This window comes from Sphaeramia orbicularis, chromosome 1, assembly GCF_902148855.1.
Source record: "Sphaeramia orbicularis chromosome 1, fSphaOr1.1, whole genome shotgun sequence".
NCBI lineage: Eukaryota > Metazoa > Chordata > Actinopteri > Kurtiformes > Apogonidae > Sphaeramia > Sphaeramia orbicularis.
In genome coordinates, this window is record NC_043957.1 from 53,877,942 (window position 1) to 53,949,723 (window position 71,782).

At 39.1% G+C, this 71,782-nt stretch overlaps 3 protein-coding genes across 4 annotated transcripts in view; 1 reads left to right on the forward strand and 2 right to left on the reverse strand.

The window, feature by feature from the left end:
- The window catches only part of pi4k2b (phosphatidylinositol 4-kinase type 2 beta), a 13,409-nt gene extending 10,798 nt beyond the window's left edge, over positions 1-2,611 (reverse strand). Inside the window, exon 1 of the mRNA XM_030145343.1 lies at positions 2,260-2,611. Within this exon, the coding sequence (XP_030001203.1) occupies positions 2,260-2,611 (352 nt within the window). The remainder of the gene's footprint in view (positions 1-2,259) is intronic.
- A 4,983-nt stretch (positions 2,612-7,594) lies between these two features.
- Positions 7,595-9,944, reverse strand: LOC115426143 (cysteine-rich protein 1). Its single transcript, XM_030144133.1, has 4 exons — positions 9,766-9,944; positions 8,093-8,187; positions 7,940-7,994; positions 7,595-7,844 (listed from the first exon to the last, which is right to left on the reverse strand). Exons 1-4 carry the CDS (start codon positions 9,806-9,808, stop codon positions 7,834-7,836), a joined length of 204 nt encoding a protein of 67 aa, XP_029999993.1. The 5' UTR covers positions 9,809-9,944; the 3' UTR covers positions 7,595-7,833.
- Positions 9,945-16,216: 6,272 nt separating this feature from the next.
- rnf38 (ring finger protein 38) lies at positions 16,217-47,184 on the forward strand. Of its 2 annotated transcripts, none has more exons than XM_030145313.1 (13): positions 16,217-16,339; positions 17,336-18,017; positions 30,651-30,712; positions 36,784-36,983; positions 37,074-37,428; positions 39,355-39,519; positions 40,421-40,591; positions 42,451-42,630; positions 42,724-42,827; positions 43,222-43,306; positions 43,863-43,984; positions 44,104-44,203; positions 46,097-47,184. In XM_030145313.1, exons 2-13 carry the CDS (start codon positions 17,414-17,416, stop codon positions 46,157-46,159), a joined length of 2,211 nt encoding a protein of 736 aa, XP_030001173.1. In that variant the 5' UTR covers positions 16,217-16,339; positions 17,336-17,413; the 3' UTR covers positions 46,160-47,184. The 2 variants fall into 2 exon arrangements, with proteins under 2 accessions (XP_030001173.1, XP_030001182.1); XM_030145322.1 differs by having other exon boundaries at positions 16,263-16,335.
- The last annotated feature ends 24,598 nt before the right edge of the window (positions 47,185-71,782 follow it).

Sequence of the window (71,782 nt, forward strand, 5' to 3'; positions counted from 1 at the left end):
CATCATCATCATGCACTGTACTGGACCACAGAGTAGGACTGCATGTGTTTACTTGCACACTGGCTTCATCCATATTTGATGCCCATCTCTCTGAGCTCTTGGTCAGTTAATGGACCCGCTGAGCTCCTTCACAGCAGGAGAACAGCTCTACAGACCCACTAACCTGCATTGTATACAGTGCATTACATGTTGCAACTCTCCACTCTCTAAAGGGCCATCATAAGATACAGTTTTTGGGTAAAGCAGCATATGACTTTCAACACAATTTTTTCTACAAATTTGTAAAACCTCAGTGATATCCTAATTATTAGCTATATTGTTTTTTTAGGGTGCCTATTGTCATCAGGCTGGGGACTACAGCAGGATACTAGCCATGTTGGCTAAAGCTGTCCCTTTTTACTGTTATTAAAAAAGCTAATTAACTGGGATTGTCTACAATACAATACACTAATAAATGAAATGAAATCACTAATACATTAGTCTTTTCATGCTTATGCACCTGAATCACTTTCCTCACGATGAACAACTTCAAAGATGACTCCATACGATACGATAAGCCTACACAATGACATACTCTGAAAATGCCATGAAACTGATGTCTATGTATTGTTATTCACAATCACACACCCCGTATTATAAGATGACAGTTGACTTACAGTGATTCCTTCCATTTCTTCTGACCCGGTAGCGGACACTGCAGCTGTGTGGAAGTCTCATTCCCACAATGCACTTTGCGACAAAATTTCAGAAAAGGCCCGAGTGTTGTGTTGATTTAGTATGTAAATAAATGGACTGCTTCTGATGGAGTCATCTTTGAAGTTGTTCACCATGAGGGAAGAGACTCAGGTGCATAAGCAGGAAAAGACTAATGTATTAGTGATAATTAGTATATCACCGGGGTTTTACAAATTTGAAGAAAAATTAGTGATGAAAGTCAAATGCTGCCTAAATATATTAACCATTATACCTATGTCACTGGAAACTGAAATACATACAAAGATTTATTTTGTGGAATGGCAGTAATATGATTAAGAATGCATTTAAGGGTATACATACTTGGCAGTCTAGACACATGACAGTAAGGAAACCCATTAGGTTTCAGGGTCATGGTCTTTAAGAGGTGGACAGTAAAATGCCATAATCTGTAATGGTGACATAGGACTACAGTATTTTAAATCTTACAATGACACAGTCCGTACCACACACATGTAGCCCATGTGTCCAAATTTCACTGAATGAAAGAGGCCCTGTAACTCTACTCCAGACCGCTGTTATTTTAAAAAGGCCATTGGAAATGGGACACTAACTCCTGCGATTTGAGGCTCAGCAAGTCTACCTGTGGCCTAGATTTCTAGCTCTGATAAAAGATGGTCAAACAATAGGTTTCAACAAGCACTGAGTGAGAGAGAGACCAGTAGATAGAGAATGTACAAAGAAACAAATATCTAAAAAAAAAAAAAGAAAAGATCATTCACAAAAGTGAGGTGGGCGTAGAGAGGGGGAGTTCTGTTAAAATCTAATTAACAGCCAAGTATGAGAATGTGCTGTTTCCATGGAGACTGGATCACCTTTTCCTTGTTTCACCCCACAACAACCTTTGCTTTTCATAGTGAACAAGACGTCTAATGTGCTGCCTAAATAAGACCAACAAGACAACCACTGGTCAGACATTAGACGTTTACCTCAAAACTTTTCTGAATCTGCACTTGGTTTAGTTACAACTGTTGTAACAGAAAAGTGATGGTAAAGAGTATTTCTATTGTTTCCATTGATGACGTGAACTGTCCTCGTGGCTGGATTTTCATGCGGTTGGTGAAGTCATCTGGTGAAAGTTCCAGCTCTTATCATTATCGGAGATGATAACATGCAGCTATTGCATCACCTGGTTGGAAATAGACGCAAAGGGTACAGACACCATCACAAGAGCAATGCCTTCAATCTAAGACCATTTTTTTGGAGCTATCACAAAGTTCATTGCTCTTTGGGGACTTAAGACAGGTGTCCCGGGCCAACAAGTTCCTACTTCACACCCTCTTATACCAAGTCCAGGTGCCCATTCCACTTACACCCCTCTGTAGATCCCTGAAGAACATGCTGGTGCTATGAAATATTTTCACCACAATCACGTGACCAGACAGCTTAATTTTCGTCAACTATTCGTCTGGAACGCATCTGCACATGTCCCCATGAAACACAACATCTCTTACTTAACTTAGTATAATGACATTTCATGAACCTAGATCCAAATCACCAAATTACCTGGGGAGGCCAGGGTGTCCTTATCCGATGACGAGCTGTGTCTGTTCCGCCTGCTCCTCTTGTCTCGTGCCGCCCGCGGAGAGGACGAGCTTCCGGCTAAGCACGGTAACAACAGAGCCTCTTCGCCGGAACCGTCCGTCTCCAGCTCGGTCAAGACGCTTTCACAAGAACCGGAGATACGAACCGCAACCCCCGGGTTCGCCGCAAGCCCCAACCCTATCCGGTTCGTGTCAAATAATACGTTTTGAGGGTCCGCGGAGTGAAAGTTACACTCCGGCGGAGCCACCGCTGTGTCTACGGTGTCCAGCACGGGCTCGGCTTCTGTCTCTGTCGGGTCGCATTCTGACATCATTGTCGCTCAGTTTTTAATATGTACCGTTAAGTGTAGACAAAATAACACTTAATTCCGTTCAAACCGTTAGCCTTCCATTGGAAATGACTTCATAAAATACCACATAAATCCACATTAAATGTTCGAACCCAGCTGCGGTCTCTCACCGATATGTCCACATAATCCATCAAGATCGCCTGCTTCCTATTGCGCTTTCTACGCATGCGCCTCACGAAAAGAACACCGTTTGCTAAAGCTGCCTTCAGGTGTTCCGGGAAAAGTCCGAACTCACACACACACACACACACACACACACACACACACACAGTAACAGAAGATAAGAAGTCTGGTTTCGGCTAAATATGTGGTATAGACCGATTATGTGTATGTCAAACCCGGATTAACCATATGGGCAACTGGGCAATTGCCCGGGGGCCCGCGACCTCTGAAGGGCCCTGGGTAGCTCGGGCATAACAAAAATGTCTGGTTATCTTTTGCTTATAAATGAAACTGTCCGCAAAAAGTGTTCTTAAATAAATACTGGATACTTTGGAAATGGTTTCTTATTTATTTTTTGTGAAAATGGAGGACACTTCCCTCTCTTTCTAATGTAGCGGATCAATTTTAGATTATACTGATGCTAATGTGTTTTGTTTTCATATCATCATATGCAAGTGAGTGGCCTTGACAAGAGGCTATAGTGGTGCACTTATAGTTCTACGAGCATTTACACATTTGTACATCAAAATGCATCTGATAATAGTTAGATATTGAAGTATGGGGTATATTTACACATATTCCTGGAATTTATTCTGTATTTTGCCAGATTATAGGGATTCTGGGGTTGTGATGATGGGGCCCTTGAATATTGTTGCCCTGGGTACAATGACGTGTTAATCTGGCCCTGGTGTATGTTAATTGTTGTAAGTTGAATGTATGTATGAATACACATCCCTTACTGTTTTATTTGTCGACCAATTACGCTATATGGATAAGAAAAAGAGAGAGAGAAAAAAAAAAAAGCATTACACTGGGTTACAAAAAAAATGTTTTTTTTTTTTTGCAAGTTGTCTGGGTTTTTTCAACTGAATCAGGACCATTTTGCACCGCTAAATCCAAAAATGACATCTGTTTTTCTCAATCAGGTCAGGTTTTTTTTTTTTTTTTGCTAATTTGATTTTGAAAAATTTGATCTTCTCACAAAATTGATTACATTTTTGGGACTTTATCAGTTTTTTTTTTTATATAGTTTTCACCCAAAATAGGTTTTAAAAGATCACTTGATTCCTGTTAGGTACAATGGTGTATTCACCGCAGATGTAGCAGAATACGTCAGGCTTATTTTTTGCAAGGTCTTCTAGTCGAAGCCATTTCATTCACCTGTAATATTAAAAAAAAACGTTAATCATAAATTGGCAAAAGTAAAATCTTCAGAACTCGTTTATTGCAAGAAATACGAAAGAATTTTGTGTCATATGATGTGAAAATGCCCATAAATGTAAGCAAAAATGTTAAAAAGCCAATATGTAGCATAGTTCAGAAAGTTGACCTGATTGAGCAAAATTAATGTGATTTTTGGATTCAGCACACCAAAATTATCCTAAATCAGATCAAAAAACTTAAACAATAAATTTGTTGTTGACCAGTGTTATCAATGCTCTGAATTATTGAAAACACCCCATAGCCCCAATAAGTCTGATACAATAGCTAAGGGATATACATATTTCAAATATCATGTGGTCCAATATCTAAAACACCAGCTCAAGACCGAAAACAGAAATGACAGAAGCTTTCTGTAATGGACCCAAACTTTACTACAATGCCTTATAAATTTCCATTACATAGACATTTTTTCTTTAACTCTATCACTGTTAAAAAGAATATTGAATAAATACACACAATACTATGGAAGAGGATTAGGGCCACTGGAAAAAAAAAAAAGGTCCAATATATGTATTTTTATTATTATTCTGAGAAAAAAGTCAGAATTCTGAGGGAAAAAAGTCAGAATGATGACCTTTTCTCAGAATTCTGAGCTTTTTCTCAGAATAATACAATATAAATAGGACCTTAATTCAATAAAAAAAAAAAAAAAAAAAAAAAATTGTAGTGGCCCTAATCCTCTTCCGTACAATACTCACTAAGATGCCTTGAAAATATTGGAATGCCAGTCTAACTTGAGTCACCAATGAACTAATTTTTTTGCTATCAAAAATTTTTAAAGTATTGAAAGTCTTGAAAATCTCCTATTTTCTCAGGATGACTTCTCCCCAAGTGTTTTTAAAGAGTCTCAATGATGTCTATACTCTCCATTTAAAAAAAGTCTTTGGTGTAGTAAAAAGAATTTCCATACCTTTGTAGTTGAACTAGTTTATGAGTCACAGTGTGCTCTGGACCAAATTAGAGTTTAAGAAAGGTAGTTCCGAGTCACCTTCTACTGCTGCGACCTTTTGTTTGATGTTGCTTGTAGATCATATGCATAACCACAGCACATTTTCAACTTAATAAAGACAGTATTTGTACCATTAGAAACTTAAAATATAGCTTACATCTTTAAAAAAAACTACCCTCCAATAATATAAAACCATAGGATATTAGAATAAATTATGACCATTTATAATATATTTAGGTATTACAACGCTCTACAGTATGTGGGCAAGATGCTTTGTTTGGCATTTTCTTCTCTCTGTGTAAAAAGCTTTAAAACACTTAAGTGGTTTCATTTAACACTTGTATGGTGTTGATATTTAGTTTTTCAGCCAGTGCTTGTGGGTTAATTCAACGCAATAAAACTTTATGTTAAAATACTCAACAGATGTTTGTGTAAGTTCTCATTTGTCCATTTGTTCATACTAAAATAGCATATACAGTCAATATTTGCCCTTTACCTCTGTTGGATCACATTTATTAATTAAAGTGCTTTTCGCTTTTTGTTTGTTTTTTAACCTTGGTTTATTTGATGTGAATTTAGTTTGAGTATCCTATTAATTTGGTCTATGGTTTCATGGGCCTGTTGGGGCCTTAATTCACTTGACTGAATTTCCTCCTGTAGAAACGTAGCTGTAACATTTTTGCCCACTAGATGTCGGTATAATACACAAATCAAGACAGGCACACATCAAGGCAGCAGGCTCTGTAGCAACATTATTCTTTATGATTTTAATGTGTTCAGATTTTTCTGCTGGTTCTTTGACCAGCGCTCATTTTCATCCTCAGAGTTTATGTAAGAAAACATAAGAAAAATCAAATCCAAGTTTCTGTAATGTTGCAACCACCAAATGGTTTTTGAATGAATCAAATTTGTGTAATTATACTATTTCTGTGCTTTGGACCCAGTGCAATTGGACCCAAGTAAAATGCCTCATATGCATCGACTTTAATAAGATAATTTTGTATTCTTTTCCATTCCTCTGTCTCTGTGACTCATAAATTCAAGGCTCCCCCTCACTCTGCTTTTTCATTTAATTTTCGCTGTGCCCCTCAATCACCTGGCACTCTCCACCACACCACGCTCTCCCTTAACCCCTCAGCCCCTCCCCACCTATAACGCAGCCTCTCAACCACCACCCAACTCTTTAATAAGAGAGTGTAGCTGAAACACATGCAAATGAGCAGTCAGCCAGCTGGTATCACAGCAGCCATGTGATCTATCAAGGTAGGGGGTTAGGGGGTGAAGGAGACACAGAGAGAGAAAGGAGGGGAAAAGTGGTAGGGATGGAGGAGGAGGGATGTCAGGGTGGGGTTTGGGGGAGTGACAGGTTCAAAGACATGGTGTAGAGACATGTAAGGTATCATTCTGTTAGAGCTTTGCAAAATGTTAGCCTAATCCTATCAGGTCTCGGTCTTTGTCCATGAGTCCTCATCCATACTGTTTCTGCCTTCACTTCTGCTTTCCCCAGTATCCCTCTGTCCTTCAAGGACAAATACCTGAAATGTCACTCATATGACATATGACACTTCACAAGGGACCGCATCAGCACACTATGCTCTCTTTATGTGGGTGTGTGTATATACTGGCGTGTGTGTTAAACCCATGTACTTCACTCACCACTGGGTGACGAGGCCCTGTAGCAGTGAGGGGACCTTGAAAACATACTGCATGGATGCATACGAGTGTGTGTTTGAGAGATCCAGTGTGGCACCCATTCCAGCAGATTCTGCTGGCACAAGGTCTGATTCACCCTGCCAACAGCAACCACCTTATCCAGCCTGTCTTCGCTCTCCTTTCCCCCAGCTTTCTTATTGAGAGAGGGAGGAAATAACCCTATGCTGTATACTCAGTATGTGTGCATCTGTGTGATTGACATGATTAACCCTTTAAACCCTAAGCCTTAAATGGTCTGTCTGAACTTTTTGCTTTTTTTTTTTAAACTTAATTTTATTAGATTTTCTCTTTTTTCAGTACAATACAATGTATACATTCAAGTACAGTTCAGTTAGTTTCTTTGTCCCCTACACAGCTGCAATTGTATTCTCACAAACCTCCACAAGCAACACAGGATGTAAATTAGAGAAAACAATAACAATTATACCAAACAAACAATGTTCACTTCCAAAAAAAAAAAAAAAAGGCTGTAGATTTAAATCTTCGTCAGAGGTGCTTTTTTCTTATTTTGACTATAAAAAGGTTAGAAATATGCTGTGAGTGAGTCCTTTTGCACATTTTTCCAGAGCACATAGAACTTTCAAAATCTAGTTGTCATTTACAATTTATTGCATGTTATAATACTGCTAAAATGGCTTCTTCTCCAGCCTCTACTACAGGTGTGAGTGAAATTACCATAATGATCCAAGAAAGCCTATAAAGCGCAACGTCGGAATTTTTCCAATTGCACAAACAGTGAAAGAGTTGCAGCCATCCAAACTGCATATGCGCAGGGTGTGTCAGCGATGACACATCAGGTTTTAAAGAGTTAAAGTATTTGTTAATTTGTGCATGGACAAAACCAACCTGTCATCCAAAAAATCCTCCTGTTTCTGCACAAACATACCACATAAAAACTTGGATTTACAGTTTTGGTTTTTTTTGTCAAAATACATTTATTATGTCTGTCAGATTAACTTTACATGAATATAGATCATGGTATAGACAACATGCGTTAATAAATATTACACTTTGTACAATTTGTTTTGATTCATTTCTATGTTCTTTAGTTTATAAACTGGGCTTGCATGTCTCTTTTTACTGTCTGTTTGGGTTCAGTCCGGTCTCTTGGGGATGCACTACACCATCAGGACATCAGCTACCTGTTACCTGTGAAGAGAGATTTACACAGAGACAGGACATCAGAAAATGCATGTTTATGTATATGTCAGTATGTGTGCATTCTTCGTACGAGGAGACAGTACCTCTTGGGCCAAACATCTTCAAGTAGCAGTAAGAACAGTATGGCTTCTCATCGTACTAAATACAACACATATTTGAGAGACAGTTTTTACTGCATGTTCCCATGTTCATCCATTCTATTTCTTACTATTTTCTTCATTCATCATCTAAAATACCTCAGCATGCTGTCCAGCTGTGAGTTGTCTGCTACACTTTTGACACTTAAGACACAAAGGGTGGTAGTCTCTCCCTAAGGACCTCTTCTTCTCTCCTGCACCAAAACAAAAGCAAAGATTGTGATATTATGTATATACTGTAAATAAGGCAATGTACAATATCTGTATGAATCTCGAAACTTTAGCATCTCTAAGCATTTGCACATTTTTGCCATGTTATTTCAACACCATCTGGTCTTCCAAGAAGGTGTTTAGTAATGCAATTAGTTGAATTAATTTCTATTTTCACATAATGTGTTCAGCTTTGTGGTTCAGAATACAGATTGTTACTCTTGTCTGTACAAATAGGCCAGAGAGCGCAGTGCTGGTGGAAAAGAGGTAAGTAGGCCAGGTCACATCAGAGAATTTGAACTTAGCTGGCACATGAATAGGAAAGTAAAACCAGCTTCAAAAAACCCCCCCAAAACTAAAAACTATTGGTTTGTATGCTGGTATACATGTAATAGTGAGGTCTGAGTGTGGGAGTCAACCTGATGCAGAGAGACAGAAGGTAAAGGAGGAAACCCAGAGAACTGTGTGCGAGGTCGTTTGGCTAGACCCACATCCTGTTGTTATCATGGATATGTGTGTGTTTGCATGTGAGTAGCACTTGAAAGAGAAGTAGAAAGCCAGACAGAAAGAAAGACTCAAAGGCCTTTTCTTTCTGCACCTCTAAATGGAGAATGGAGCTGAACAAACAAGAGAAATCTGTGTGGGACATATCTGCAAAAAAAGACTTTCAGAACGTTTTGTGGCACTACAAAATCAATATTATTATCCTGTTTTATATTGGATTACAGGTGTAGTTAACCCTTAAAGACCCAGTGCTACTTTTGCGGCAGTTCCCAAATGAATTTCTCTCCCTATTTAACCTGTCTTAAGTGATTTATCCCCATTTATTATAATATTATCCTCTGTATTTTGCATTTTTTCAATAAAAATCAGGTATTTTCCCTTATTTAATTTACTGATCATGTAGATATTCATGAAAGCTCTGATTAATGTTAATTGTTATAATATCAGAAACAAAGAAAAATAAAGAAAAAGTGACTTTTTCTGCAAATCTAATATTAATTAATCATTAAACAAGTGTCTTCATCCACTGTCATTGATCCAACTCCATGGGTTTCACTGGTGAATCGATGTTGCAGAAGATGACGGTGTTTCCACATTCACTACAAAGCCTCTGAACATCCAAATGGGTAATATGTGATGACCATGAAAAGGTAATAAATTGTATTTTACACCAGTTATTTACATGGATTAACAGGGTTAATGGATCAGAAGTTCTTAAACATTGTATATTGGTAGATGGTTTTGGTTGTTATTGGTTGTTTGGGTCTTTATAGGTTAATTGCATTAATGATGGCTCAGATCCAGTAGAGTGTGTTGGATAGAGCATGTTATTAGTTACACTCAGTCAAAATGTCCACTTTTTGAAGAGGTTTTATATTTCCTTGCACCCTTGAATTACTTGTTTTCCTCTCTAACATGCAGTTTCATGCACAGTTTTTAAGTGGAAGTAAACTTTCGGGTGATCAATTATTATTTTTCCTACCCAAGTGAAGTAAGGAATAAAATAGGACATAAATAAAAGAGAGCAAACAAAAGACAATAGAAAAAAAAACACTCACCAAAGTAGACAGGCTTCCCACAGATTGGACAATATCCTACCATGATAGGATATAATTATTTATCATGCAGAGTGTGAAGACGCTTTACAGTAGCTGGTTTGGTGAGAGTCCTATTCATGCGCATATGCGTGAGTGTGCAAACTGAAAATTGACAGGAAAAACCGTTGAAGCTCTAGACATGTCAGCGTCTTCTGAAGTCATAACCAGGATGTGGTGAGTGAGACGTCACAGGAAGAAATGTGATTTGAACAGTAAATACTATCATCAGTGGAAAAAAAAAAAAAGTGAGCCTGTGCAGCACGATGACTGATCTCTAAAGTCAAATAAAGATGTACATTGTATTTTTAATGTTGTTGTTTTTTTTGCATTGGTGATTTAGGCTGTTTGTAGGTACCAAGTTATGATACTGAGTAAAGAGAAAGAAAGAAGAACAGAGGTAAGTAGAAGATAAGATGGGTGAGGAGTGAGGCACAAAAAACAGCTGTCAGCAGCTCAAATTCCCAGCTATCTTCTCTCCTTTCCTGCTCTTTTCACCCTCTTTTCTAGATTAAAAACAAGGAGTTGAGCCTCTGAATTGAAAAGGGAAACCTAACACTTGTGCTTTCTTTCTTTTCTTTCTCACTCACTGTCGATCCTCTCTCTTGCTTTCTGCCTCCCTCTCTCTTTCTGTCACATACTCACACACATGCACGCCCACACTGACTGACTCACACAGACACACACACACACACACACACACACACACACACACACACACACACACACAAAGCCAAAAAGGCACTACCTCTCCTCAGTGACATCACATAAAGAGGCTGAAGCCAAAAAGAGCAGGGAGAGGCAGGGTGAGGCCAGGCGAGGGAGGTGTGTGTATGTGTGTGTGTGTGTGTGTGTGTGTGTGTGTGTATGTGTGTGTGTTTGTGTGTCTGTGTGAGAGAGTGAAGGCAGCTAGCCATCCTCTCGGGAAAGCAGTAGTGGTGGTGGATGTACTAGACCTGCGGGGGGAGACAGGGGGTGAGGAGAGATGAGAGAGACAAGGATGGAGACAGTAGGCAGCCTGAGCTTAGGTGGGGGACAATGACAATGAACTCCGATGAACTTTACAAAGCAGAACAGGGCAGCTAAGTCAGTGTGAAAGAATGGCGATCCCTATCACTATTGACGGGAGTGAAACAGACACACAACTGCAAGAGGCATGAAAATGCATGCACACGGACATGCAGATGCACACACATTTATGTATGCATCTTATGTTTTGATAGATGTTCCTGGCCCTTACACATTACAAATACATCTGCATATCATTTCTGTTGCAAGCCCAGCTGGTGAACTTCAGAGTACCACGAAACATTTAATCATTTGCATATTGTTCAACATCCCTCTCCTGTGTTATGATTTGGAGAAGGACGGAATACCAAGTAGCTATTTCATCTGACCAGCCATCCCTATAGGATAACCTATCATGTCTAACCATCAGCATTCATTGTGTGAACAGAGCTGGGAGAGTTGCATTCTGAATTGGAGGTGTATATGTATGCACAGCTTAGAGTGGGTTATTTTTTCAATGCAAATAATAATAATAATGTTGTGGGAGAGTAGATCTGGACTATGCACAGAAAAGCTGAGATTGGTGTCATTTTGGTGAGAAGGGCAGCGCAAAAAAAAAATGGGAGGGTAGAATTTGAAGAAAATAAAAAGGGAATTAGGAGATATTTGACAGAAAGTGGAAGTGAATTGCGGAGAAACACAGGCGATGTAATTGTGAAATGTGGAGAGAAAGGAAACAAGAGGAGAGAAGAGAGGGGGCGTTAAAACCACATTTCCCAATGGATCTTTTGGTAAGGCTGCGTCGAGAAAACTGCCAAAACTCTTAACACACACATTCCTGCACTGGCACACACATATGCATGGTTCACTTCTGCCAAGTCATATGAGATACACCAACATGCTGGATGCAGAGGAGAGTGTGTATGTGAGGGAATATTACTGTGCTCATGTGTGTGGACAGGATTTATAGTAACAGTCAGTGAAGTGGTGGAAACGGACAAAGATCTGAGGAGAGAGTGAAGGGGAGAAACACTGGCTCCTCTACCCTGTCTCCTCATAGTGGGCTGGAACTCGCTAAGGCCAAGCCCTCTGTGGCCGGCTTTGAGAATTGTACGTTGGGGGGTGGGGGTGGAAGGAGGGAGGGGGCACAGGAAGAGGCTCGGGAAAGAAAAAGGCTGGAAGGATTGCTTCTTCCCACACATAAATGCAGTCATGATCACATGTGTGTACACATGTCACACATATACACACACACAGAGTAAAAAAAGGTTTGGAAGGATTCCTTTTTCCCCACTCATTCTCACACACCCACTCATCATCACGTTTCAGTTCTTGGCATCCTTCTTTCTCCTTCAAGCTCAGAATATGACATGGCTTTGGGGTTGCATCTCAGCTGTATACACACAATCAGTCTTGTGGTAAAAGGCATATGGCATACCAAATAAAGACCCATTTCGAACATTTGACAGAAGATAACAAAAAGGACCACATTGTGATTTACTTTGTGGTCTCTGTTAGAGGTATAAAGGATAAACTTTTTTTGCTTTCCTCTGATATTTTCATTTGTTGATGTAACAATATCAGTTTTCAGAATGACTTTTCCTTTCTTCAAGGGATGAAAGGAAGCAAAGGGCCTTAGACTTTTCTAATTTTCTGAGCCAAAAATAACTAACACGTTACGGTTACGAAGCCGTTCTGGTGCACATTTGGTGCGCTCAGATGGATTTTTAGTGTAGTGTGCAACATGGTGTAGCAGGATGTTTCTGGGGTGTGTTTTCCACAAATATCCCCCTTCATGAGGGCCGTTCTGGAGTCAGATGCTTTAAAGGCTATAATCCTCTACTTAGGGTATCAGAGGATGGAAAAGTCCGAAAAATAAGTCCTTGTTTTTCACTATTAATCTGGTAAAGCCTATAAAACCGCCTATGCTTCTATGTAGTGATATGATTATGGCATAGCAACTATTATGGTATGATTAGCAGATATGAGTGGCTGGGTCAGTCAGATTGCATTTTGGAATATTTTTTTGTTTTGTACAGACTCTGCTGAAACCAAATGAGGATTGAGTGTGTGTGCGTATGTGCGTGTGTGTTCTCCATTACCCTTTTACATCAGAGTTGACACTGTTATGCTGCTTTCTCTATATGGTAAACCTGCGATCATAGTGTTACCACATCTTCGTTTTAACATGACAGTGACCTTTTGTGTGAATATGAACAGTGTCTGAACTCACACAACTTCCGAAGTTATAAGATAGAAAAGAAATGTAGCTGGTTGTGTACAAAATTCAAATAATAAGAAGCAACAACAAGCAGCACATTCGTAATTATACAGAGTTTAAAACATAATTTCATGGAAATATAATGGTGGAGTGTAAGGTGCTAATATGGCCTCTTCAAACGGTTTCATACTACTTAAGTCACTCAGTGGGGTTCTGAGTCTATAGTGCTCACTTCTCAAGGCTGGTCCCACCTATTGTTTAGATCTGCTCGAGGAAACAGAAAGCCAGGCAGAAGGAAAGAACCTAATGTGTTGCTTCTTGCCTGTGCATTCTTGGCATAGCTCTTTGCCCTTTTCATTTTTTGACTGTGATTTTTTTCCCCCCTCGCTTTAATAGTGAAGCCAAGGGTCCACAGCCAGCCAAGTCCCACCGCTCCAGTCTGGCTAAGCCACAGAAAGCCTGGCTTCCTCTTCTCTTCTCTCCGCTCTCTTTCTCATTCTCAGTGTACAACTACACTATCCTTCCCAATCTCTCTCTCTCTTTTTCTCTCGCTCTGTCACTGTGTAACTCTATTTGTCCGTTTTCCTCTAGGTTTGGTTGTTTTGTGTCTGTCTGCATTGGTCAATCTCCTGCTTTGTCTCAATTTCTCCTCTCTTTTCCTCTTGTTCTCCTCTAACCAGTACATACACACACACACACACACACACACACACCATCCTCTCTATTTCCCTGCCTGTCAGTCTGTCACAGCCAGCGGACTGGTTTAGCAGGCGGGGTTCAGCTGGGCTCTACAAACACATGGCTCTCAATCTGCCTTCTTGTGTGTGCTGGAATGGTATTTCTTTTTCTATGCTGTTAATGTTGTCTATTAAATATTCTTGTAATTTCATGGACGTAGCAGCTCGCAAATGTTTAAAGACAGTTCAGTAATTTTACATTACATATGGGAGCAGGTTGACATAGCACCGTAAACAGCAACTTGATTTTTACATAACTGCAACAACTTGGGTCATCTGAAATGTTTCACTGTTCCATAGAACCTTCAGAAAGATATTGCATAACTATTAATGACGTGTCATCTGAAATTCAACTGTGCCTTAGACTATGCTTGATATCTCTGTTTTTTTTCTACACCGTAGAAGTAATTGTGAGTTTAACTGTATCCAAAAGAGAGAGTGTTGGTAATTTGCTCCTCTCTGTCTCTCAAGTGAAATTGAATTATAGATCAGAACCCCTTGTGTGCACTAAAACAGAATTCAAACAAAGCCTTCTCCTTCTTCCACTACACCCATTTCTATCTGATCAGCCCCATTCATTCCCCCACTTAGACAGGAATCTAATTAGACCAGAATATCAACATTAAAACGCATATCTACCCCCCCACTCCCTCTTCTCTCCCTCTCTCTCTTTGTTTCTCTGCTCTTCCCTACAGCTGGTGAGAGTATGGTTTGTGGCTGCCCCTCCCCCAGCGTTTGAACAAGCCAATAAGAGAGCACGTCAGCAAAATAACCCCCCCTCCACACACACATACACACACATCATCCCTCGTTTTCCCTTACCACCCCATCCATTCCCAACCCCATCCCCCAGAGCCCTCTCTCTACACCCCATCCCCCTTTCCTCCTACCCCTAACCCACCTACTCATCCTGCCTCTACCCTCCCACACACCCACGAGATTTCCCCACCCCTCTTCTCTTGCTTTCTCACCCGTGCTCACCCTCCTGATAGCTGCCACACTGTTCTCCATCCCTTCTACTTCTCCCCCCTCCCCTCTCTCTCTCTCTCTCTCTCTCTCTCTCTCTCTCTCTCTGTGCTTCCCAAACCAACCCTCTCACCCTTATTTCCTGGACACCCTTTCTTCCAACTCCATCCTCTTTATTACACCCACTCGCCATTTTCCTTATCCCCATCTCTGCTGCTACCCTTCCTTCCTTACCCCCACCTTTTTCCCTTTCCATCCCTCCCTTCTGCCCTCTCTCTTCTGTGGCCTTATCTTATGAATATCGGTAGCACACTGGGTGAAAAATTGATCCTCCCCGCCTGTCTGTGGACGTTGCCACAGTGCATTAGCCTGTGTGTGAGTGTGTATGATGTGTGTGTGTGTGTGTGTGTGTGTGTGGAGGCTTGCTGCTTGTGGGAGAAGGAGGGAGGGATATTTGCATATCATCAAAGTAGGGAAAGGGAGTGTAATGAGGAGAGGATGTGTGTGCATGTGTGTATTAGGAGTGGTGTTGATGGGTTGGGGATGGGTGTGTGTGAAATGAGAGAACAAGACGAGGGAATAGGGTATGGAAGGTGAGATGGACTGGGTTGGGTTTGTGCATGTGTGTAAATGAGTGAGAGAGGGGACAGACAAGACGGAGACAGTATACACATGTCCCTCTCATGCTATCCATCACACACACACCTACACACACACACACACACAATACATTTACACTACACATCATTTACACAACTCTGTATCCTGACCTCTGATGGACACTAAATGTTTTAACTTCTTAAATTTCTGTCTCTCTCTCTCTCTCTCTCTCTCTCTCTCTCTCTCTCTCTATATATATATATATATATATATATATATATATATATATATATATATATATACATAGACAGACTTCTCAGGTCATACAACACATGAACAGTACACATACTCTGGAAGTCTAAAAACCATGGACGAAATAAGTGTGTGAAAATAAACACATCTATGTTTGTCACTCTTGATTTTCTTTTTTTGGCCCTTAGTCTTATTTCTAGCGACAGTAAAACGGTATATGACTTTGCAAACACAGCGAATAATTATATTTAAAGCTAGAACTTTCGGCTCCAGAGGAAACAGCTGCAATGGGTAGGCTCGGTATTTGTAAATAAATAATTTAAAGCCCCTTTTAGCCTGCCTCTCTGCCATCCACAGCTTCTGATTTAACAGGGACACGTAATCAATTATCGATCACAGATAGTCCACACTACAGGTCAACTAATGCTTTTAGTTCCGTCAAGTAAATTAAAATAAAGTATTCGGCCATGTTGAAGTATTTCTCAGTGCTTTTGGGTTGTTTGCTGTTCGGTGGGGAAGCCGTAGGATGAGAACGACTACAAACGGCTTTTGTTTTCTGGTTTCTATTGGTCGGGTCTAGTGAAATCCGACTTGAGCGTTGACGGTCTGTCACATTTCACGCTGACACCAAGCGAACACTGGGCTCATACACACACACACATACACACACACATACATACACACACATTCACACAGACACACAATATTATCGACAGATCCAAGTCAGAGTACAGTCGAGGAGAACACGCTGTAGGTAAGTTGCTCTAACAAACTATTCAGCGGAAGGAAAATAGACCGGTTTTTAGTCGTAGACTCAGAGGCGGGGTCATTCTTTAAGATCCCGTTAATTTTTCTCGTGGTTCTTTCTTTGTAATTTTAGGTTGACCACTTTTTATCTTTCATCTGCGCGCTTCGCTCTTTTACCCATTTCCCAGCAGGAAAACACAACCCATGTCCCCAACACGGTCAATGAAACACTACGAATAAGTTTTTTTTTCTTTTTACTTAAACCTTTTTTGTTTCCATATCACTTACCAAGCAATTTAAAGGGAATCGAGGCGTGGGTGGCTAGCGATGGGATTTCTCTATGTTAGTCGGTGGAGGAGGAGGGGTTGGTATGGCTTGCCAAGCTAGCGAACGACATTACGCAGACTGGCTAAACAAGTTTAAATGGTTGTTAAAGTAGAAAAAGTTGTCTCAAACTCAGTTCAGTGGTTACTAAATATCTCAAAAGACGGTTGTGAATGGCGTTAGGGTTATTTTACGGTTAGAAAAGGCGTAATAACGTGTTTACCACACTATGCTATCCTCACTAATGTTAGCATGTCCCCCTAACGTTATTAGCCTCCTGTGAGCTACCGAGAATGGCTGCACTTGCCGATCGGTTGTTAAAAACTTAACACAATAAGGTGTTTTTTAACATATTTTCTTAGTTTTATATTATTTTCCCGTGTTACCACTAGCTGAATCTCGCTTAAAACGCTTAGATACAGATGTGTTTCATTCGGCAGTCGTTAAACCAGTTTGTGAAATCATGCTATTGGTGAACGTTACTTGGGGAAGTAGCCTGCCTGAAGTTACCGCACACACATGGTTGTCAAAATAAACAGAGGCGGTTAACGTTATGTGTTTGTGTAAACGGTTTAGTCCGGTGAATGTTTTGATTCACAAACTATAGTCTTAACACAAAGTGGCCTGGGCTCAGTTTTACTCTTCAACTTTTTTTTTTTTTTTTTAAATTTCTGATCAGTGTCTGAAAGCCTGTTCTGTGAGAGGAAACGAGAGGAAAACGCAGAAAAAAGAAACAGAGGAAATCCCCCTAAAGGAAATGCCAATCGCAGCCGCTGGACAGCCAACGACTCAGGAGCCTAGAGTGTGCCCCCGACTGCCCTCCACCCCGGAGCCTGTCCCTAAAGGGGCTGATTTATTCGACGAGGCGGGGGCGGCGGAGTCGGCGGAGCGAACGGAGTACAGGGGTGCGGAGGGGGGCAGAGGACTTGTGGGCTATAGTTACAGCCAGAGCGGCGCTAGGGGCTTTGTACAGCCCGGATCCACCAACGGCTCTCCGCCGCAGTCCCCAGCCGCGTCCTCCTCCTTTCTCTTCCACCCCCTCCACCCCCACCAAATGGCTATGGAGCCCCCAAGGACTCGATCGCGCTCTCGGTCTGGATATTACCAGCAGTACAATGGTGGGAATGCCAATGGAATTACCGGTAACGCAGTCATGGGATCTAACCATCACCATCACCACCATCATCATCATCAGCAACAGCAGCAACTCCATCCACAGCAGCTGCACGGTGCCGGCTGCGCACCACTGGGAGCCCACGGCAGCCACGCAGAGAACCAACAGCGAACCCCAGGAAGTAACGCCTCTACCGGCATTCAGAGGCTGTCTTCGGTTACCGGAACGCACCGCATCCCGGCACCAGGTAAACGTTCCCAGCTGTCAATGTCACAGACTGTGTGTAGTGTTACCTGAATAAATGAGGAAATCTACTTTCACAACCCTGTCAATTTTACATTAAAAGCACAAAGTAGAAGTGACACAAGTCGATGTGTTTGAATACCTCTCTATGAAGTTTTTAGATCTGAGAGTAGGAGGAGAAACTGGGGACACTGGAGAAACTGTGTTATGTGGGAACGCACTGGGTGTATTTTAATTACATGGCGTGTTCTCTTCAGAGCTGCTGCCTGTGTGGATGTGGAATAGTTAACGCATACAGTAAGTAGGCAAATGAACAGGCTATTGCGTGGACCAGGGCAGCACAGTCAAGTACCAAACAGTGGCATGTATACCTTTAGTAAAGTGTTCTCATTTTGGTAAAACTAGCAATGTATGTATGATAACAGTCTGTAATTGGCCCTGGATTGTTCTTTATTAGGCAGACCATCAGTTGTAAACAAAACAAGCGAAAGAAAACAGGCACTCCTCCTATTTTCCAAAAGGCCCTTCTTGTTAAATTTAACAGTACTGGTAAAGTTTCAGGTACTGTTTGTCTACACATGGTCAAATCACATTATTCTAAAGGCTCTTGGAGTGTAGGGATTATGACTAAATAGCAAAAAATTAAAGTGAGGTGTGGCCTGGGGATTAAGTCACAATACAGTGTGTGAAATGCTGGATGGGCATATTTTGTTTCCAAGAGGAAAACTACTACTTTGATATTTGTGCTCCACTGCAAAGGGAAACTTAGCAGGAATGTGTATGTGTGTGGATTGGTGCTGGGTGTAGAATACATGTGAGGGCACTCTCACACAGCGAATGCAGTGCAGTGAACCACACAACATAGAAACAGCACAGATAGAGTTACACATTCAGCTAGACTATGGGAAAGCTTCTTTCACTAAAGGTGCGAGCACACCAACAGACTTCTTAGGTCAGCAACATGCATTGGTCTGTAATTATCCCCTGTGAGTTACTTTAATTTAATATTTAATATTTAATATAATATAATATTTAATATAATATGCATCTCCAGCCACGGGTAGAAAATGATCAGAATGTTTTTAAAGTGTTGATTTTCATCGTGCTAAATGTAAGTGCAGAATGAAAAAAACTGAAAGAGACAAATGTCTTAAAGTTACATATCCAAATACGTCCTGTTAATGGCTTGCTCTGTGCTAAGCAGACAGACTCACTTTTCATACTGCTCTGTTGAAATCACCAATCATGCTCTCAAAAGACAGCATAGTCATCCCCCTCAGAGTCAGTTCAGTTCATAATTAGTCACATTTTTTTAACATGCGAGGAAAGACAAGTCAAATTTATTTGTATCGCACCATTCATACACAAGGCAATTTTAGAGTGCTTTACAAAGTTATAAAATTACATAGGACAATAGCAGAATAAAACATTAAAGAACAGAAAAGTGCAGAAAAGATGCAACAGTCCTAGGGTTATGTAAAGTGAAACACAAATGAACGCAGCGTTATTGAAGGTATCTGCAGGTGTGTGCACATGTGAAATGTGTAGTGTACAGACTGGAATTACCTGTCTGGGAGTGGGGGGTGAAAAAGACAACAGCTGAGTACTGAGCACAGTCAAACCAACACAGGCCCACCTTCTGGATGTCCACAAGACTAAAGACTAACATGGTGTATATGTGTATGTTGAGGTATGTTACACTTGAGGGAAATGTGACTCCGTCCCTCATTCAACTTTGACATGAAAAGGTATTAATGACTTTTTGTGGAGGGACTGATAAGGGATATACAAGGCACATAAGATTGCCAGATCCCACTGTATCAGCAGAGAAGAACATACCATCAGAGATTATTGGCCTTCTGTGACCTGTGACCCATGCTCCATCATAGCAGCTATGAGTCTTAGGATAGCACAAATCAATGGATAGAATGACTGTATTGTATGCCTGTGTAAATGGAGTTCAACCCACAATGACAGGCACTGGCTAGATATTCTTTAGATGCCTGCTCATTATGTAGATTAATTTTAATCAAACCCTAATTGCACGGCGTACAAAGGGAAAAAATGAATCGGGAAGAGTATGTCTGTATATGTACATCTATAGTCTGTGAAAGTGGTAGAAGATAAGAAAAACTTGACTCTAGCAAAAAATTTGAACATGAAAAAAGTGTGGGCTTCCTTTTTATCATTAAAAATTAGCAGCAGTTGCTTTATATAAAAATAAAAGACGTGGTTGCTTAATTTGTATTAACTTAGACAGAGGAAGCTTCGTGACTAATTTATATTTGAATATTCTCTTACAACAGAGAGGCAGCTGGCTAGCTGGAACTGTCCCACGCCTGCCCACCTTTTATTAGACCCTCTCCCTTTTTCCAGAATGGGTCCTACTTGTTAGAAGTGAAAGAGAAGGAGATGTGCTTAGTCTATTCTTTCTGTGCTAGTCACCTATGTTTGGTATGAAAACTTATGCTATCCTTTACTCTTTCACCTACGTCTCTAATCTCCGCTCCTTTTAGTGCTCCTCATAGTCCACTTTAAGTCTTTTGTCTGTTTTTCCACTATGTCTTGCTCTGTCAGAAACATTTCGTATTGGTTTTGTACACATTTTTTTTAAAAAGATTTTCTACTATTGGAAGTTAACAGGGGCTCATGTGCAAAACGATACTGAGTTGAGACTAAAGAAGCAAAAGAGAAGTGTAGATACGCTACAAGTACTTGGGCAAAATGCCCACCCATTGCTTACAGTTACTGCCAAATTGGTCTAAGTAAGTAAAAACATCCCCTGTAGTAGGTTCTATCCAATCCTTATTGAGACTCACCTCTGTCATCTCTCACAAACATTCATTCCTCCCTTCCCTTTGAATCAGTCAGCCCTTTCTGTACCCCTCTAGCCCATTTTCTCTTGCCTCCTCCCTCCCATTTGTCTAATGGAGGGATCGTTTTAATGGATCGCCCAGAGCGGCAGAGGGGCAGATACTCCTGCCACTACCCCTCCACTCCTATCCTCTCCATCCTTCTGTCTGAAACAAAAGTGGACACCAACTCTCTGGTTTTTAATTTCCTTTGTCTTGTCACCCAGGCAACCCCCCCCCCCCCCTCCCTCGGTTTATAGTCTTTTGCGGGGACTGACCAAGTAGCAGGAGTTCCCCCGTTTCTCTGTCACTCCAAATAAACAACAAAGCAGCCGATCTGGTCAGCAGGAAAAGATCCTGGGGGTAAAGCGAGTAGCCTTAAATTAGCCTTTAGTTAAATGGATGGACTCTGACTGGGTTTTAAAAAAATGCACCTCAGCAAGAATGGCAAAGGTCATTATAAAAGCCTTGAGCAAGGTCAACATGGGGGACAGGGGAGTCAGCAACTGTCCCAAATAAAGGAGAGGGGATTTTTTTTTTTTTTTTTTAATAGGGCCAGTGGACTTGTAGGAGTTGAGGTAGGGAGGAAATGCAGTGTACCATAAGGAGGGGTAAGAGAGGATGGGCTGGAACATGGCAAAAAGAGGATGTGAACTAGTTTCATGGAACAGGACTGAAAGGGACATGATGTGTCATGAGTATTAAGCAAAGCACAGAGGTGGCTTCCTTCATAGAGAGCAGTTCTATGTGCAGCCCAAGGCATGGGTATTCTGTGACTGCATAGGGAGATGGAAATGATTCGCTGGCAGTTGATTGAGGGCGGTGGAGAAGATTGAAGCTGAGACCAGAGGCAGTACTTGTGTTAGTGTATGTAAAGGTAGGAGTGAAAACGTGTGAATCAATGTAGAAGGGAGGAGGGAGGGGTTGGTTTTTGCTGTTACATGTCTTCCTCCTCTCCCTGTTATCTTGGAATGTTAACCGGATGCCACTCGGGTTGTGTCAGTGACTAGTATTTGTAACATTTAGTTTGGCTTAGTCATCTCTGTAATTTTAGTGAGTTTTTGATTTTCAGCTTGATTGAAAATGTCACACAATAAATACTGAAAAAAAAAAAACTCATACAAGATCGTATGAAAAAGTTTATGTGTGGTTAAATGTGCTCAATTTTAACAAAGAATGGCATCTCTGTGTATTGGGAAGTGATTTTCTACTTAAAGATAGATGTGCAAATCTTCACTGGCCTCACAAATCCATTTACGATCGATAGATAAATTAATGCAAACAGTCAGGCAAATGTGAACTCCTTTTCATTTAAAAATACTATAATGATTGACATTACGTCAGACTATACTATAAACACCTACATCTTTGCAATTCTAGTATCTGTGTGACCCACATCGATATTTAACCTTTATAGAAGTGAAACAAATTCTGATCTGCAGTAAAAGTAGAGCTGAAAATTCACAGGCCTCACAATTAAATTAAGATGTCTGCATTCCAATGCATCGTTGAATGAACACATTTTCCTCACCTCCACTTCAGAGTAATAGGTTACACCCCCCAAAAAATAAAGTGTACAGCAGTTGTAGCAGGGAAAGAGCTGGATCTGAGCTGTGGGGTGGTTTGGGTGGCCTTGGACGTCAGAAATGTATTGGTTCTCACAGTCGGGGGAACCAGCCCTGTTAGGCTCTCACTCTGGTATTTTAAGCTCTGGCTGATTTGTAGAAAGTCTGTGATGTAACCGTTTGTTAGCATCTGCAGCTTCTTTTTGTCCTTTCAACACAAACCTTGTTCTATGTCCTTTCCTGTTGCCTGTTTTGCCCCTATTGTTACTGTTACGCCAAATGAGTCATCGCTGCATATGCATTAAGAAAGAATTTTAGAAGAGTAATGTACTTCTTGTCTCAGCAGAATCACTCCTTACATGTCTTAATATATAACTTCTTTTGAGATTCAAGGCATTCAGGGGTGTTTTTTAAAATTATCTTGGCAAAATAGAGTGTTTATATGGCAAACAGCTGGACAGCTGATTGTTGGGATATGCTATGCCAAAAGTTGTTTGTTAGCATGAAGTGATCACACATATAATTAGATAATAATAAGCAAGTGTTGAGCCATTATTCTAAAAAAAGGAATGTGATTTATTAAGCGATGTGTGAAAGAAGGGGAGATCTGAAGAGACGGGCTCCTCTCAGATTATGAAATGGTCGTACATTTTTTCTTTGTATTCCAATTTATTATTCCTTTTTTTTTGTTTTGTCTTTTTTTACTCATTGTCGCAGGTTCAAAAGTCAGAATATCCAAATTTGAAAGTCTTCCTTATTTACATTACACCTTACATTTTATTATTAGCATCATTATGTTGTGTGTATTATATGTAGCAACATATCCATAGTTACAGTCTAAGCCCAGTTTTTGTAGTAGCTAATTATTAAAAAGTATACACACGCACACACCCCATATTTTGTTATTGATTAAATAAGTACTATAAGTATTCCAAGAGTTGATGGAACGTTTGTTCAGCGTTTTTTTTTTTTTTTCATGATCTCTCTTCTCTTTGCATTCTGTTCTTTAATCTCATTATCATTTCCAAGTTTTTGGGAGGGCAGAAGGTGAGATGAAAAAAGTTACAATATCCACGAATGGAGATATTTTTAATGATGGACTTTTGATCAACAAAGAGAAAATAGAATTTAGCATGATTTGGATTTTAATGATCTTACTTTGATTTTAATCTCTTTTTTAATCAAGGCACACATGTAGACTCATGACAGGTTTGCATAAGACCAATCAGTAATGTGTTTTTTCCTTACATGTTAGTTACACATGTTGGCTACTGATATTCTAAAGTGATTATTTTATATGCTGCAGGTGTTTGGGACTTCTCAATTGTTTGGTATTCCTGTTTAACTGACAGATATTACTTTTGACTGATATAGTGATAGTGTCATGAACAAGACACCTGTAAAACAGCTGGCTGTTTGCATGTTATACACATTATCAATAGAAGTAGACTGATATATTGGCCGGCTGATATATTGCTTTTTTTTTTTTTTTTTTTTTTTTTTTTTAAAAGTCGATATGTGATCAGTAGTAAAAATGTTACAAGATGCTTGATCAGTCACCTGTGTGGGCAGCACCTGAAGTCCAATAAATGTTAAAAGAGAACTATGTATACATGTATTAATAATTTCATTTATATTGCTGCAAAAAAATCTTAATTATCTGAGTGTTCCAATTATATTTTATGGTCAATGTGCTTTAAAAAAAAAATGGCTGTAGATATTGGCCATCGGCTGTCCAAATTTTAGAAAATCGGCATTGGCCTAAGAAAAACCCATATCAATCAACCTCTAATTATCATGGGATATAAGACTTAGATCAGTTTATGAACCAGGGACGCAGCACACTGTGAGTTTGTTCATGCATCTGAATTTTGTGTGTTTGTGATGTGCTTTCATGGCAATTTTCATTTAATGCACTTAAATGAGACTATCTGACATTCTACTGAACTATGTACACATTGCTATTGATGAAGACATAGGCTATACGAAGACACATGTTGTTTGGCATGCATTGTGCCGGGGTCCAGAGGAGGACTGGGAGCTTAGATACGTGTGAGTCTATTAAAAGCATTGCTACCAATGAAGTTTACACATTGCCATCTGCTTTTTAGAAGGACTTTATCAAGCAGTAGAGATCAGCTAATTAACTTAAAGTCTTTAGGTTCCTCTACTGATGGTTGTTGAACTGAGTGGGACTTGAGATGCAGATAGATAGATATTGTCCTTGAGCAGCTTGTGTATCCAGAACTCGGGGTCTGTAATGCTGTGCAGTGATGTACTTTAACAGTTTCTTGTCTTAATGAAAACAGGCTTTTTCAAGGACTGTTTTTGATGCATCATCATTCTCTATGTCTAAAGTGGAAATCAGCCTGTGTAGAAACTGCGATTTGTTGTGCTGCCTCTCAGCTTTGTGACCAAAAATATATCAACAAGCTAATCAGATGAAATGGTTTCATTTTAGCAGCTGGCTAGGATAGTTCTCATCCTGCCACTATGAGCCTCAAGAATAAGAACTTAAAATCCTGCACATGAGGTCTTACACTTTGTAGAGAAATAAATCCAAGAGGTGGCTTTTTAGGAGTATTCTCTGAAAATATCTACGAAACAAATAAGTCTTAAAAAGTTTGAAATGTTTACTAAGCTTCTGAAGTTGCAAAGTACAGTATAAGGTGGCAGCTGCAGGTAAATGTCAAGTGTGTCAAGTGTAGGACTGAAACCGTAAAATTAAAATTTAATGGACCTTATGTTGGGATATAACTTCATGTTGAAGTTTGCTGAGTACACTTGTGGGATGGATGCAGAATGCAGGCCTTGGACCGCAAAAAACTGGTTTGAGAGCCAACCTCAAGGACTGCAGCAATAATGCAGGAAAAAAAAAAAAAAAATCAGATAATGAGGAAGATAATGAGGGACGAGAGAACAATAAATAGATGGGGGAGGACAATGAAGTGGGAGAGTGGTAGGACTGTTCAAATTTCTGCACACATACTTTACTCTTAGGACTGTGCAAAGCAAGTAATGCCCGGGCAGGCGTTACATCGCTCGCCTATTTTAAGCCCGTACACCAGCTTGTTACTCCTTGCAAGGGTGTGAAGTGTGCTGTGACATGTATTCAGGGGGCGGGGTGATGCGAGAGGTGCATTCATGTTACGCATATGCTCAGTTGAAATGATCATTAACATCTCCTCCAGCTGCGGATAAAAAAAAAAAAGTTCTGTAGCAGTTAACTAGTTTCCTATCAATGGTGCTGAACCGGCGACTCGTTAGTCAGCCAGACATTTATCTATTGTGTTATCTGGTCCAGCATTGGCACAGGAGAGGAAGAGGTAGAGAGAGGGCGATGAAGATCATGGATGAGATGGTGTGATAAGGAAATGTGGACGCCGTGAGATATAGCCACAAGAATATAGAGGAGAGAGACAGGCCGGCAGATAGGGAAATAGATCAGCAGCAGGGAGGGATGGTGATGAAGTGATGGAGAGTGTGAGGAGGAGGAGGAGAATATGTGAGGAGGGTGTGTGAGCTGGGTGCAGAAAGGGAGAGAGGGGGGAGAGTGAGGGATGAGAAAGGGAGGGAGAGGTGGAGGAAATGGATAGAAATAGCTGATGCACTCTGAGGCTTACAGAAAATCAATAGCAGTCAAGAGGGGAAGCCACAACCCCCACCCTACTCCTTCCCTCCCTCTCTCTCTCTCTCTCACTCTGATGGTTCCTTCACCCTCTTGTGCTCTTCCCTATTTTTTTTTCCACTCTCTATCTCTTCCCATCTCCCATCCCTCCCCCCCTGCTCTCACCTGTTCATGTACATTTACTTCCTCCTCTTCTTCTTCTTCTTCCTTCTATGTGTGCGTCCATGTTGCCCTCCTCTTGTCCCCCCACATTCCCTTCGCTGGATCTTTCTCTCCTTCACACTCCATTTTCATCCGTTCCCCCTACGACTGTTACACTGCTCTCCTGTCATGCTCATTCCAAGACATCCTCTGCACTTTTACAGTCCGCTGCGTGTTTCAAACTGCACAAAGTGAATCATGGATAGCTTATATATTTTGTTTCTACTTTCTATATCATTTGTTTATGGCTGGTTTTTTTTTTTGTTTTTTGTTTTTTTGCATTGTGATTGTTTTCCATTAAATGTGTGACAGAGTCGATGCCATGTGTAACTTTAAACACAGGATTACATGCTAAAATGTAAGAGGCTGATATTTTGTTGCATTTTTTACTTTTTTTTTAAATGTACTTCATTTGCACAGTTCTGGTTCACAGCAGACAAAAAGATGTATTTTAATCATTCTCCTCCAGTGTGCAGTCTGTGTACATCCTCCTACTCATGTCATGCACATATTCTATTTGTCCACACTAATAATAATGTTTATTTATTTATAACAACATCATCTATGCTATTGAGGTTGGCGAATGAACTGAAACATCATCATTTCACCTCCTCATGTATATGATTTCTACCTTTTCCCAGTCTGACACTGCCAAAGTAAATGTCTTTAGATATAAAGTTGAAGAAATGTATAACTTAGCAGTCTTGTGTAGTCAAACTACTTAATTTTGAAGAAAGCATTTTTTTTTTGTCCTACATTTCATGACGACTTTTTATTGTATAAAAAGTCCAGTCCAGATTTAATCTCAATATCGGTCTTTGAAATAATATAGTTACTAAATGCCTCTACTTAATGCTCCAGTGTGTATAATTTATAATGATGTAATTATACAAATAGAGAAACAAACTATACACAACCTCTATTGTCTGGTGATATATTGGATTATAAGATGAGAGAGGAGAGGTATTGTCTAAAACATGCACTAAACAATACAAACATGCACAATATACATACAAAAGCTGATTCTATACTAGTCTAAAGGGGTCATATTTTGCTAAACCCACTTTTATTAGTCTTTGGTACCTGTATTTGTGTATTTGGACCCTGATAGTTCAAAGAGTTTGAATTTGAACCCTCCAGGTGCTGCAAAGCTATCTTTATATTCATTCTGGCAAAAATGGAGTGGATTTCTACAACCCGTTTCAATTCCTGCTTAATTTGTTACATCTATAACTAGTTACATCACGACATTTGAACATGTAAGGTCAAGACTTCCGATGAACATTTTTCCGAGTATGACATAATTATTTATCAGCAGCAGCAGTTGTAATAAAAACTAAAAATATGCCCAAACATTGAGCCGATTACCTAAAATTTTGTTCAGTTGTTGGTCTTATTAACAAACAGAAGTGGTTGACCAGGACAGAAAGCATGGTCAACAACCTGGAGGGGGTGGGGCGTGAAGTGGCTCATTTGGATTTAAAGGATTTCTTTCTGGTGTCATTGGTTAGAAATAGGATTGAAGATGAACCTGTGGAGTTGAATTAATGAAGAATTTAGACCCAAGCATGGCATTTACAGTTAATGTAGACCACAAGGAAATGTTTTAAAATGCATAATTCCATTTAAAAAAGCAAAATATCACTCCTTTGAGTCATTATGTTTGAGTTTTTGAAAAATTACATATTTTGAAACGAGTAAATATTCAAATCAGAAGACCAAATAATACCCACAGGTGTGATGCTTTGACCAAACCATGCAGCCCTACTCCAAACTAAACTGCACATAAAGTATGGACACATGCGCATGTAGACATTTTCTTTGTTAACCTTCATTAGAATAGATTATTAGTTTGAATAAATGATTGATGACTGCTATTAATATTTGATTCTACCTCAGCTTTGAAGTGTCTCTTAAACATCATCTTTGTTCTTTCATGACTTTCTTTAGTTTTTGCACCAGTAACACATACAGTACCTACCTAATGTGTATGTGTGTGAAAGTGATGTGTGACATGTCACATGTGCATACTTGTGTCTTAGAAGAGTGTGTGTGAGGGTGTGATCTGTACTGAGCACTTCAGTGTGCGGCTCTTACTCTTCTTCTGGCTGCTCAAGACATCTGTACACTAGACAGTAATGAGGAATATGAACCTTGTCTCACAGCATTATTTTGTGTTGTTACGCTCCCTGTACATAACAATTGGTCTGGCAAACAACAAGAAGTCTTCTATTAACATGCATCAAGTTTCATATTGTTCATTAAATCATCTGTAAGCACTTTAAATAAATCACCTAGAAGTAAGAAAGCAAAGCAGTGTGTTCACATGCATTTAAATTATCATTTCGGTCTCACTGTTCAGCTCTTTTTCGGCCCTAAGTGGAGAAGCGAAGTTGTGTGTACTGTGCGTTCGCAGTCTGTGTTAGTCCAACAGTGGACATGATGTCATCGAAACATTTCAAAACCTGTTCAGCAGCTTCTGTGTTGTGCTCTATAGAGTGACTTCAGCTGAATGACTCGTCTCTGACTCAATTTACCGGACTCTGACAATGCGCAAGTGAGCCCATATTCAGGGAAGGAGCTGGATTTTTGCCTATTGTGATAGGTGAATGAGTGTTGTACAGAAGAGCACTGTGCAGCCGGCGAGTCCCATGAATGCTTCAGCAGTATTTCTTCCCACATCATTTTGGTAAAAATAGCCTCTTAGCTGGTTTTTACTACGCTAATATAAGCTTTACTTACCTCAACCTTTTCAGTCCATTTCTTTCGCCTGTTCTGGGGATTGGGAGTATAAGAGGAAAGGCTTTTTTAAGGATTGAGGAATTCAGTTGCGAAAACCTCACTCTGCCTCTTCTTTTTCTTTCTCTTGCCTCTCTCTTTGTTGTCAATCATAGCTTTTCTTCAAAGAGGTAGGCTGTGAGCAGGAAGAATCCCACAAACAAACAGCCGTGAGGTGAAAAATGCTTTTAAACCCCCCTTTTGCATCTATTTCCTTCTATTTTAGCTTTCTTCATCTCCCCTCTATGGTAAAGGTAGCCTTGTCTGAAGCGCCCTTGGGAGTGCTTACCCTTGGAGTGTATACCACTGCCACCATCTGTGGCAAGGACATCCCCAGCTAAAGACGTGCCCGTGACAAAGGGAAAAACAAAAGCTAGAATAAATAGAAAGGACAATAAAAAGATGAAAGGGTTGTGGAAAAACAAAAGAGTAAAAGTCTTAGTCGTGATGCAAGCAGCGGTATCATCAGAGAGCTTCTCTAATCCAGGATTACTGTGTTTATTTTGTGTGCGTGTGTGTGTGTGTGTGTGTGTGTCTGTATCCACATCCACTGCCTGTGATCTGAGACAAGGCCATATGTGTTTCAGTCAGTTTAGAGCTATACATACGGTCAGTACCCCTTCTCACAAACATGTTGTCATTGTTTTTTTGCTGTTGTGTATTAAACCTAAAACAACAAAAGGATTAAATGTACTGTATACTGATAAACAGGGGACTCATCTGGGTATGTTTGTGCTATCAATCGCAACAGTATATGTTCAATAGTGTTTTACAAAATAGCCTTTAATCTAAACAAAATGCTGTTTTTGTTTGTTTTTTTTAAAGCTTTTTTCCCCTGTGTAGCATTATTTTTTGTGTGTTTCACTGACTAGCTGCTAAAGAAGTGTAATTAGCGCAGGAAATGCCAGGTGACATTTTAATACACTACCAAATAGGGCTGCCATTGCAATTTTTTCCAACCCTACGATATATATTGCGATATGAAAACTACTCAGGAGGATATAATGGCTGTGTGGCACTGACATAATGGTCAAATACAGTAGTTGTTTCCTTTCATTGTGCCAAGAGGAGCAAAGCACTGTCGACACAGAACACGTGTTTTAATATCATCCTTCTTGTAACTGAAATAATTCCATATAACTTACGTTGCTTTTCTTTTTGGCACCAAGTCTTCGTTTTTGGTGATTTTCTCTGGTTTGTTGCTCATTTTTCAATGTTGTTACCAGCGACTCACTCCATGTGCTGGGGCGTGGTCTGCTTCGGCAAACTCATTAAGAACGATTGTGATTGGTGGATCGCTGCGTGCAGTGTGTGTCAGGTACCCAGGTTGATATTAGATGAGAACACGTTGAGTTCATTTGCCTCCTACATTGCACGACCTGTGATGTGACTATTGCACGCACGTACATTGCGATGATGATGCTAAAACGATATATTGTGCAGCTCTAGTACCAAGTGCTTGTTGAATGAATTCATGCAGAGCACAATAAGGCTGAAGAGTTGACTGTAAAAGTGCCAGTGCTCAATTGTATGTATGGGCAAGTGTAAAAATAACTTTAAAGTTGAATTCTCTTTGGACCTGTGTTGACTTTGTGTTCTGCTTTTTTATGTAGGAGCTTCTGGTGGGTCGTACCACTGCCACCCAGACCATGCCTATGGAGAGGAGAGTGATAAGGTAAGCCACACCATTCTCCTTTGCACCATGGATGCACCAGACTGTATTGTGTAAATGTCATGATCTACAGAATAATTTTGTGGAGAGAATGTGAGTTGTGATGTAGCCAGAAACTGGGGCTATAATGGTTTTATTTTGTTACTGTCATGGTCATGATTTTGAGTTATTGTGATGTTTGGCATGTCCTCTATGGGTCAGTGCTGGTTTAAAATTTATTGCATTACTGTGCAGTGTTGGTCCGCTCAGTGCACAGTCTTACTGTGTCTTTAAAGGTGAAATTTTAGCCTTGAGATGCTGTTTCTCAGAGATCTATTCTAAACAGTATTTATTTCAAAAACACTAGCTATAGATGGATACCTCTCCTTCAGTATGTTTACACAGGAGGCATTACACATGTTGAATACTCGCCAGTCCACCACGCAAAACGAGGAGAGACAAGTTGTGTTTGTTTGTTGTTTAAGCGCATTCCTTATGGGCAGATGTCCTTGCATAACCCCATGTGTTTTTATTCAACATTTATTTTCTTAATCTAAATTAAAGGCTCTGCGTGTGATATATAGTGGCATCTAGTGGTTAAATTGCAGATTATAACCAATGGAGTACCCCCACCCTTGGCTATGGTGGCTGCCAAAACATAAAAGCCTTTGTTTCAGCCAGCACTTTTGTTTGTGTTGTTCTGGGCCTTTTTAGTTCAGGCGATATTAACTCTACAAACATAGTTGGAGACAGTAATTAACTTTAACAATGGGTGAAACATAGAAAATAGGAGAAAAGGAAGTCAGCTTGAAGCTACTGGAGCAGCGTGGCAGACTCTGTCAAAGGTGAAGCGATCTCTATATATATATTAAAAATAATCTGATTAATACTCAACAATATTTTGTTTTTGTTTATCTATATTTGTTGTTATTCAGTCTCCCTTTTGTCCAAGGAAACAAAGCTGTCACAGTTAAAAATACTACTACTAATTAATATTTACTTTCAGGCCTTCATCACAAAGCTTTTGAATGAGAACAGATTTCAGACAATGTTTAACATTATAACACAATGGATAAACATCTGTCACTGTCATCAGTGGAATGTCAAATTTACCAATAAATTAGTCATTAAGGCCATTATTGGTAGATACTGATGCCCAGCTGGCATATTTGTGCATCCTTTTACATAAAGGTTTCATTTTAATGTAAGGAAAGCATAATTATGACATGATTGTTCATTTCAGTTGTAATCACATCCCCTTAAATCATCATGATCTTATCTCAACACCCTGAAGAAGGTGCATGCCGACATGCGTTGGTGTGTTTTTAACTCCAGCCCCAATGAATTAATCAACAGGCCCTCATGAAATAAAGGCTTTTTTTCAATTTCTAATTTTTCCAGCTAAGTGAGTGCCTGGATTTCTGTCTTTTTCCTATTGTTCATGTCCTCTTCATGAGCACCTCTGGTTTGTCTAATACCAGCAGCTCCCTGTGAAATTGTTTTTTTTCCATCATGATCTTATATTGGACCTTTTTGAAGGGCATTGTTAGAGCTGAGACCATGTTCAGATGATCAGACGGACTATGGTCAACTGTGCACATTTTATTGGCAAGTTGTTCAATGATGTATTCATGTACTCTTTACTAGCATCTATATGCTAATGTTAGCATAATGTTTTCTGTCCTGATTGCTGAACAGTATGAAATATAATCCATTAGAAAGAAAAAAATATATACAACACAGTAAATGGTGGTTAGCATCTCAACAAATGAAAATCTGTGTTAAAGAAAGCAGATGAAGTGCAAACCAGTGAAGAAGGAGAAAAAGGGAGGAAGGATGCCGGGAAAGGTGTCGCAGAAAGCTTGGAGGGAGATGGGGAAGAGAGGGAGGAAGGCGAGGCCAAAAACAGGGAGGGGGTATTGCTAATGATTTCACCTCCAGCTGTGGGACTTGGTTGGACTGAGAGAAGGGAAAGGAGGGGAAGGAGTGAGGGAGGGAGGGAAAGGAAGGGAGGAACAGTGGCACAGGAAACAAAATGGGCTTTGAAATCTTGTTGATGGAAAGAAAATAAAGTGGGGGGAGGGAAAAGTGTTTGAGTGGGAGCATGTCTGCAAATATTAATGAATTTGTAAAAGCAAATGACCGTATATGCTGTGTTTGCAGAGTGCACATTCATGCACAGTTTCCAGGGCTGGAAAAGGGGGAGAAACCTTCGCTGAGTTCTAATTCTTAGGTGTGTGGTAGTGTGGACTCAAATGAGCGTGGACCTCCCTTTATTTTGGATCTCAGCGATGATTGCAAAGCCACAACAGCTGCTGACCACACTGACTGTGTGTGCAAGTGGATGCATACATATCCCAAATGTAGACATAGTGGAACAGAACGTGGTAGGGTGTGTCTGTTCTCATGCTTCAGGATATCTGTCCAGCCTGGTGTGTGTGTGTGTGTGTGTGTGTGTGCGTGCGTGCGTGCGCATGCGTGTGTGTGTGCACCCACTGAATGTGGACAGAGTGAAAAGGAATGGGAGGGTGTGTGTTTGTGTGTGTGGTCTCCACATTGTGAGCACTGCAGAATGTGCTGTAATATCAGCCATACAGCGGTTCACAATGTTTCCGGGCCGTGCTGGGAATCACTGAGTGTATCTGTTTATCTACATGTGTGTTAAGCTTTTTAAAGTCAGCATATTTGTTTTCCTGTATTTACTAGTTTGAGTGCAGAGCCTTTTGGACCAACCGTTGGTATCACAAGAAGCACTCTATTAGAACATAAGGCCACATTAAAGGCTTGAGGACACACACACACACACGCACACACACTCCTTTGTCTGGTCTGACACTACTCCCCTCCCACTAACACGGGTAGACAGGCCCATCAAACTTTCATACTAATGGGCGATACTCTGTATGTGTTAGGACAGACTGTGTGTGTTTGTGTGTGTGTGTGTCCCATCTAAGAACTTCTTGTCTTGTCCCCTCAGATTTCAGGCTCAAGTCTTGGACAGCAGAGAAAAAAGGGGAGGGAGCAAAAGGAAGAGGGGACTGTAGAGGGCTTCAGCTTATCTGATAGAAGAAAAGGGGGGATGGGAGGAGATTGTTGAAGAGGATGGGTGGGTGGTTGGGGGGGGGCATGGTAAGGGGTGGAGGAGGGAATATGTCAGGCTTGGGATGGAAGAGACTGGCTTGGATATGAAAATGGGCACAGTGGATGTCCCTAGGGTTTTTGGGTTGAGGCTAGGCTGGTAGAGAGGTTGTGGAGTGTCAGGGCAGAAGAGAGGGGGATGTTTTTGCACACAGAGGGGTGGGGGTGGATTGCTGGTGTCCTCTATCCCATGTAAAAATGAGCACAGAGAGCTGATGATTTCCATGTCAGTTCAAGAAAATTGGGAACACAGGATTACATTATACTTATAATTTTTATTAGTGCAGATTTTCATCAAAAATGGTAATGATAGAATATGAATATATAAATTATATAACAAGGTAAATAGAACAGCCATTTTAGCAGTAGATGCAAACAAATTAATATAGAAATAAAATATGGCTATGGATTTGAGCCCTTAACTGTAGTCTCTCTGTAGTTTTAGGGTACTCTGTCTGTTTTGTCTTGGCTGGTGGAAGTATTTTTCCTGTCTAGATTTATAGTTGCGGAAAAAATTATTAGACCATAAAAAGTCATCAAAAACAATGGTTCTGCGATCAAGCACTAACTCCTGTGTGTGTCAACTGACTAAAACAGTCAGAAGAAAACATGGAATGCCTAAAAGCACTGTTTTTGTCAGTACAATGCCATAGATATTGATGTAAGAACTGAACTGATTTTGGTTATTATCAAGAAAACATGGAAAATGGCTAGATATCAGCTCTGAAATTAAACTCTTATGAGCTTTTTTTGTTGTTCTCATATTTGTCCAAACAAATGTACCTTTAGTTGTACCAGGCATTAAAATGAAGAAGAAATTGAAGAAAACAAGGGTGGTCTAATATTTTTTTCTGCGACTGTATCTCATTCTGTGTCACACTCACTCTTCTCTGACCTCATGTGTTACATGGAGGCATGAACAAACATGGACAACATCGAGTGTGATTTGTTCCACAACCCCATAAATGATAGAGTGAAGTATACTATATATCTTTCTATTGTCACATGGTATATATCAACATTCTGCACAGTTCGAACAGTTTTGTTCCACATGACTTTATTGAGTGGACAATAGAGAGCTGGATCAGAAAAGATGCTTTCGTTGCTTTGGAAGTTGTATTGAGTTCTTAGCACCCATAATATCATGTAAGCTAGGTATGACTCCCCTTGTTTTTACCCCCTTAACTCTCTTTTATCTGTCTTTGTGTTAGATATGTCTTTTAGTCATGACAGTTAAGATGGACTGAAAGAAATGTCTCATTCACTTTTTAAAAGCTATTAATTGACTCATTCCTAAATGTCAGAATTGTCTAACCTTATAAAAAGATCATATTGGTTAAAAAAAAAAAGTGGTGACTTGTACAGATGAATTCATGAACACTGTGCTAAGGTGAAACAGAATTAACTGAATTTAACTTGTTTAAAATGGCTCTGGTGGTAAATTGGTCATTCCGACCCATTTGCCATAGAAATGAGAGCATTCTTGAAACACATGCACACACTGAACAACATGTATTGGGAATATTTGATAAGGCAAGAAAAATTATAACATTGTAGATGACTTGAGAGGGTGTTTTGATGATGCACAATTTTTGCGCACATACTTTTAGTCACGGTGATTTACATGCTTTATTAAAATACTGGCAAGCATCAACAGCCATTACCACAACCCACATTTTTCTGTCATTCAGGGTGCGGTGGACTCTAGGGCTCCACCAGATCCTTTTTAAACCCCTATTTCATGTTACGCGTTCTGGTTCATATATGTGTCTTATTTATAAACTAAGTAGTCAGCTGATAACAAGACTGAAGACTGAGATCAAGATTGCTTGTTTGTTTTTCCCATACGCTGGTCAAGCCCAGGTCACAACCTGTGTGATAGTTACGTTTTAGAACCAACAGTAAAACACATTTTGTTCAGGACTGTAACAAAAACAGAATGTGTCTCTAAAAAGCTTTGGGAGGTATTGTTCTTTATAGGCTGTAGAACTCAAACAGTGGCAGCTGCCCATGTGTGAATGTGAATTTGCGCATGTCTGCAGGCGTTTCCATAACTGTGTGTGTGTTTCTGCAGCCTGCTCTCCAGCTGTTTCCTGTTAGCTATCACACTGCTCTCAAGGTTGCTGAGCTGTGTGTATGTGTGTCTGTTTGCGTGTGTTAAAAGTCACAGCCGCTGAGTCATTTTTATCACACTTTAACAACGTGTCTCTCCCACGAAGAGGGGAGGTGGAAACAGGGATCAAGTAAGTCGAGGAGAAAAAGTGTCTAGATCGTAACTATGAGGAAAGTGCCTGTCTGCATGGGGTGCCTCTTTAGAAACGTATGCTTTCTTCAGCACACAGTTGAGGTCTGCATAAGAGAATGAGTAAGAACTGACACATGAGCATGAGCACATGTGTGCTCATGCCTCACCAAGTGCCAAGTACGAGAGTCACTGCTCTGACAGTAAGCAAAGTGACTCACCGTTGACTTGATAGCACTGAAAAAGTGTATACGATAGCTTCTCATCCATTATAAACCTGGATGACTACATGTACAGTAATGTTCGTGTTTTGTTGTGTGTGTCACTGAGTTCTCTTTGACTAACATATTAGGGTGTGTATGTATGACTCGTGTATGGGCCTGTGAGTGCTTGTCTAGTGTTTGTATTTCCTCACTCCAAGAGGAAGTGACTTTGAACCCTCGGGGCGCTGGTGGTGCAATATGCTCTCTTTCACACACTGACATGCATACAAGCTCACACACACTCTGGATCTTACAGGAAATGCCAAGACTCACAAAGGAGCATACTGTCTATGGAGTAGTATGGATTGTTGGCCAGAGGGATTTTAAAGCATGGTGAAATTGATTTATTTGATATGAATTCTACGGGTCAGTAACCCCAGCACCCATCCCCTCTCTCACCCTCTTTTCCCCTCTTGTTCCCTTCTCCTCCGTTTTGTACCCCTCCCTTGTAGAGTGAGGAAAGCCCCAGCCCAAAGCGCCAGAGGCTGTCCAGCCAGTCTGTCTTGGAACAGCTAACCTCATCCGCCCCACCGCCATCTACCCCATCTCCCCCCATCCGCCCCTGGGAGTCAGGACCCCCAAGTCGCAGGCAGCCTCACCCCCATGCACACTACCAGGAGAGATGCCTCACACCTGCCCGGCACAGACGCAGGTAAGGCAGTCACTTCATTCCCATTTTGAACATAAAAGTCACTTTCATAACTTGGCAGAATGTCAAACTGTCACCCTTCTCTTACTCTAGCCCTCCAGCGAGACGCCAGCGTGGCCGTCTCTCCAGACCCACTCGTCACTTGCCTCCCCATCATCACCACCCCACCACCCAAGGCCCGGCAGACCTCCAGGATGAAAACTTTCACCACAACACGCATCTCTCAACCCACCATATATATCCGACACATACCCCCAGTGTCTACGGTCAGGCCCCCACAGCCGGTGGTGGTGGGGCAGCTTCGGAGGAGCCCAGAGCCTTTCACCCTCCTACCTTGTCCCCACGTTTGCTACATCCAGCTGCCCACCACCACCACCATCATCATCAGCAACAGCATCATGCAACACAACAGCAACAAGGAGCCATGGTCATGGACTTGCATGAGCAGGTGTGTCTGCAGATATTTTCAGTATGTGAGACAATGGCAGGGTTCCCATGGGGTCTTAAAAAGTCTTTAATTTACAAACAGGGTTCCCATGCATCCTGGAAAACCTGGAAAACGATTGACCAATTTTCCAGTCATGGAAAACATATGGAAAATTAGAAAAAAGGTCAAATGTCCTGGAAATAGTTAAGTTATTCAGGAAAAGTATTTGTCCTCCCCCTGCCTTGTGACCTTGTGTGCCTAAACTGAAATGAAACAAAGGAAACAGTTTATTCAATGATTTATTGAAAATATACAAATATTTTTAGAGGAAGTGCAGGAGAGAAAGTAAGAGAAAAGAGAAAGCTGAGTTGGGAATGGTCCAGTTGAACATTATAACTCCAGTGTGTCAGGCTAATGAAGTGATACGCTGTAATCTGTGGGTGTGTTTGCACTATTCTATGGTACAATTGTCATAATTATCTTTCATAGATAAATTATAGCCACAGACTGCCCATCAAACGTCTGAGTAATAAACATATAAACAATCTGGGTAAATACAAATTACAACTGTAGAAAAGAACACTTCCAAAGAATGAGGGAGACAGGAGTATGGATTAGTGTATGATGTGATCGTTTGTCTCAGTAGCAGCTGAAAATGTCCTGGAAAAGTCCTGGAAAATAATTTCAGGGAAAGACTGGGAACCCTGACAAATCTACATTTAATTCCCAAAAAACATCTTTAAACGGTATTAAATTTGATATGGTATGTCTTGTTGCCATAAACTTGTTTGCTGTATTGTGTTTAAATGTGTCTATTAAATGTCCAAGCTGCAAAGAAAGTACCATAAGTGGACTCAGTTCCACCCGTTCCAACCTGACAATTTATTTTGAAATTAGGAACTAATTGTTGCTAACTTTGCAGCCCCCGGTGAGAAATGACTCGTAGCAGTGAGAGTCAAGGCGTTGGAGTAAATAAGTACATTCTCCTAAATTCTAGGAGTCGCAAATTTTTGCCAGTACGGCCATGAAATGGGCATTAAATTCTGTTCTAAGTAGTCTTAAAAAGGTCTTAAGTTTTAAATTTAACTTGTAGAAACCTGTAGGAACCCTGTAATGGACATCATGCAGCATCATTCTCTTACATTTGTCTTTCTATAAGAAAGTCTTAGACAAGTCCTCTTCAGATGTACCAGATGAACCATCCAGATCTGATGTGTGGCATCAGTTTCAACACATATACATACATAATATCATCTAAAAGTTTTTACAGGCTTAATAACAGAATGGCTTATGTTTCCAATAATCCATTCATTATTAACACTTATAACATTGTCAATTTGATCATGTACAGTATATGATATTCAAATGTTCCTCAAATGTAAAACTTCTTTTTTGGTGCACTGTACAAACAATTTGCAGACTGTGAACACCAAATGTTTTTTTTCTCATCATAGTAGTAATGTTCTCCACCCTGTGAAAATTTCACCCACCTAAGGCAGGAGCAAAAATAAGAAAACACTGGTGATTCTCAGAAATCCGTTATCACAAATAAAATAAGAATAAACCATGAATACAAACCAACTATACAAATAGCTCATAATTATATATTTTTAGTTGTTTAATATCCAGTCCCACATTTGTTGATTATTTACTTTTAGTTTTACCTCGTGTGATTCATATGTCTTTATTTATTTAGGTATGTATTTCTTTTAAGATGTTCAACTCAACAGTTACTCAGTTTCCATGAAGTGAAAAAGATCATTTCAGACATGCACTTAAGTGCATGCACTTTCAGACATTTAAGTGTCAAAATACCATATATTGAGTCCACTGTTTGTCAGCCTTGGATACAGACAACAATAAAATAATTTGGTCATGTATTGTTTCCTGCATTTGGCCCTTTTGTGTGTTTAGGCCATGTATTAACTGGTGTTTCTTGTCGCTCAGCTTCAGCAGGGCAGCGTACCAGTCTCCTACACAGTGACCCCGGTCCCCCCTCATGGTCTTGCAGCGCCTTTGTGTAGCGGTCAGCACCTTCCCCCTACCTGTTCCTCACAACAGCAGGTCCCTGCCTGCAGCGTGGTCTTCAGCACTGGACAACACTACCACCCGGTGAGAAGAACACTGCAGCGTAGCATTTTTGTAGGAGTGTGTGGGTTTGTTGATAAAAAAGCACACTTTGTACCGCACAGTCTCTCCTACGACTTAACAAAAGAAAAACGAAAGAGCTCAAGACAAATGTGGGTTATTAGTAGCGGAGATGTGCAGGAAACGTGCCCGTTGACAGAAGCTGCTTAGTCTTCCCAGTCTAGATTGCCATCTTGTGGCAAGCCAGGTGCATTACACTCATCATAGTGTGAAAATATGGCTTTAAAGGAGTGATATTTTGCTTTTTTAAATGGAATTATGCATTTTAAAACATTTCCCTGTGGTCTACATAAACTGTAAATGCTCTGCTTGGGTCTGAATTCTTCATTAATTCAACTCCACAGGTCCATCTTCAAACCGATTTCTGAGTAATGACACCAGAAAGGTCATTTTGAGTGCTGGCCCTTTAAATGCAAATGAGCCACTTCACGCCCCATCCCTTCCAGGTTGTTGGCTGTGTTGCTTTGTACCATTCAACCAGCAACTGAACATTTTATGTAATTGGCTCGAAGTTTGGACATATTTTCAGTATGGACTACAACCGCTACCTCTGACAAACAATTATGTCGTACTCGGAAAAATGTTTGTTGGAAGTCTTGTCCTTATATTTGCAAATGTCGTGACGTAACTAGTTATAAAACATAACAAATTAAACAGGAATTAAAACAGGTTGTAGAAATCCACTTGATTTTTGCCACAATGAATATAAAGATAGCTTTGCAGCACCTGGAGGGTTCAAATTCAAACTTTATGAACTATTAGGGTCCAAATACACAAATAAATGAACCAAAGACTAATAAAAACGGGTTTAGCAAAATATAACCCCTTTAAATGCCTTTCTCTCTCTACTTCTACCCTTTCCCAGATGCTACAGACATGTTCGATGCAGCATTTACCAGTGCCTCTCCCGTTTCCCTCACTGCTGTCCAGTGACCCTCAGTTCCTGCTTCCCCCTCCCCCTCACCTTTCTCACCACCCACCTCACCTCCCTACACCTGGACAGTTCCTGCCTTTCCAGACACAACAGCCACGATCGGTAGGTGAACTTTTTGTTTATTTATATTAGCTTGCATTATTTTGTTGGCCATTGCACATTTCATATGGCAGTTGGTCCATTACAGCACTCACAGTTAGGGTTCGCACAGCCATGCAAAAATGGAACAGTCGTGAGATGTATATGTTAGGGACACTATCTGCTCACTTTTTGGTGAAATCTATCAGTTGGAGGTCAAAATCTGTAATATCTGTCAAATATTTGACAGATGTCTTCATCAAACCGGATTAAACACTGACTGCTAATCCACATTTCGAAGCTCATCTAAAATATAAAAGGGAAGTGGACCCTGTTTCTGTGTGTGTCTTGAGCATCACACAAAATCTGGAAAGAGCTGACTTCTGCAGTTTGGTATACTCATGTGTTTTTGGTCAAGGAAGAGACTAACGAAAATGGTAAGTTGATAGGACCAGTATTTTAGGAGATATTAATAATTTTGGAATGCAATAGCCTTACAATCATGTTGCTATACCCAGAATCATAGAATCACTATTGAAGTGGGTTACCTAGCTACCACATCTAGAACCCGTGGTTCCCCACACATCAACGCACTAGTATATTAAAATTTCACAAAACACAAGAACAAGCCTGTTGCATTTAGATAAGGATACTGAAGATTCACTAAAAAGGACATAGTCTGCTCTTATTTTAACCCTTAGGGGTCCACAGTCATGACTCCGTGACTGAATCACATGACATTTTCAACATGTTGTAGCATCAGAAGTCGGTCATGTAGACTTCTGGGGACAATTACATTTGAAAGTGAGGACGTGAAACATTCTCCCACTTTTTATTTGATGTTGATAGAGCAAACACAACCGGAGGTATGATGTTTTAAACCTGAAGCAAGCCATATAGCATTTTTATAATAATATAAAGGAAACGTTATATTTCTGACCATATCTTCATAATTTTTTGTCCTTTTTCAAAACGGAAAACACTGGCCAAATCTGCGGATTCTAATCCTCAGACTGCATTAGCATAGCAGGTAAGGGTGAGGATGACCCCCACCTGAACTGAATGCAGAAACCAGGAGGACTGTGGGTGGGGGTCAGAAAACCGGAGAAAACCCCTATGTAAAGATATGCTATTATGTCAAATATTTGAGTATAGTTTTAATTTATTACAGTTTTGATTTTATATATCTAATATTTGGAACCAATTTTCACTTTTAAAGTCTTTGAAAAGGTTCGTTAAGCATCTTTGTGTTATTTATACAATAAATAATATAAATTTTTCAAATTGGATTTTATATTTTTTGTGGTTTTTGGCCTTTTGTGTTGATATACTAGGTTAAAGTGAAAAAATAATAGACATATGATACAGATGAAGTTGTGCTGAACAAAAAGATACCAAACATGGGTATAATAAACATTTCTTTATGTAGTATATAAAGGCAAAATCAAAAGTACTCAAAAATGGCCAAAATAGGCTCAGACCCCTAAGGGTTAATCTTGGATCTGTACAATTATAAGAACCTTGAAAGTACGTTTATAGTTCCATAACTTTTCTGAGTATTTGATGCGCATATGAAAATAACTAACAATTAGAGGCTGTGAAGGTTGTTTTTCAGTTTTCATACAATCATTAAGTGACCTGTCCAGTTTTAGTGCATATAGATGGAAATTATATCGTTCTGTGAAAAGTTAAGAAGTGTTGTTTGTAAATGTATAGAACCCCTGTACAGCTTGTTTTATCATAGAGTTTCTATTTACTATTTTCAACGTACAGCATTACATGCAAAATGAAACGCAGCATTCCTGGATGTCACGAAAGGTTTCTGGCCGACTGTCGTTGATGCATTTGTACTGATCCGTAACCTGCAGCCTGCTTCTCCTCAGCCTTTACAAAGGATCGAAAATGAGGTAGAGCTTCTGGGAGAGCAGCTGTCAGTGGGTGGAGGCTTCAGCTACGCCCACCATCACCACCACCACCACCAGCCCCCCTCCACCCTGCCGCCATCCACGCCGCTCCAGTTCCTCTCGCACCACGACCCATTGTCACAGGAGCTTTTTACAGTGGTACACATGTTAATTAAATGACGTATTTGTTGGTTATAAAATGTCGTTAATGAGAATGAATTGATTTTTATTTCACTGCTCTGTCTTTCACAGCCCTACCCCCACTTTATGCCACGGCGAATCACAGGCCGGCGTTACCGACCTCAGCAGGCTGTGCCACCATCACCCTACCACCCCAGTTTCCTGCCTTATTTCTTGTAAGTGTTTTTAACCTTGCTATTTTTACCTGTCAAGGTAATTATGAACTTGCCATGGTTCTGCAATTGCATGTCTCACATTAACACTCACATCTGTCCTCAAGTATTCCATGCACCCCATCACTGTTGTAGCACTACTTTAACACAATCCTGCAACAGACATTTAGTGCATTTAACTTCATTTTGATTTGAAGTACCTGTGTTTATTACTTCTAGTGCTGTACTTTGACCTGTAATACTTGGGGTTTTGTTTGTTTGTTTGTTTTTTTTTCTACTTTGTAATCTTTTCTCTGTTTATTGCAAGGAGCTACATACAAAGTCAAAAATTACTTGTATTATATTGTTATTTCAATCCACTAAGTCTATGTTTCCTGCCATCACCCCCTTGTTGCAGGTCCATGCTTCCTGTTCCCCCAAATGTAGCCCCCACCATCAGTTTAGAGCTTGATGTGGATGATGGAGAGGTGGAGAACTATGAGGTAAGACAAACTCAGACTCACCTACAACAACATTTACTTGTCAATAATATTAATATAATAGAAAATGTTTTCAAAAGAAATTAAAACTTTTCTTGTTTACACAAAGGACATTAAATGGAAAGAGTATCGATAATATTGAAAGATGTCTTATGATTTGTATCAGACAGCTATTGTTTGATGAATGAGTATAAATGTATAGCACTTATTCTGTCTGATTATTTATTTTTATTGCATTGGGCTGTTGTATATGTTCTGTTTGTGTGTGTGTGTGGGTGTGAATGGTGTAAAATTAATGTAAATAATTAAAATTGTAATGTAAGGTAGAGGAGACCCCAGGAAGAATAGCAGCTGATGTTTCAGTTGCCAATGGGGATCTTAATAAATGAAATGAAATGAAGTATTATACTATAATACTTTGCAGAACATACACATTTAGGCAAAAAAGTCCCTGTCAGTTTCTCTATAAGTATTTGTCAATAATATCTGCATAATCCATTTTATCTGCCTTCAGCAGTGTGACATTTTGCTGACAGTTTTCTTTGTATGACACCACCAGGCCTTGCTGAACCTTGCTGAGCGTCTAGGAGAAGCTAAGCCTCGTGGTCTAACTAAGGCCGATATAGAACAGCTTCCATCGTACAGGTTCAACCCCAACAACCATCAGTCTGAGCAAACACTGTGAGTAACGCCCTGCCTTTAAGGACCTAGGTGTCGTGGAATGCATCTTGTGAGTGCCCATGATTTTTCTAAGTGTCTTTGTAAAATAATGACAACTCCAAACATGTTTGGTCTTTCAGGTGTGTGGTCTGTATGTGTGACTTTGAGTCTCGCCAGCTCCTGAGGGTCCTGCCCTGTAATCACGAGTTCCATGCCAAGTGTGTAGATAAGTGGCTTAAGGTGAGTCAAGGATTCTATTATCTATGAGGTCTACGAGGTTTCAAAAACTGAAATGGAGATGAACATACATGCTTTTGTTTCCTCCCGCATTGATTATATCAATGCTCTTTTTATGTGTTTCAACAAAAAAAGCTGTCAATCGCCTGCAGTCTGTGCAAAATGCAGCAGCAAGACTTTTAATGGGAACCAAGAAAAAGGATCACATTACCCCAGTTTTATATTCCCTCCATTGGTTGCCAGTTAGTTTTAGAACACAGTTTAAGATTTTAGTTCTTACCTTTCGAGCCCTTCACAATCAAGCCCCTCAGTACATAGTAGAGCTCCTCCTGAGACCCTTGCGCTCATTAAGGTCATCAAACCAGAGACTCTTGATGGTACCCTGCACCCAATTCAGAACCAGAGGAGAGCGCTCTTTCCAAGCCAGTGCTCCACACCTGTGGATGTACTACCTCTAACTCTACGGCGCATCCAGTCCATTGACTCCTTTAAGAAGGAGCTCAAAACTTATCTTAATAAGCAGGCGTTTAGCCCGGGTTGGTGTTTTTTTTGGGCTTGTGTTATTGTCTGTTTCTCTGTACATCTGTTTTGTTTTTAATCGTGGTGTATGTATGACATTTTTAAAATTCTATTCTAAACTTTTAGTAACATATTATTCTAAACTGTAAAGCACTCAGTGATTTTATCTGTGAAAAGTGCTATATAAATAAAATTTACTCTCTTACTTACTTACTATACTCTTGATTTAAATAGAAACAGCCCTGACTGATGGTTATTATTCAGAAACCTCCTTAAGTGTTTGCATATAAGACATCACAGCATTAGGATTACCATGAAAGAAAAGGGAATGTTTAAAACTTAAGGGGGAATTAATGTAAGCATTGTAATGTACTGTTAACCAGTACGTCAATGGTTAACTAACCAATACTATTGTGAACACATGAACCTTGTTTTTCTCAATTTATTACTCCCTTTTAATCCACATATTGTGCTGATAGAACATTTTGCCTTGTTGCTATCTTCCCATCAGAACCCCTTGTTTTTGTCCCTGTTAGATTAATTTCAGTTTGATATTGCCCAGATGTATCTACCATGAAAACCATATAATTGCCTGGTTATTACTTTAGTAATGATGTGGCATATTACTTAAATATTACCTCAACTATTGCCATTCAGTTGTGTTTGGGCCTTAACCTTCTGACCTAAGTGTGAATTTTAGGTTTGCATAATAAATGTATTAATAATGTATTATTGTTCATATTACAAACAGGATTTTCCCTACCATCATGGTGGCCATGGCTCAGGAGGTAGAGCAGGTCGTCCAATAACTGAAGGGTTGGGGGGTCGAATCCCGCTCTGTCCTAGTCATGTGCTGTTGTGTCCTCGGTTAAGACACTTCACCCACCTTGTGTGAATGCGTATGAATGTTCAGTGGAGGTCAGAGGGGCTGTTTGGCATCAGCCTGCCCCAGCTGTGGCTACAGATGTAGTTTACCACCACCAGAGTATGAATGTGAGAGCAAATGAATAATGGATCAATAATGTAAAGGTGCTTTGGGTGCCATGAAAAACGGTATAGAAATCTAATCTATTATTATTATTATAACCATTATCACACTTAAATGCAGCACCCAAGTCAAATTAATGTTAGTGAAAACTAATTAAATAATGGTTGTAGTTGGTCCCTCTGCAAGTTTTTGCGCACGCATCATAAAAACAGTCCAAAATAAAGCAAAGTAATATATTTTTTTGCTGAGTATAAATATGTAAAATGTTCTTCTGTCCAAATGTGTCTGTGAGCTTCCACAAACTTAAGGAAAATTGTCAAAGAAATGTGTGAAAATGAAAACACTGTAGTGTACCTAAACCTAAGCTCTTGTCCTTCTCTCGTTTCCAGGCTAACCGGACCTGTCCTATTTGTCGAGCAGACGCATCTGAGGTGCAGCGGGATTCCGAGTGACCTCAGACTCATACCAGCAACCAAAACATACTCAGTCCCTGACTCTTTTTGGATACCCTAACCCATCAGCGAACTGGCGTTGTATCATAAGCCTCTGCTCGGACCTTTCTGCCACATTACTGGGACCAGTGCTTCTCAATCCTTCACTCTACCCCCTCACCCAGACACTGAATAGTCCTTTTCACCCCAGAGCAGCAATTAAAGGTGTGGAAACCTTCTACTGACTTTGTCACTTGACTTTTTAGGCCTTCAAACTTATTACCCTGTTATTCTCTGCTTTGTACTCATGTTACATTATATACAAATGGCCTTTGAAACACATCCATAGCATCATGTGCAGTTGGACATTTATAGCGGTTCAGTCTTCGACCTTAAAATAAGACTGCTTTGAAGAACGAACTGTATAAATGTACTAACAGAACCCAAGGGAGAACTGGGAGTCCAAAGATAATGATCATTTCATTGGTATTAATCTGGTTCTAATCTTAGTTAAGTTTGTACATCCTGGTTTGCAGAGACTGTTTTTTTTTTTTGTTTTTTTGTTTTTTTGTTTTTTTATAGTCTGATTTTGACGGCAGTTAAATGGAATCTGTTTTCATTTCTATGTCTCTTCAAGCATTCCTCAGTGAAAACTAAGATACTGTACACTGTCAAAGAGTGAACTACTTTGAAACGGTGAAAATCATACTTTATTTTCATTATGTGGTGTCTGTATACAAGTGTGTGTGTGTGTGTGTGTGGTTGCTCCTCCTCCTGTGGTATTTATGTGGACAGCTCGTGTGGGGCATGTGCATTGGCTTCCCACTTCCTCCTCCCCCTTTTCTTACTTCAGATTGACTGAGGGCGTTTTCACACCTGAGGGTCTGGACCAAGGTTCATGTTTGCTCTCACATATAATTTTGGGAGCAGACTCATCATTCAGTGACATCCCTATATCCTTCTGTCATCCGCTGCATTTTCTGTGTCTCTTTAAACCTGGCATTAGGTGTATGAGGGGCCTCAAAAAGTTTGTGGAAAAAAGGACAGTGGGGAAAAAACGTTTTAATTTCTGATGTTTATTTTACAACATATGCTCCATCTACAGTCGCGGAAAAAAATATTAGACCATCAAAAGTCATCAAAAACAATGGTTATGCCTAAAAGCACTGTTTTTGTCAGTACAGGGCCAAAGCTGTTGATGTAAGAACTGAAATGATTTTGATTATCAAGAAAACATGGAAAATGGATAGATATCAGCTCCGAAATTAAACTCGTATGAGCTATTTTTGTTGTTCTCATTATATTTGTCCAAACAAATGGACCTTTAGTTCTACCAGGCATTAAAATGAAGAAGAAATTGAAGAAAACAAGGGTGGTCTAATAATTTTTTCCACAACTGTAGGTCAGTACACTTCTGCAAGCGTTGACACCAGCCTTTAAGTCCCTCTGTATAAAACTAAGGGCGAGGCGATTTAAACCGTGTCAAAGCTGTGTTCTTTTTCCATGAACTTTTCAAAGCCTCATTGTGTTTCCATATTGTGTTTTTTGAAATTTTTTTTATTTTTTTTTATTTTTTGGAAGAAAGTTCTACATTAAAAAAATTCAATGCTCACTAAGTGGCTTTAATATTTTCCAAAAAAACTAAGTAGATGGACATATTGGGATATGGACTGTTTTTATGAAAAGGTTTTGACGTAGTGAATATTTAAGTCATGTTACTAATCAGCTGACCGCAAATAAAATCCTGGATATTTCCATAAAGCACTAAAATTTGGCTGGTAGTGGCCAAGACACAAGTAGTATGAAATAATAATGAGGAGACCAAATTATTCTCATTAGTCTCATTCATGAGAAAACCATCTCAGCTGTTTTAGATGGAAAACAGTAACAGGATACTATTTTTATGCTCGGTTTATTACTCACATCTAACACACATTGTCACCTTCGGATGACAGTTTGTATTTTGTTTTTTTGACTTTCAAAACTTCAGATTGGCCAGACAGTTTATGGAAACACAGTAAGTGATTGGTTTATAGACGTACGTGTGTCTGAAATTCTGTTACTTCCCCGTCTTCTTCGGTTGCCTATAGTAACCTTGTGTCTGTCCCTATAGTTGGTGTAATGGTCTGAACCATCCCAACAGTGTTCTGACGCTGTAAATGAACAAAACCACGGCTCAGTTTGATCTGGACTCAGACCACCTCTTTTGCTCTGACCAGAAACCAGCTATTGGGCTGAAGTTTCATAGATCCAGACCAAATGAGGCAGGTGTGAAAGTGCCCAAAGACTGACTGGAGGTTTAAGGTGATTTCAGAACTTTTCTAGGCTGAATTTACATTTTAAATGCTTTTGCCAGAGGTTGTAATGAAATCCTGAGGACCGGTACATCTCCAGGGGAATTGATAATGCTCTTGTGCCAAGTCTCTTTTATTTCTAAGCCACTTTGACTCCTTCACTCCACATCTATCCAGCTGTACTTGTCTCAGATCAATCAATGCTGACATTTAGACAATTATTCTTCACTGTTTCTCATGTTCATTACTTATCCACTAAGCTCTCCCTAAAGACAATATAATATGTGACTACAGTCTTTTTACAGAGCTTAAAAAATGGACGTAATACCATTCATTAAAATGTCACTGAAACTTAGCTGTGTTGAAATAAGGCCTTTGAAACATTTTCTATTTCCGTCTGATTACCCAAGCAGCCTTTCTCCGTTCTCTTAGCGTCTGCAGATATAGATGCAATGTTTTCTCTGTAGTTCACAGGGAAGGAGTGTGAATTAACTCATGTCGTCATGGCTAAATCTACTACAGTATCTTTTCCCTGTTGGTGAATTTGACACTTCAGCACTTTAATATGTAGATTTATGACCTTCATACTCTGTCGTCACTCTGAGCAAACCACTGACTAGTTTTCCACTTCCTCTCCATGTGTGGCATTGAAACACATAAACAACTCCAAACGTACCTGGGTTTAGCAGGTCCTTTAGTGTCATCACCCGCTGTATGGCTGCTCACTGTTTTGCTGGCGGTGGATATTTTTGACGGTATTTGCGACATAAACGTGTGTTTTCTGCTTGACTACTTCTAGTACCTACATTACACCAGTATTTCAGACTTCTCATAGGCTCCCATTACACCTGTACATGTTTTGTTCTGGTCTTAATGACACTCCAACACTGTAAGGCCTATGTCAGTGTGTCACAATGTTCACCTCATGCACAAGACAGGCTTTGTAACTTATCACTGTTTGTCACAATTGGTATTTTGTGTCAGGACAACCTAACATAGGCCTTATGAGAGATTCTATAAACAATAGTGTATTATAAAAGTTCAGCCAGACACCTGCTGTGTCTTACATCTGAAATGCCTTCTTTAAAAAAAAAAAAAAAAAAAAAAAATCATGCATTTTTTTTGTCTCTTCATAGGTACCATTTGTGTCTACATGTCACCACAATATTGTTAAAACCTCTTTTTTTTGTTTTTGAAAGGAAGTGTAAACAGAGTAAAGGAAGATTTCTAAACCTTTTCTTCAGTATTGTCAGTGTTTAAAGTCATGTAATATTCATAGTAATGGGGGGACCGTATGTTTTTTCCATACTTTATGACCGTATGCATCCAATTTGTGTTTTAGAATGGTTTTATGTTGGGCAGTTTTCTGTTGCTTGGTACACTAGCAATTACCTCAGTCCCACTATTTATGTCTTTTCACAATATGGCACAACCAGTATAATTTAGTGCTTATTAACAGTTTTTTTTTTTTTTTTTTGGCTAATCTTTTCTGTGCAAGTTGATGGGTTGTTTCAAGATTTTCCTTTAAAAAATACACGAAACTCTATCATTAACATGTCATAGTAGTTTCATTATGTATTATATCTGTAACCAAAATCATTTGAAGGCCTGTTATGATGATAATGAAATTTTAACAAACATTTGTACATTTTGTATGAGAGTTATTACTAGTAATACTTTATTATTAAGTAGTGCAATGATTTTTTTAATCCCTTACCCTGTCTTTTGGATTTCAAAAGCTGGTCAATAATAAATGTATAACTTCCTCTTTTAAAACGGTGTGTTCTCCACTCATTTAATAATAACTGAATTATTCTTTGGTCAGGTTGAAGTTCACAAAGTGGTGTATTTTCAGGATAGGCCTCTTGGTGGCAGTGTAGCTCTGGTGTCTTCACTCTAAACCCAGTGCATGATGTTTGATGACAGTGAGACTTTGTGCGCTGTGTTATGAGATGAGTGAACAAAAAATGGTTTCTCTGAAAACTCCGTTGATAAGACAATAATCTTCATCTTCAAAGGATTATTTATGTAATTACAATTCATGTGATGTTTTGTAAAAGGGTCAGAAACAAAGCAGGATTAAACAGTCTCTAAGTGAATCCAAAACTCACAAAAATAACCTTGTGCAGATTTATTAACCCTTTCATGCACAAATTATGAGAACCTTAATTAAGATTTTTTCCTGAGTGATTTCATTCCTCTTTAGGCATGAGAAAAACAATGTGATTAAACATTTTCTTATGAAAAATAAATAAAAAATAAAATTTAAAAAATACATTAAAAAAAAATCTTATGAACCTATTTTTCATGAAGTTGCAAAAATGTCCACAACAGCTGGACACCACACATTTAATTTTTGATGCAAAGAAACATGTATTTACTGAGAAATTGTGTGAAAACTATAACTATTACGCTCAGGGGAGATCTACACAGTGTTACCAGTTCATGTCAGAAAAGATGTGTAATGTGTTAAAACTTTAATAAAGATATGTACAAAAAAACAAAACAAAATCCATGAATATACAAGAGAACAGCTGTGGAAAAGCTGTCCACTGTAGTGACCAGTATACATGAAAGGGTTAAAGTTTTGTGTAACCACAGTTTTCTAGAAACCTTCAGGAAAATAAAGAGTTGTTCCAAGAGCTGTTCTTTTTTTCCTGTGGGTCTGGGTTGGTCATGACTCAATGTTAAGTAATTTATGAATTCAAAATTTAGAAAATGTGCAGCAAAATCAAACATTGCATTTCCAAAATGTTTATTTAAGTATTTCTTTTCCCTCCCTCCCTTTTTTTTTTTCCATCAGCGAATAGGATGTTTTGCAAACAAGAAGTTAAGATGTGCATATATAACAGACCAGACATTTTCCATGTTTTTTTTGTTGTTTAGATTGATGTGAATTATCTGAAGGTCACTATCATTAACTGTATACATTAGAAACCAACTGTTAATACATGACAAACACAACATTAACCTGAAAAGAAACACAATCTGTCTCATTATGCATCAAATACTAGAAGGAACAGCGCCTCCTGGTGGACACTTTTACATAATATCAATGAAACATCCAAAAATAAATAACTTTTTCAAACTGATGGTAACCCTCTATGGCAGGGCTGTCAAACTCATTTTAGTCCAGGGGCCACATTCAGCTAAATTTGATCCGCAGTGGGCCGAACCAGTAAAATAATAACATAATAATATATAAATAATGTCAACTCCAAACTTTTCTCTGTTTTAGAGCAAAAAAAGTACATTTACGTTTTGAAAAGGTTTACATCTACAAACTATCCTTTCAATAGCTGTGAATAACATGAACAAACTGAAAAAATAAGTGTAATTTTAACAATATTCTGCCTCAGTTTATCATTTACACATGTTCATTATAACTTCCAGATCACAGTGGATCTACAAACACACAAAACATTGAGTGACAGGCAGAATATTGTTAGAATTGTACTTACTTCTCTTAAGACATTTCAGGTTATTCACATTTTTTATGAAATTATACTTTGTTTTAGTGTAAATACATAGAAATATTTACATTTACAAAGACAAAAATTTGGAGTTGTCATTTCTATGTTATTATGATAGTATTTTACTGAATCCTGCCCACTTGAGATTGAATTGGTCTGAATGTAGAACCTGAACTAAAAGGATTGTTAATATCTTTGTGTAATTTTTGCATTTCACAAAGTCATCCCAAGGGCCAGACTGGACCCTTTGGCGGGCCGGATTTGGCCCCCGGGCCCCATGTTTGACACCTGTGCTCTATGGTATCATTACCACAAACTGATGAAACAACAGGTCTTACTTCTTCTTTAACATGGTTTGCTGTCTGGATTTTAAAGAGTGTTATTGTAAAGTTTGTTCAAATGTGCGTACACGTTCATCCCAACAGACTGCACCTCTATGTAAACTTATGTAAAGTGAAAATTATGTGACAGATGACATCAAGTCACTACTGCCATCTGGTGGTGTTCATGGTGTTTTACTCTATGTACCTGTCCAGTTCAGTGGTTCCCAACCTTTTTTGTCTCATGACCCCATTTTAACATCACAAATATCTGGCGACCCCAGACATTAAAAATGGAGATTTTTTGTTTTTTACTAAAATTAATTTGTTTTTGATCATGTAATGGTTTTCTGTACTATGTTTCAAATAAATGTTAATTTTAGTCCACATTTAGTCTATATAATATATATTATTATGGACAGAGGCAGAAAAGCCAGGTGTAGATTACTGCACAAAGTGAGAAATTTATTTTCCTTGGTCAGGATATGTACAGTCAGTCCAGCTTGGATTTACAAGGCTGACGATTAAAACTGGACAAACAAGAACTCAAACTATGAATTATGAAAGAGCTGCAGCATCTGAAACTGACCACAATGAACATTTGACAGATAAACAGAACCACAGTGCTTCAGCTTCAGCTTCACAGTTTGTCATGTCTTTTATGGATTGGGATTGTCTCTGTCAACTCACTACATATGTTTATTATTATTATTGTTATTATTATTATTATTATTATTATCATTATTATTATTAATTACTAGAAATTTCAGGTGACCCCATTTGAATTCCAGGTGACCCCATGTGGGGTCCCGAGCCCCAGGTTGAAAAACACTGGTCTAGTTATTAGTCTAAGAAATGATTAGAGATGATTTCTCTTGGGGAACAGCCAACATCTCATTAATTGAGGCAACTTATAATAAATCTATGCTTCATTTCAGGAGTTACAAGTTTTAATTGTTTGGAAACAGTGCATGCTTGTTTTGTGAGCAGGATATAATTAGTGATTTCTCTCAGAAAATTCCACGTTTGTGTAAGTTCAGCAGTGTTTGTTGGTCCCCAGAGCTAAGAGGGGAGAGGAGATGATGTATTTACACACAAATATATGTCAGCCTTTACAGGGGCACTCCGATGCCAAGTCATTAACTGATGTTTGATTAAAAAGATGCATAAATAAGGCTGATTTATTTGATATGGATCCAGGCTGCTGTCAGGATGGATCAGCAGAGTGGTAGGTGTTGTTTTCATTGAGACTCAGCTAATTTATCTAAACTGAGTGAAACCTTTCCAGCACACCAGGAAATGTACCCATCCTCAGGAACACAGTCTTATTTTGAGGACTATAATGCCTGACTTGAAATCCCATAAGATGTAAATATGTAGGTCACTTTACTTAAATGTGTTTGCATCTGTAGGAGTAGATTCTGTTTTTCTTACCTGTTAATGAAAAGCTAACCTGCATCATGTTAATGTTTCTCTAAAGTCTCAAATAAAACCCATTGCACTTTTCTTCAATCATTTTACTTGTTGACCTTTCATACACATAATTTTTTCACTTCAGCCTAAAACTGATATCAGCTTGAATGCTTTAATTTATAGTTTTCTTGTCATTTCGTCAGTAACAGTTCATGAATACTTATTTCAGCCGGTTTAGTTGTAAATAAATGCAGACCTTAGTGAACAAAAACATTCATCTGTCCAAAATTCTAAAAAAAAAAGATGTCTCACCAGATGAAATTCTTATTCCTGTGGTGTGAATACAGTGTTTATATAATGACCGGCAGAAGGAAAGGATGTCAGTGCATCATAAAATCAGCATGTTAACATAAGCTGTAAATTAACTCAGGTAAAAAGGAAATACACTGTTGCACAAAAAGTTGGAATAATTTTGTTTTCAGGCACATTCCTCTTTGTTTATACCTATTTATACACATCAGTACATCACTTTTAACCAGATGCAATGCTTACACACTGATTCCCAGTTACCATTGATCGAACAAGGACACATTTTAACTGATAAAGACTCAAACAACCACTAGTGACCATTCCAAAATCATCTACCAATACACAATGTGTAATAACTTACCAATCCATGTAAATAATTTGTGTAAAATACAGTTTTTCATCATTTTATGGTCATCAGATATGATCCATTTGGATGTTCAGAGGCTCCGTAGTTACCGTAGAAACACCGTCAACATTGATTCACCAGTAAAACCCATGGAGTTGGATCAATGACAGTGGATGGAGACACTTGTTTTATGTTCAAACTAGAAAAGCATTCGGAGAGCGCAGACCTCCGCCGAGGCAGATCAGTGCCCCCCCCCACCCAGATCACGACCAAATTTGAATCATTTGTTCCTTGTGCCAGTGTCAACATTTCTTGAAATTTTCATGCAAATCCGTCCATAACTTTTTGAGTTATCTTGCACACGGACAGACAGACAAACAGACAAACCAACGCCGGCAAAACCATAACCTCCTTGGTGGAGGTAATAATAATAGATTTTCTGAAAGAGTGACTTTTTCTTCATTTTTCTCTGTTTCTGATATTATGACAGTTAACTTGAATTTGAGCTTCTATGAAAGTCTACATGATCAGTAAATGAAATATGAGGAAGATACCTGATTTTTATTGAAGAAATTCAAAATACAGAGGATAATATTATAATAAATGGTGATAAATCACTTAGGTTAAGTAGAGAGAAAAAAGAGTATATATATATTGAGAGTATACCCACTTTAGGGACCACTAAACCACCGGTTACAACAAATTTTGAATTACATTAATATGGCACGAGATTTAGGTTTGCACAGAAAGTCAGCAGAAAATATTTATTCTGTAAGGATATTCCAGAGTCTGTTTTTTTGTTTTACTGCATTTTTTTTTTTATTCTACTGGAGTAAAGAATGGATGTGCTTTTACCATCTCTGGTAAGCTGCAGGGTCATTTCCATACATTAGAATTCTGTGATGTTCTGTTGCCAGCCTTTGTATTCCTCAGGTATGTGGAGGACAACTGGATTTCTACTTCTGCTCACCAAGGCTTATTACTTATGACTCCTACTGGCCCATTACTCTGACCACTGTTTATTCAGCGCTATCTCAGCATCCCCACACCTCCTTCCATTACTGCACTGATAACACCCACACCTCGAGCCCTCTCAGGTGGAGGTTGGATGCCTGCCATCTGCATCTGCTCCTTAACCTCAACCTTTGGATACAATGTGTACATTATCACTGCAGAGCCCATTAGGAGTTCTTTTCATGATACTGCGGTGATTTATTTTAACATTTAACACTTCAGTTCATGCTTTCGCTTTGCACTCAAAACAATTTGCTCGACTTTTCCTCCCTCCATTTAGACCACAGCTTCAATTTTGCTAGACGTGGTTTGACACATGCACTCTGTAGTTTTCTTTTTCTGCTCTGTTGTTATCGTACTCTACAAATTCCACACTGTGATTGCTCTATGCATCAGGCAGGTCCTCATCCTCACCCATCTGCTGAATGGAAAGTATACAGCACATAACCTATATCTGTTTTTCTACCTGAAATCCGCCTGCAAAAAAAAAAACCAACAGCTTTCTATTTTCTTATTCTCTGGTGCTGGACATGAGTGAGGCTGGGTATAAGAATTTTAATACTGATTTTTTTCCCCCCTTTTTTCCTTTTTTTTTTTTTTTTTTTTTTACTTTTATTGAAGCAACACCAATTGACAAAGAGATTTATGTACAGTATTATACAATATTTACATTTACATTACATCATCATAATGTGGGGTGGGGGGGGGGTTAAGATATATGGCATGTAATATACAAAAGAAACAAAATGTCAGTGAGTAATAAGAATCAGTGTCCTGTCTTGGTTGTGTAAATGTTCTGTGTGTGGTGGAGTGTGTAAGATGTGTATGTGGTGTGACTGTTCTGATGTGTGGTTCTAAAACAAACAAACAAACAAACAAAAAATTAATTAAAAAAAAAAAAGACTAAAAATCAGGGATATGACCAAAAGCAATCATTAGGTAACTGAAATTAAATGAGAAGAAGAGAAAGGAAAAGGAGAAAGCGAAAGAGAGAGAAATAAGGAGGAAAAGAAGTTGTAATAAAATAAATAAGTAAATAAATAAATGAAAATGACCAAATGAGATTAAAAGTACAATTTATCTTCATTTGATGCCATTGCCCCCACTGCCTCAGCTCGCCATCACAGCACTGCTGCAACTGTATGCATTAAAAAATGTTTTATTTATTATTATTATTTTTTTTTGTTTGTTTGTTTGTTTTTTTTTAAAAAAAGGGGGGGGGGGGGGGGGGGGGGGGGGGGGGAGAATTTTAATACTGGTGGGGATACTATACTTCGGGGCAGATCAAGCAAAAGCGAACATCAGTGTCAAAAATTTAAGTTTCACCTATCATTTCTCAGATAGGTTCATTTTTTTTTTTAGCTTAATAACTTTTTTAATGGAACTGCTTACAAAATTTTAGCACCACTTGTAGGAAAAAGATATAACTGATTATGTAAAGTCACACTTCTGACATATACGTAACTGCACTATTAACTTTAATAATGATATTTGTTCTTGCTTGTATCAGTGATATTTTAAGTCTGTGAATCTGTTCACATGTTTTGGTTTGGCTTCGGCTCAAAACTTAATACTTTTTGGAATAACATTTTTACTCTGATTAAAACTGCTTTGGGTAAATCAGTGCAACCATGCCCCCTACTGGCTATTTTTGCAGTTTCTCCTTCTGCACTGAGGTTGTCCAAAGCCCAAAGTGACCTGAAAGCCTTTTGTCCACTATTGAGCCATTGTAGCATTCTCTTTAAGTGGAAGGATCCTCTACCATCCACCTTTGTGCAATGGGTGCATGATTTACTTTTCTTTGTAAAGTGGGAAAAGATTAAGTTTTCTGTTCATGGAAAAATATTATTTATTTATTTATTTATTTATTTATTTATTTATTTATTTATTTGTTTGTTTATTTATCAACAATGGAATCCTGTTTTCTCTACTATCAACAAGAGTGTCCTGTTGTCTCCTATGTTCTCTTGATGAAGAAATGTGTTGGTAGTATACATTATATTAACTCTCAATCAGCCCTGAGCATTGTAAAGAGGAGTTGATAACTTTATTTATTTTGTTGTTGTTGTTTTTTGTTATTGTGTTTTTGTTTTTTGTTTTTTTTCCCCTGTTTTTTTTTTGTGTTTAATAGGTCTGTATGTTTGTTGTCCAATTTTTTTTTTTTGTATTGTGTCTATGTGGTCCCTTATGTCTAAGTACATGTTTATGTAAATGTATAATTAAAAATATATATATATCTGAATCTGTAGGAACTAATTATTCAACAGCACAAGAATATAGAAAGATTCTGTACAATCCAATTATTTGTCAAATATGCTCTGCTATTAGCTGTATACAGGGTGGGGAAGCAAAATTTACAATGAACATTTAGTTGTTTTTTCTCAGCGGGCACTACGTCAATTGTTTTGAAACCAAACATATACTGACGTCATAATCATACCTAACACTATTATCCATACCTTTTCAGAAACTTTTGCCCATATGAGTAATCAGGAAAGCAAACGTCAAAGAGTATGTGATTTGCTGAATGCACTCGTCACACCAAAGGAGATTTCAAAAATAGTTGGAGTGTCCATAAAGACTGTTTATAATGGAAAGAAGAGAATGACTATGAGCAAAACTATTACGAGAAAGTCTGGAAGTGGAGGAAGCAACAAAAAACATGCCAAAGCTTTTATTAAAGCTCTCAAATCCAAAATCCTAAAGGATCCAACCAAATCCATGAGAAAAATGGCAATTGAACTTGAGGTGGACAACAAGACCGTTAGAAATGCAGTAAAATATGATTTGAAGTTAAAATCTTACACAAGAACACCAAAACACTTGTTGACAACAGCAACAAATCCAACTTTAGCAATTTTTGGGAATCATGTTTATGGCCGCCTTCTAGCCCAGATCTAAACCCTCTGGATTCTGCTGTTTGGGGCGTTTTAGAACATGCTACCAATAGAACATCACACAGCAATGTCGACTTTCTTAAAGATACTATTAAAGAAGAATGGGAGAAGTTGTCACCTGAATATTTGAGGAACACTTGCGCAAGTTTCAGGAAGCGTGTGAAGGCAGTTATTGAGAAAGAAGGAGGACACATAGAATAAAAACATTTTCTATTATGTCAATTTTCTTGTGGCAAATAAATTCTCATGACTTTCAATAAACTAATTGGTCATACACTGTCTTTCAATCCCTGCCTCAAAATATTGTAAATTTTGCTTCCCCACCCATCACTTCAGTTGTAATATGTATGTTATATAAAAGTTTATTAGCATATTTATAGTGTTTTAGTTCCAGTCAGTTTTTTATTCTAATACTGAGTAAAGAGGCAAACTGCTGTCCCCGTGTCACAACATATTTGTTCATAAAAACTTATCATTTAAACATTTTTATCCAATATTGATCACAGCTGTAGTTTAACATCATAGCTAAAGCCCTGTGTTTTATTTCGTATCAATTTCTTATGGGAACAGCAAGTTTTGTACATTTGCATAAAGTGAAAAAAAAAAAAAAAAAAAAAAAAAAAGGTTCATTTTGAGTCCCCGTGTCACGCAGCAGTAATGTAAGTATTTTTACTCCAAAAGTTTATTTCTGTAAATTGTAACATGTGAAAGTATTTACTGAGACCTATTCATACATGTATTTAACAAGGAGATAAGTTATTTAGTTTAAACACAGAGCTTATTGAATATGAAATGTGTCATCACTTCATCTGGCCCTTCTATACTGCTTCCTTTCCTTTTTTCATAACCATTCACTATCGTCAAGCATTATAGTAGAAATTAAGCCTGGATGACATAGTATCATGGATGTTTAATCTATTTTTTGCTGCTTACATGAACTCTAAATGATTCAATGATGGTTTGTTTGACTGAAACTTTACGTCGTATTTGAAAAAACTAACACATTCACAAGTAGGTCGAAGCCTGCAAGTTAGTTAAGGTAGACAAGTTGAGCTCCAAATGGGATCGTATATGAATTTCCCAGGTCAACGCTGCATTGCATTGCTTTTGCCAGTGCTTCAAGCCTTAGCCGACCTCCCAGCATCCACCTGTGGAGGCTTGATACATTTATTTATCACTCCCCAGCAGCTACATGTAAAAAATATGTGTAGGGAATAAGGATCCTGGAACCAAGAAGCCCTGCACTAAATATGTTCTGCTGTTTCAATAAAATGTTCAAATATGAGTTGTGTGACTGAAATGTTAAACATCTGTTATATTCACTGTAAACAGCAATTCTCTCAGTTTCAGTTTTGTGATTTAAGTATTTAACTCAGTGTTATTTTTCATCTCATTCACATTTTCATACACTCAAATCAGGTTGAAATTTAAAAAACAAACAAACAAACAAACAAAAAAACAACAACTATTTGCCAGAAAATTAAGTTGTCTCTTAACCCTTTATAGCAGGGGTGTCAAACTCTTGTTAGTTCAGGGGCCACATTAAGCCAAATATGATCTGAAGTTGGCTGGACCAGTGAAATAATAACATAATAATGTATAAATAATGTCAACTCCAAACTTTTCTCTATTTTTTATAGCAAAAAAAGTAAAATTATGTGATAAAAATGTTTACATCTACCAACTATCCTTTAAAACAATGCGAATAACATGAACAAACTGAAATTTCTTAAGAAAACTAACTGCAATTTTAACAATATTCTGTCTCATAAACTAAACTAAAACTAAGTTTATCATTTACACATGTAAATTACAAGTTACAGATCACAGCGGATCAACAAATACACAAAACATTTAAAAACAGGCAGAATATGGGTTCACTTCAGACATTTCAAAATGTTCATATTTGTGTAGGTTATTCACATTTTTGTGAAATGATAGTTTGTTTTAGTGTAAATACAGTAAAATGACATGAAAGTATTTACATTTACAAAGAGAAATTTGGGGTTGTGAGTATTTATAGGTTATTATGATAGTATTTTACTGATCTGACCCACTTTAGATTAAAATGATCTGTATGTGGAACCTGAACTAAAATGATTAATATCTTCAGTGTAATTTTTGCATTTCACAAATTCATCCCAGGGACCAGACTGGACTCTTTGGGGTGTGTTTGAGACCTCTGCTTTATAGGGCATTCATAAAAATACTCTGAAATTTAAACTTCAACCTTAATGTGTTATTGGGAAACAGTACAAGACTTTGTTACTTTTGAGAAATTTTTTCAATTTTTTCTCATGTAGAAAATCAAGGTCAATGAAGTTACCATATTTGGTTCCTTACCCATAAATGGCAAAAAACAAAACAAAACAAAAAATTCATGAAGTAAATAAAAAAAAAAAAAAAAACAAGAAAAACACATGTAAGGTGAAAGGAGCATGTATTTTAGAACATGAGAACATCACTTTTAGAACATTAGAACAGAAGTGCCGATCCAGACCCCTGTCCACATCCACATGATCCCTTTAAACATCATTCCTTACATTAGTACCATTACTTCATGGTACCTAACAAAGCAGGTCCACTCACTGTTCATGCAGAGGTGGACCTTACAGACCCTGGAGACCACATTGGACCTGAGATTGGTGACTCACTGTCCTCACTGGAACTGGTGCCGTCACTGTCTTATTATGTGTGCGGAAATGGCCAAAAATAGTCACTTGTCCGATAGAGGGTTAACATAACATCATCACATGTGTTTATATGGATTTGTTGTTATTATTATTCCAGTGATAATCAGATTAAAGGGGATAAAAGCCCAGCCAGAATAAAAACACCTCATGTGAGACTGGTCTGATCAGGAGAAAATGAGCGAGGTGGTGTACAGTCGTAAAATATTTACCATTACAATATTTGATCTGATTGTGTTTTTCTGTCTGCAAACTAGGAAATAATATGTAGAGAGAGAGCAAAAGAATCAGATCCATTGTTACAATGACTCATCAACAAGTTTTTTTTAAGGAACAGAAATATAGCAGACGTGAAATTAAATATAAGAGTACTGATTTTCCCTGAAAAATGCAGAGGATAATATTATAATAAATGGTGATAATTCACGTAGGGTTTGGAGAAAAATTCATTTGGAAGTTACCACAAAAATAGTTCTTGGTCTTTAAGGGTTAATAATAGAAATAGTCGGAGCAGCCATGGCTCAGAAGGTAGAGCGGGTCGTCCAGTAACTGAAGGGTTGGCGGATCGAATCCTGCTCTGTCCCAGTCATGTGCTGTCGTGTCCTTGGCTAAGACACTTCACCCAGCTTGCCTCCGGTGTCACTTACACCGGTGTATGAATGTGTTTGGGTGGCTGGAGGGGCTATTAGACACAAATTGGCAGCCACACCTCTGTCAGTCTGCCCCAGGGCAGCTGTGGCTACAGATGTAGTTTACCACCACCAGAGTGAGAATGTGAGAGAGAATGAATAATGGATCAATAATGTAAAGTGCTTTGGGTGCTATAGAAATCGAATAGATCATTATTATTATTATTATTATTATTATTATTATTATTATTATTATTATTATATGTTGTTATTATTATGTTATTATTAATATGAAAAACAACTTCTTCTGTTGTATTTCCTACAAAATTACTCTATAGAAGTTAAAGAAGTTATGTTCTGATTAAATATAAACATACATATTTTACTCTCAGCAAGAACACTTAAGTCGACATATCTTAAAAAAATAAACACAGCCAGTTGTAACCACAGACATAAAAAAGAGTAATGTTTGGACATTATTGAACGACACTAGACAACACCAGACATTATTAATATTCAGTTCTAAACTATGGTCATTGCCGTAAAGTATCAAAGTCCTGGAGATGAGATAGACTGACTGTCACAGTTTGTTTCTCTGCCATGTCCTTCCTGACCCTGTCACCTCATTACTATCACTGTTTCCACCTGGGGCTTTCTGCTGCTGTCCTCTCCCTCACTGTTCCACACCTTTTCAGCCAATCCCTTTCCACCTGTCTGCTCCCTCCCTCACTCAGCCACACCCACCTCATCAGCTGACTCTGTTCACTTGTGTACACAGCTGCAGCTCATCAGGCTGACAGTACATATTCACTCCTCTACTCTCTGTTCTGTCAGATTGTAGTTCAGTATCTGCCAGACACTCCTGCTCTGTTCCTTTCTCTCGTTGCTGTTTCGGGCCTCTGCATGACCTTGGACCATGCTGGTAAACCTGTCTACCTGTTACCCTGGACTACATCTCCCACCTGCCTCTCCTCTGTCCCAGTTCCACACCATCGCCTGTCTCCCGGTCAGCCTGCCTATCCTCATACCTGACCCACGATTCATCGCTCATCTCCCATTTACCTGTCTGCTTCTCACCTTGAATCACTCCTCTCCATCTGCCCCCCCCCCCCCTTCTGTGGGTTTAAATAAATAATGACACTAAACCAGTGTTTTTCAACTTTGGGGTCAGGACTCCACGTGGGGTTGCCTGGAATTCAAATGGGGTTGCCTGAAATTTCTAGTAATTGATAAAAATAATTAAAAAAAAAAACTTACTAATAAAAAAATATATGGTGAATTGACAGAGACAATCACAATCCATAAAAGACATGACAAATGGTGAAGCTGAAACTGAAGCACTGTGGTTCTTTTTATCTTTCAAATGTTAATTGTGGTCAGTTTCAGATGCTGCAGCTCTTTCATAATTCATAGTTTGAGTTACTGTTTGTTCAGTATTAATTGTCAGCCTTGTAAATCCAAGCTGGACTGACTGTACATATCCTGACCAAGGAAAATCAAATTCTCACTTTGTGCAGTAATCTACACCTGGCTTTTCTGCCTCCGTCCATAAATAATATACATTATATAGACTAAATGTCGTCTAAATGAATCTTTATTTGCAACACAGTATAGCAAACTAGTACATGATCAAAAACAAATTAATTTTAGCAAAAAAGTCTCCATTTTGAATGTCTGGGGTCGCCAGCAATTTGTGACGTTAAAATGGGGTCATGAACCAGAAAAGGTTGGAAACCACTGCACTAAACTTATGCTGCGTTCCAGGCCAGTTTTTTGAACCTGTAAGTCACAACTTCAAACCATGACTCACAACTTTGTAACATTCCAGGCAAGTCAGGCCAAACTGCATGAGTGCAAGGAATTGTGGTAGCTAGATGTAAACAAACCTGCATGGTGGACCATACGTTATGCTCATTTACAATCATTTCTATCGCCAAAGGTGCTCGTTCTTTGCTTATTTGAGGGAAACAGAGGAGTAAAAATGGTGCATTAGGCAAGAGAAGCTGTTCTACCTTTTATGTTATTTGTATATTTGGATACGTATTTGGTATTAATTTATTCTTGCACTCATTGGACCGAAAACTAGCTAACGCTAGAGTAGCTGCTGATTATGCTGAACATTTGCAGATAAATAATGTCAGAGCAATACCTTGTTTTAATAAACAATTTGTATAAACACGGCATCCATGGGGGCTGCCATCGTTACGTGACGTCAGAACTTAGAACTGGGAGTACATCGATCTAGTACGAGTTCACGGGTGGGAAGTTGCAGGTTTGACTGCCATTCCAGTGCATTTTCACAAGGCTGGAAAAACACGGGTTGCCTGGAATGCAGTGTAACTCCCACTTCTGCGTGTTGCATTTGGGTTCCAACCTCCTCTGTGACATTATTCTGGCAATGAACAGAAGACAGAGAGGTGAATATGTCCCACCTGATGAACCACATCTGCGTTCACAGGTGAGGGGAATTGGCTGATGAGGAGTGTGGCTGAGTTAAAAGGTAGAGAGAAAAAGAGCAGCAGAACAGAGACGTGACACCGACAGTACTGTAACCAGACCTTCTGTTTAAATCTTTATCTCTGCTCCTTAGTTTGTTGACTTCTGTTTCTCTCTTTACAAATCTCTTCTCATTTGATCTGTGCCACCTTTACAAAAACTGTAAAACCCCAGGGAAGATAAAAACACTGCCCTAGAACACACTGTTTTGATTCCATCTTCCCTTCAGCTTCTACTTTTACTTGTATGCATTTTAAAACCCTTGTGCTCTGTTTCCTTCAGGCTAATACTGCTCCCTACTCACCAAGCTGTTTGTTATCGCCTGCAAACTTGTGTTACTGAGTGAAAATATTATTTGTACATTTGGGGCGGCCATGGCTCAGATGGTAGAGCAGGTCGTCCAATAACCGAAGGGTTGGCGGTTCATATCCTGCTCTGTCCATGTACTATTGTGTCCTTGGGCAAGACACTTCACCCTCCTTACCTCCAGTGCTGCTACTCACACTGGTGTATGAATGTGTATGAATGTTCAGTGGTGGTCGGAGGGGCCGTAGGCGTAGATTGGTAGCCATGCTTCCGTCAGTCTGCCCCAGGGCAGCTGTGGATACAAATGTAGTTTACCACCACCAGAGGGAGAATGTGAGAGTGAATGAATAATGGATTCTCTGTATGCGTTCATAGAAAAGCACTATATAAATCTAATCCGTTATTATTCATTATTGTACATCAGGAGGGCTCTAACTGAATCATCTTTGACGCTTCCGTTTTCTCAGCACGTCTGGTTGACTGTTGGATGATCCACATGCCTTTTCCTCTGCCAGTGCTCACACTGTTTATTACATGTTGTCACGTCCACAGATTAATCTCCCTCCTTTGGCACCTCCCAGTGGTGGTTATGGGTCATCACACTCTCACTCTCACTTTAGGTTAATCATGGCCACTCCCCTCTCAGTGCACCTGCTACTCATTAGTATCACACACCTGCCATCATCACCGTCCACTATCTAAGCTCACCTGCCCCTTCACTCCTTTTCGGTTTGTTTGTGTTCTGCTGTTTCGTCTGTGCCTCTTCCTCGTCTGCTTTTCCTAAAGTATTCCCCAGTGGTTATGTGCGGATCAATACTGAAATATCGATATTTCCGATACCAGATATTTACCTCCGCCAAGGAGGTTATGTTTTTGCCAGGGTTTGTTTGTTTGTTTGTTTGTCTGTTTGTTTGTTTGTTTGTCTGTCCGTTAGTGTGCAACATAACTCAAAAAGTTATGGACAGATTTGGATGAAATTTTCAGGGTTTGTTGGAAATGGGATAAGGAAGAAATGATTAAATTTTGGTGGTGATCAGGGGTGGGGGGGCCCATGGGGGGGGGGGGGGGCACTGATCAGCCTTGGCGGAGGTCTGCGCTCTCCGAGTGCTTCTAGTTACACTCTAGAATCAATTAAAATCAAAAGGTCGATACTTTTGATACTTTGGTCATTTGAGGTAATGTATACTGGGAACACAGTGAAAAGTAGCTAAACCATTGGGATCTTGTTCAGAGGATACGCCATTTGTGGGAACTACTACTTCTCCCACCTGGGTAAGTCCTTCCATCCTGCCACTTCTGAACCAGCAGAGAGAGTCTTTTCAAAGGCAGGAGAGGTTCTGAGCAGAAAACCGAACAGACTAAAGGGGAAAACAGTAAATATGCTATTGTTCCTTAACAAAACCTTGTGAATGAGGGAAAGTGTCAACGTTGGATCCTTTTGCTTAAGTGGTACATGTTCAGTATTTTCATGTTTCATGTTAACACGTTCATGTAACATGAATTAATATGCAAGTTTTAATTCTTCTCATAATTCTTAATAATTAAATGATAATTACTCTCATGTCTTCATGAAGTTGTAATTTCAAATAAGGGTGACACGGTGGTGCAGTGGATAGCACTCGTGCCTCACACCAAGATAGTCCTGAGTTTGATTCCAGCACCAGTCGATGGGGGTGGGACCTTTCTGTGTGGAGTTTTGCATGCATTGGTTAATCTAAAGTGCCCATAGGTGTGAGTGTGATTGGTTGTTTGTCCCTTTATGTCAGCCCTGTGATAAGGTGGTGACATTTCCAGGGTGTACCCCGCCTTCCCCCATAAGTAGCTGGGATAGGCTCCAGCGACCCCTGTGGCCCTAGTGAGGATAAAGCGGGTTCAGATAATGAATGAATGAATGAATGATTTGAAATACACTTTTTTTTTTTTTTTTTTAGATTTTCCAGACATTAAATGTATTTGTACAAAGTATCATCATTGGATTGGTATCACCGATACCAGCATGAATTTTACTTGGGATCGGAAAGGAAATCTGTGGTACGGAACATCACTATTCCCCAGTCAGTCAGATACTCCCATAGCAACATCCTACTATCGGTACTCTGTTGTGTGCATGTTCCATCACATGTCCTGTTTTTGTGCTTGCTTCCTGTTGGCAATGGTATGATGAGGCCCCGTGAACGTATCAAATCTTTTTGGTGAAATGCTTCACCAAAAGCCCCATCACACAAAGCCCCATTTAACAGCTCATTTGATAATACTGACATCTGCTGGTTTGTAACATGTGGACGAGTGGATCTCTTAGTATACTTATAAAAGTATTTTGTCAAAATCTCCTTTTGAGGTATTGAAAAGCCAGATGTACTAAATCTATCCAGATCATGGATTATCAGTGAAGTAATATTGGTGCTATACCAAAGTGTCAATAGGTCAGTTGTGGTATATCAATAAAGTATTGTGTGTATATATACAGTGTGTGGCTGTATCTGTGGATCAGCGGTTACGAAAAGTGCTTGTGCGACTGGGATGTATTTGAAATTGGGTAAATTTGATGACCAGTTGGGAGTGCTTTATTGATATTTATTCAGGAATAAAAACACTTTGACAGCGTCGGGGCTCAGGCAAGTCCTTCTTTTTGATATTACTTCCTCACTCAGTAAAAAATGCAGTGTCAGTATTTCAGAGTCAAGCTATTTTTAACCTAGAGTATTTTTAGCTCTATGGAGAGTAAACCAGCTCTAACAGTAGAGTTAAAAGTCGGTGTAAAGTTCTGCATAGATGCAGTATAAATTCAACTCTGGAGAGTGATGATTAGTGCCAGTCTACTGCATTGGATTGTAGCCACTGGACATTTTACTCATTGTGTTCTATTTTATGTGCAGGGGTTTGGGGTGCGTGTGTATTATTATTAATGTTTATTTAGGTTAATATGTCTGTTTTACAGTGTTTATTGGCCTTTTTTTGTTTTTATTAGTGTGACACCATTAAGGCTGTTTTATGCTTACCGTGTCAGCCAGCTCCACACGGCTTCATGCGGTCAGTTGACGTCATTTTCACAGCCCTGCCCCTTTACGCGGCTCATCTCAAGCAGAAACTTTCCACGTTGCGCACCTCAGAAAATTTGTCAGAGACGCGTGGACAACATGGCTGACATTCAGGAGCTCCTGGTGGTAGAAGTACAGAAGTACAGGCACTTATATGATTCCTCACACCGGGACCACCGCGACAGCCGAGTGGTGAACAATTTATGGAGGGAAACTGCAGCTACAGTTGGCAAAGAGGAGGGATGGGCAAAAAAAACCCTGGAAAAACATTCGGGACAGATATGTGAAAGCAAAAAAGACCGCCAAAGGGAGAAGTGGAGACCCAGGGGGGAGCCCAAACGTCCCACGGATTCTGAGAGTCGAGCTGGCTCTGAAATTTTATTAAACACAGGGACACAGACACAAGTTTCCCTCCAGAGGAGGTAAGTTTATTAATAACTGTGTGAAAACAGAAAACTTTTCTTCTTCTCTGGTTTTTAACTGTGATAGACGTGAGTTTGTGGCACACTGCCCCCTGCAGTTTGGGAATAGATGCCACGCGGAGCCGCCCGGAGTATAAAAGCACCATGTGTACTCTCGTGCCGACTCCCCTCGTCTATTTTCCACACGTCACATTCGTGCGGCAAGCATAAACCAGTCTTGAGTCAAACAATGCTGAACCTGATTGTCACCTTGAAGCTGTTATTACACATTAAATGGGGAGAACTTTACTCTTTCAAAGGAAAACCTGTCTTAGGATAAATGAAACCCATAGAGCTAGTCTACACTCTTCATGAGTCCCACCTTGGGGACCCCTGCAATTCTATATAGTTTCAATGAGAGTGAAGGGTATAAACTGATGAAGAAAATAACACTGCAGAGAAATAAATATTAAAACATTATAAAGCCATTTTTATACTAAATCTGGAGGAAAAATAGCTCTATAAAGTGTAATCATATTATTCTCAACAGTGTGAAAACATCACAGTGTTAAATATTTTTACACATTTTATTGTTAATTTTGACACTGAAATGGGTAGAATTAACTCTGAAAATTTGACACTAACTGTAGAAACTGTAGTTTCTAGTTTTGAATGAGACCAAATGTTATCTGAAACAGTTAAATTCAACTCTCTGGGAGTTAAATTAACACTCAGGTTTTTTTTATTCTGCCTTAGAATTTGAAAACTTTCAATCACAGGAAAGTGTTGAATCAAATTGAATCGCATAACGAGGCAGTCACGTGATTTCAGCAAACGGGGCCTCATTTGTATTTGGTCATGTGATACTCTGAAAAATGATACAGGCCTCGAGACAGGCTTCCTTTGGCCACACCCCCTTGGCTCTATACAGGCCTCGGGGCTTGAGTATCAGATGTAGCATCACTACTTCCTGTTTTTGTGCTCAATAAGGAGCCTTTTCTGTTTCAACTTGTGGGGTCTGCCGGCAACTCCTTTATTCCCTGTGACACATGTTTGCACCAGTGTTTTTTATTTGCTGGTTGTCAGGAATTTTTCTCCTTTTAATTCTTTTTTTGTGTGTAGTGTGGTGAGCGTTTGTGACATTTAATGAAAACTGAGGGTGAAGAGGAATGATGTTTTTCCACAGATACAGTCACCTTGTTTTTATTCAATTGAAATTTCACAAAATACTTCATAAGTTGCAAACCACTGTGACATTACAGATTACGGACAGGGTGGGACTGCACTTTTTATGGTTATATCTCCACCGATCATCAGAGGTTAGTCAGTAGACACTAGTGGCTTTTCCACTGGACATTTGTGCAAAACTTTTTCTACTAAATGTCGAAAAAAGAAATGCATAATGTCGGTTTTTCCATTAAATTACAAATGCAACAATTTGTTTATTTAAAATAGTATTATTATTTTTTATTTTTTTTTTTCTAAAGATTTTGAAATGGGGGGGGCGCTGGTAGGTAAATCCAACATTGATATAAATCAGCCACTGGGACCACGTTCAGAATGCAGAATTCCACAGGACTACAGCAGTGAACTGACAGAACTGAAGTCACACAGCACACTGCAGCATTGAACATGTAGCTCCGCCCACTTTCTCCAGCCTCCAGAGCAAAGAACACCATAAAACAACATATATGTATGTACGTATGTATTATTATTATTAGTAGTAGTATTTAGAATAATAATTCCTATTCTATACTATATACTATCACTATGGGCGGCTGTGGCTCAGTTGGTAGAGCGGGTTGTCCAATGACCAAAGGGCTGGCGGTTCGAAACCTGGCTCCAACTGTCCACATGTCGAAGTGTCCTTGGGCAAGACACTGAACCCTAAATTGCTCCCAGTAGGGCCAGGCAGCGCCTTGCATGGCAGCAGTCGCCCGCTGGTGTATGAGTGTGTGTGTGAATGGGTGAATGTGAGGAATTGTAAAGTGCTTTGGGCACCATGAAGGTGTAGAAAATGTGCTATATAAGTTCAGTCCATTTACCATCACTAATTTGTTGTTCCTTCCATCAGTTGCCACAGTACTGTGGTTGCCAAAATGTACAACAGAATGAACTGAAGTATATGCCATATATCACCACAGTACTGTGACAACAAGAGGTGAATGAGTTCATGGAACAGTATCGGTGATTGGCTCCAGTACAAATGCTAACATTTGATTGGTCTGTGGCGATAGACAAACCAATATTTTGTGCCACAGTGCTGTGGCAGTAGCAATTGCCTTATTATATATTACCCCTCTATCGTGTATAAATAAAAAAATGATTCGGTTCCATTAGGCTAATTTTTATGCGCAAGTTATATTCACGCAATTTGAGAGTCACTGGAAAAGCGACTCGTGTTGTTCACCCTTTTCCATAATCTGAAATGTCATTGTGTTTTCCAAACCCTTGCTATTCTGCTTTTTGAAGTGTTGCTATGCTTTCTAAAATGTTTGCCTTTGTGCCTTTGGGCGCTCAATCAGACAGATGTGGTATGAAAGAAACATTAGTCGCATGACCTGAATGCTGAGATTGACCTGGACAACCCCATAAAAGATTTCTTCATCTCTCAACATCTTTCTGTCTTGTGTTGGAGCTGTGCAGATGGGTTTTATGTTTCTGTGTAGCTGTTCTATCGTCACACTATTAGAGAAAGAAAGAAAAACATCCTTTGCATTACCAAAAGCAGAAGTATCTACAAGACATTATGCAAATTCTTTCATTATGGCACCCGGGGCCTTTTTCACTAGAGTTCAGAAATTCAGGATAAGTAAAAAAACATGTGTCTGTCGGTCAGTTCTCCGTGGCTTAATGGGCCCTCAGTCAGACTGATGAGGTGTGAATAAGCGAAGTTGGTTCGATGTATGTAATTCTGATAAATGCACACTCTGTTCTCTACAATACAAGTTGATCATGGGTTCACTGACACTGAAAAGAAGAGGTGTGCTGGAAACCCATGGAATCATGAAGGTTGAGCACAACTTACAGTATAAATGACTAAAGAGCAACAAAACAGTTGCAGGTTGCATTTCCATAAACATAACGTGTATTATGTATTTTCACACTGGAAAACATTTATAGAAATTAGAAATCAAAAATAAAAAACAATTCACAAATTTTAACTTGCTTGAGGTGGTTTTGCCTTTTTAAAATTTTCAATGAAGTGAATACAGGGGCAAATAGAAACACCTTTTACTTTTTAAATACTTCAGTAATTTAACTTAGACTCTTTACCAACATTTAAAGGGAAAACTGTTGATTAGAGCCATAACATTGCTTACAGCGCCACCTGCTGGAGACACAATGCAGCCAAAATTATTTATTTCTCTGAACCAGTTTACCCTGTGAACTCACATTTTTGTCTGTACATCTTGTCAAAAGCATGCTTCAGAGTTCCTTGACATTTTGAGAAACACAGCTAATGGGAAAAGACAATCACAGCCTGCCTGGACAAAATCACACTTTGCTTTAAAAGTGAACAGTGGAAGTTACACCTACTTTATTTTGGAAATTTTCAATGAGTTGAAGACTACTCTCCACAACGCTACAGAACCACATATATTAGGCGTGAATCTCTCTTGCATGTAGCTAGGTTCCATTGTGTACTGATACACTGAAGAAAAAAATCCATAGAATTATGGTGAAATACTGGCAACTGTAAATTTTGCAGAACAGAACTGTTATTTCTTTACGGTAGTTTGTTGTAAAAATAACAGTTATACCATCAACCTGTTTACAGTACTTTCCTGTCAAAGTTACAGTCTGTCTCAGTAATAAATACGACACAAACTTTATGATATATAATGGTATTTTATTGCAGCTAGTTCAAATTTACGGTAAATTACTGGCAGCTGTGGTTGCCAGAATTTCACCGTAAAAATACAATACAACATATGAGGAATTACCTTTGGCTGGCACAGATTTTACAGTCAGCAACATCCCTAAAACCCTATAGTGATTGTAAATAAAATTAGAA

What these genes read in the sequence shown, in the direction of transcription:
- LOC115426143 (XM_030144133.1), bottom strand. Translation starts at nt 9,808, where the DNA reads ATGGTAGGATATTGTCCAATCTGTGGGAAGCCTGTCTACTTTG. An exon ending in TGGGAAGCCTGTCTACTTTG is followed by an intron (nt 8,188 to 9,765) that starts GTGAGTGTTTTT and finishes GTTTTGGTGCAG; the next exon opens with GAGAGAAGAAGAGGTCCTTA. An exon ending in CAGCTGGACAGCATGCTGAG is followed by an intron (nt 7,995 to 8,092) that starts GTATTTTAGATG and finishes TGTTGTATTTAG; the next exon opens with TACGATGAGAAGCCATACTG.
- rnf38 (XM_030145313.1), top strand. Translation starts at nt 17,414, where the DNA reads ATGCCAATCGCAGCCGCTGGACAGCCAACGACTCAGGAGCCTAGAGTG. An exon ending in CCTGCCCGGCACAGACGCAG is followed by an intron (nt 36,984 to 37,073) that starts GTAAGGCAGTCA and finishes CTCTTACTCTAG; the next exon opens with CCCTCCAGCGAGACGCCAGC. An exon ending in GAGAGGTGGAGAACTATGAG is followed by an intron (nt 43,307 to 43,862) that starts GTAAGACAAACT and finishes TGACACCACCAG; the next exon opens with GCCTTGCTGAACCTTGCTGA.